The sequence below is a fragment of the Ziziphus jujuba genome, chromosome 2 (genome assembly GCF_031755915.1).
Source record: "Ziziphus jujuba cultivar Dongzao chromosome 2, ASM3175591v1".
NCBI classification, from domain to species: Eukaryota; Viridiplantae; Streptophyta; class Magnoliopsida; order Rosales; family Rhamnaceae; genus Ziziphus; species Ziziphus jujuba.
The window spans coordinates 14261574-14333662 of record NC_083380.1 but is presented as its reverse complement, the minus strand read 5'-3'; the positions used below and the strand labels follow the sequence as shown (position 1 = coordinate 14333662).

Below are 72089 nucleotides of genomic sequence, written 5' to 3'. Positions count from 1 at the left end.
AACTCTGATACCATGTGAGGGAGCAACGCGTATTGAGTGAAAAGCTTGATTATTATTACTATTATCGGCAATACATATATCTACAGTACTGAATCCAGAGAAGATAAAGATACAATAACTATCAGTTATACATACACATATAGGAGCATATAAGAGATAGATACAATATAACGACATTATCCATTTAGTTGACTCCGACAAATAACAAGGTCTACTGGCTCCAGTAGAGGTGAGGAAAGAAAGAGATTTAGAAGACAAGGAACGTAAGACATTATATGAGAGAAATGAGAGAGAACAACTTAAAGAAGAAAGAGTGGATGAGAGCGTGAGGGAGAAAGAGAGACTGAAGTGTGAGATTTTATTTTGTCTTTTCTCAAATTCATAATTTATTTATTATTATTATTATTATTATTTTGGTACTCATAGGCTTAGCAAGTAGTAAGAGCTTCTTCATTGGACATGTCCATCTAAAACAAGTTTTGCAACATCAAACCAACAAACTTGATTTAAAAGAGAAAAATAAAACAAATAGACAATTTAAAAAATAAGAAAAACTCCAACGATGTTGTGTAAAAGTATTTCCAATGTTAAATATTATAACTTATTAATGAATTACCACCTATTAGTATAAAAAGCACAAATTTACAAATAATTTAAAATTGTTTTTTAATAATAATATAGTGAAGATAATTTATGGTTATTTATTTATTATATATATTTATTAAGTTTTTTTCCTTTTTGAAATAAAAGAACAACTTTTTAAATAAAATTTTATTTTTAAGAAAACTTTACAAATTCTAAGTAGACTCTTTAAAATTAAAGGGTCACCTAGACAATATCTATGTTTATCTTACTGTATTGTTTGATAGAGTGTTAAGACAAATTCATTGTAAATTTTTTTAAGTAGTTGTTTGTTTTTCTTATGTTGCAAAAAAATTTAATAATAGATAAAGATATTGAAGATGCTCTAAGACCTTTATCAAGTTAATGTGGCATTAAAAATAAATGTATTAATAAGCCCATTATTTGTAAAAGATCTATTCGACATTGTAAGTTATAAATTCAACCTTTTCTCTCTCATCTCTCCTCATCAATTTACAATCTTTTTTCTCTCCTTTCTCCACTTATCTCATCTTCTAACATACCAACTCAAACAATTTAAAATTCTAGATGGAACTTTTGAAGAACATTATGCAAACTAAGCATCTATACCTTCCAAACTTATTATCACACAAACTTCAATTAATAAAACCGTTAAAGGTGCTCTAAAATCAGTGGGATTACACTTTCACATCTAGATTGAAACGTCCAACTAGATAAAAAAATCCCGTCTCCCCCAAACATGTAATAAAAACAAAAGTCATTATTTTTTAATTTTTTTTATTGTATATAAGTGAAAATTTATTTTTATCAAAAATATGTAATTTAACAAATGTAAGATCGAAAATACCATTTGATTGTATCAAATAAAGTTAGCTTAGTTATAAGATATTTACATCTATACTTAGAAAGCTATAAATTTAAAATTTTGAAATGAAAAAAAATTATTTTAAATGATAATATATATATATATATATATATATGTATATATATGTATGTATATACACAGTTCGTTTATGGTGCGGACGGTCCTCATGAGTACTATAGTATTGGTGACGATTTTTCATAGTATTAGTGACGATTTTCTAAAAAACCGTCGTTAATACTATAAAAAACCGTCACTAATACTGCGGTCTTCATGCGGACCGTCCTCATCATAGAATTTCCATGTATTTACATACACACCATCCGACTGTTAAATTAACTTCACATAAAACGTCATCATCCAAAACCCCTTCGCTCAAAAAAATAATAATAATAATAAAAATAATGTACATAATACTAGAAATACATTACTTTTATGTTGACAATATCAATAATATACTTCTAAGTATTACATATATTATTTTACTTTTTTAAACCAAGAATTTTGAATGATGACGTTTATGTGACATTAATTTAACAGTCAAATAGTGTGTACATATCATAAAAAGCTAAAAGTACCAATTGACTAATGTACCTAATGCTCCTAATAATACATCATTGATGACGTCAACATAAAATAATCTAATCTCTACCAAACAAATGTCAATTAACTATATAAGCTTTTACTTTTTAAAAAAATATATTACAAAAATAATGCTAGAGTACCACATGATCTTGGTCCATATCATAAACAAACAACTAAAGCTAAAGGTTATCAAAGGAAACAATTATTTTTATTCGAAAAAATGTAGTTTAATAAATGTAAATACGGAAATACTATTTGATTGTTTAAAATAATATTGACTCAATTAATAATTATTTATATTTATTTTTGAAATGTGATAACTCTAAGATACTGGGATGGAAGAAATTTATTATAAAAGATATATATATATATACACACACACCATTTGATCATTAAATTTAACATCACTCAATTAACAGATGGGTCATTTTGATAAATATTTATGTAACACCCCGTCCCGAACCATGTCGAAATTTTTGCACGTTGACCGAGGTTGACTGTTGACCGTTGACTTTGACTGTTGACCGAATGGGTCAAAAGTTGACTTTTTGTTTCAGTTGGAATCCTAGGTTGACTAAGGTATCGTTACGAAGTACACGTTGGCACGAGTTCGTAGACTAGTAGCACATTGAAAACGGAGCTACGGTTTGAAAGTTATGAGTAAAACAAGTTGAGGTCCAAATTGTCCAAGGGGTGCCGGAGTTGACTTTTTATTTATGGGGAAATGAGCTTTGACTCATGCATGCTTGTGAAGTGCTCATCGATATGAGTTCAAAGACTAGCGGCACGCTTAAAACGGACATCCGGTTAAAAAGTTATGGACGCGTGAAGTTTGCTGGATACCGTAATATTTTAATGTTTTTGAGTCAATGAACAGTGAAATGCCATGTGTCGTCACCTGATTGGTCCACGTGGATGAACAGTGTCACCACTGTGGCTTTTATTTGACAAAAATCTTGGGGAGAGAGAGTAGAGAGAGAGAGAGAAAGAAAGAAACCGACCGACCGCCGGATTTTGACCAATTTTCCGGTCGATTCTCGTTACACGCGCTGGCCAGACGGAAGCCTCTCCTCATTTCCGGCCAAACCCCAAAATTTCACGGCCGTTGGCCACCGGACGCACCCGGATCGAGGCGGCAAAGATCAGCGGCGATTTTTCCCTCCACCGCCGGCCACCGCCGTTTGACCCCTTTCAGGCCATTTTCCGGCCACACACGCCAGCCACCCCTCACGACCTCCTCAAGTTCGGCCTACCCACCAAATTTACAAAAAGTCTCAGCCAACGGCCACCGCACGCACCGCCGCCGGCGATGGTTGCCGGTGACCACGGCGGCTCGCCGAAAGTTATTGTTCCGGCGAGTACCCAGTTGCACCGCCGATCCCTCCCGACTGTTTTCGACCTCCTGAATCCAAATCTGGCATCCTTTTCCACCAATTCGCGATGGTTTGGGAGAATTGCGGAGTCAAAACTTGAAAGCTTTCCGGCGAGATTCCGACCATCTCGGGTCCGATCACCGGAAAGTAAGACCGAATCCGTGATCCACCTCACTCGAGCTTCGATTCGGTATATAACTCGTAAATTTTAGATGTCGTTTGTGTTCGCTCCCCGGGTACCCATTTGGGAGTTACCCGATTAAAATATTAATATTTGTGGTTTGGTGTATTGTGGATGTTTTGGGTGCACGTGCGAGTAGCGGAGTCGATCCTACGGAGGATCTTGATTGAGATACGTGTTTAAGGTGAGTGACCCACCTTCAAATTAATTTCGAGAATTAAATTTGTGATTATTATGTGTGATTTGAATATTTGGAATTTAAATTCTATGTGCCAAATATTTAATTGATTTATTGTGGAATTATTGGTGAATTTATTTTGATTAAAGAAAATATGCATTATATAAATTTATGCAAATGTGAAAATTATTTTATGGTATTGAGGATTGCGAAATTCTTGTGGTTTTAACACTAAATTGGGCATGATTTGATTTTCAAATATTTCAAGGAAAATATTTGTTTATGTTGGTGACTTCAATTTTTATAAAGTATGCCCATGGGATATTATGTGATTTAATTATTATATTTCAAGAATTATTTACGCTATTCGAAAAATTGGAATATTTAAATTGGTGGATTTGGGAGTTGGTGGAGTTGAATTTTCATGGAACTTATGATGTTAATTATAAAGAAATTGTGGAGAATTTCCGGGTTCAATTGGATGGAATAAACCCGTTATGTTTATGGAAAATTTGAGATTTTGATATATAAATTAAATATGTGGATTTTATGATTTTTAGATGCACCGTGCACGTACTGGTGTTGTGTTTATATGTGATATGGTTAGTGTGCACACGGATGTGATTAGCGCGCAGGTGGGTGTGAGTAGCGCGCAGGTGATATTATGAGGTTGTCCTGTGGTTGCCATCGGACGAGGGTAGGCCGCCCCTCCATGGTCGGGACACCAGTTAGCAGCGGCGCAGTGGGACGTCACGCGACCGTATGCCGGTTTCTTTCTATAACCTCCTGTCTGGCGGTACCTTGGGACGCTCGGTACTGTTGGCGCCACTGATATATAGTGGGTGCATCAAGTGATTTTCAGAACTGTGATTTTAAAATAAATATTTTGAAATTGTATTGGAATTAAAAATATAACTATTACTATTTTTGGTATTTATTTGATGTATTGGTTTTTGGGGAATACGAACAAAGGGTTTTGTGAAAAGGTTTTAAAAGGGGAACTTTTCCAACCGAGAGAATTGTAAGGGTTTTGAGAGAAATTATTATTTCTAATTAATTATTATTTATCTACTTTATTACAGTGGTATTATATTGTATAGTAGATAGGGTCACTCACTGAGATGATTAGCATCTCATATTTTCAAATTCCGTTCCTCTAGGTACCAGGTTGTCGGTGTTCATCCGGAGCGGATTTGATCTTCGTCGCTGTCTTAATTCGTGAAGTACCCTGTTCTTCCTTTATTGCAGTTGTAATATTTCTTTCACTCTTGTTGTATTCTATACTTAGTAGTACTTCATGAAGCTCTGTATACTGTATGGGACACTTATGTATTTATTATGCACTGGATTACTGTTATTTATTTTTGGAGTGCTGAAATTTGTGGAATCAACTTGTAGTATTGTGGGAGGAATAAGGGGGACGTTATAGAAGTGTGTTTTCAGTGCAGGAATTTGTGGTAAGTCCATCCTTTAGGGGAGGTTCTGCCGGATTTTCCATAGGAGGGTCCGGTAGGGTTTCCCTGGGATCAGGGCTTGTCTAGGGTTTCGGTGAGGAATTTTGGACGGGTCCTAACAGTTGGTATCAGAGCATAGGTTCTTGTAATCCTAAGGGACTGTGCATTGTTGTGCATCCCATCCGCGTCTAATCTCTCGTTTTACCCGCCTTAAAGCGATCTTTTCGTTTGTCTCAAAGCAAATTCGTTGCCCGAGTTTGAATAACTCTAATCTTCGAGGGTGTCAATTAGAATTACCTATCCTAACGGGGAATTCCTATGGCCTAGTCAATGGTCGAGGATGGTCTCTTCTTTTTGAAGGTCAAGTATTGGGGGCAGATCGAATTCTGTGAATCTTTTGGGATCTTAAGTGGTCCTAGATATGGAGTGAGTAGCTTTTTGGTTTATGGACCGCTGGCATAAAGGAGTAAAGTTAAAATGTTTCAGCTTACCTGAAGTGGTGCTTCGTGGAGGAGTTAGGAAGCCTTTACGGAGGTTAATTTCTGCCGTCATTGTAAGGAGCTATCGGAGAATGGTTGTTAAAGGTCTATGGCCCAGGTGGTTGATTGTAACACCCCGTCCCGAACCATGTCAGAATTTTTGCACGTTGACCGAGGTTGAATGTTGACTGTTGACGTTGACCGTTGACCGAAGGGGTCAAAAGTTGACTTTTTGACCCGGATGGAATTCTAGGTTGACTGAGGTACCGTTACGAAGTACACGTTGGCACGAGTTCATGGACTAGTAGCACGTTGAAAACGGAGCTACGGTTTGAAAGTTATGAGCAAAACAAGTTGAGGTCCAAACTGTCCAAGGGGTGCCGAAGTTGACTTTTTATTTATGGGGAAATGAGCTTTGACTCATGCATGCTTGTGAAGTGCTCGTCGATACGAGTTCACAGACTAGCGGCATGCTTAAAACGGACATCCGGTTAAAAAGTTATAGACGCGTGAAGTTTGCCGGATACCGTAATATTTTAATATTTTTGAGTCAATGAACAGTGAAATGCCATGTGTCGTCACCTGATTGGTCCACGTTGATGAACAGTGTCACCACTGTGGCTTTTATTTGACAAAAATCTCGGGGAAGAGAGAGAAAAAGAGAGAGGAGAGAGAGAGAGAGAGAGAGAGAGAGACCGACCGGCCGCCGGAATTTTTAAATTTTCCGGCCGATCCACCTTACACGCGCCGGCCAGACGGACGCCCCTCCCCATTTCTGGCAAAACCCCAAAATTTCACAGCCGTTGGCCTTCGGACGAGCCCGGATCGAGGCGGCGAAGATCGGCGGCGATTTTTCCCTCCACCACCAGCCACTGCTGATTGATCCCTTTCCGGCCATTTTTTGGCCACACACGCCAGCCACCCCTCACCACCTCCTCAAGTCCGGCCTACCCACCAAATTTCACGGCCACTGGACCTCCGACGCGCCGAGATCGGAGCTTTTTTCGGCGAGGGGCCGAAATTCTTCAAACCCCGATTTCTCCGCCGTCCGGCCTCCGTTTGCCTCACTGCTGGTCCCGTTGGATTCCTCTCCCCTCGATCTACAAATCTACAAAAAATCTCAGCCAACGGCCATCGCACGCGCCACCGCCGGCGATGGTTGCCGATGACCACGGCGGCTCGCCGGAAGTTACTGTTCCGGCGAGTACCCAGTTGCACCGCCGATCCCTCCCGACTGTGTTCGACCTCCTGAACCCAAATCGGGCATCCATTTCTGCCAATTCACGACGGTTCGCGAGAATTGCGGAGTCCAAACCCGAAAGCTTTCCGGCGAGATTCCGACCACCTCGGGTCCGATCACCGGAAATTAAGACTGAATCCGTGATCCTCATCACTCGAGCTTCGATTCGGTATATAACTCGTAAATTTTAGATGTCGTTTGGTGTTCGTTCCCCGGGTACCCATTTGGGAGTTACCCGATTAAAATATTAATATTTGTGGTTTGGTGTATTGTGGATATTTAGGTGCACGTGTGAGTAGCGGAGTCGATCCTACGGAGGATCTTGATTGAGATACGTGCTTAAGGTGAGTGACCCACCTTCAAATTAATTTTGGGATTTTAAATTTGTGATTATTATGTGTGGTTTGAATATTTGGAATTTAAATTCTATGTGCCAAATATTTAATTGATTTATTGTGGAATTATTGGTGAATTTATTTTGATTAAAGAAAATATGCATTATATAAATTTATGCAAATGTGAAAATTATTTTATGGTATTGAGGCTTGCGAAATTCCTGTGGTTTTAACATTAAATTGGGCATGATTTGATTTTCAAATATTTCAAGGAAAATATTTGTTTATGTTGGTGACTTCAATTTTTATAAAGTATGCCCATGGGATATTATGTGATTTAATTATTATTTCAAGAATTATTTATGCTATTGGAAAAAAAATTGGAATATTTAAATTGGTGGATTTGGGAGTTGGTGGAGTTGAATTTTCATGGAATTTATGACCTTGATTATAAAGAAATTGTGGAGAATTTCCGGGTTCAATTGCATTGAATAAACCCGTTGTGTTTATGGAAATTTGAGATTTTGATATAAATTAAATATGTGGATTTTATGATTTTTAGATGCACCGTGCACGTACTGATGTTCTGTTTATATGTGATATGGTTCGTGTGCACACGGATGTGATTAGCCCGCAGGTGGGTAAGAGTAGTGCGCAGGTGTTTTAATGAGGTTGTCCTGTGGTTGCCATCGGATGAGGGCAGGCCACCCCTCCATGGTCGGGACACCAGTTAGCAGCGGCGCGGTGGGACGCCACGCGACCGTATGTCGGTTTCTTTCTATAACCTCCTGTCTGGCGGTACCTTGGGACGCTGGGTACTGTTGGCGCCACTGGTATATAGTGGGTGCATCAAGTGGTTTTCAGAATTGGGATTCTAAAAGAAATATTTTGAAATTGTAAATTATTACTGTTCTGGTATTTATTTGATGTCTGGGGTTTCGGGAAATTCGAACAAAGGGTTTTGTGAAAAGGTTTTAAAAGGGAAACTTTTCCAATTGAGAGAATTGTAAGGGTTTTGAGAGAAATTATTATTCCAATTAATTATTATTTATCTACTGTATTACCGTGGTATTATATTGTATAGTAGATAGGGTCACTCACTGAGATGATTAGCATCTCATATTTTCAAAATTCCGTTCCTCTAGGTACCAGGTTGTCGGTGTTCATCCGGAGCGGATTTGATCTTCGTCGCTGTCTTAGTTCGTGAAGTACCCTGTTCTTCCTTTATTGCAGTTGTAATATTTCTTTCACTCTTATTGTATTCTATACTTAGTAGTACTTCATGAAGCTCTGTATACTGTATGGGACACTTATGCATTTATTATGCACTGGATTACTGTTATTTATTTTTGGAGTGCTGAAATTTGTGGAATTAACTTGTAGTATTGTGGGAGGAATAAGGGGGACGTTATAGAAGTGTGTTTTCAGTGCAGGAATTTGTGGTAAGTCCATCCCTTAGGGGAGGTTCTGCCGGATTTTCCATAGGAGGGTCCGGTAGGGTTTCCCTGGGATCAGGGCTTGTCTAGGGTTCCGGTGAGGAATTTTGAACGGGTCCTGACATTGATGCCAAAGAAGATGGTGAGCGTTGGAACCGCTATTTGTGGGAAGCAATTCGAAAGCATTTCTGAGCAAGTTATCTGGATTACGACAGTAAAAAGGATATCGAATCATTATTGATTTGGCTTTGGACATCGATCTGTTTCAGTATCGTCATGTCGTGCGACTCCAGTAAAGTTAAAGGACTTAAAGGCTTAACTGTAAGATTTGGTGAATAAAGGTTTTTCTAGGTCAAGTTTATCATCGTGAATGGCATTTGTTTCGTTCATGGAAAAGAAGGATGATTGCCTAAGGGTGTGTATCGGCTATCAATGGTTTGGCAAGGTCACCACCCATGATCGATATTTGTTGTCGAGTGTGGATGTGTGTTGATCAACCTCAAGGTGTCAAAATATTTTTCCGATCGATTATTAAAACTTAAATCCTTTTCAAAGTGATATTTGAAATTTAAGGGTATTTTATTCAAGTATTTTTCATTTATGTTCATACATGTATTTGTATGTTATATTGTTTGATATTATACTGCACCATACGGAGGCGGCGAACCAATATGGTCCATGTAGAGCTAGCCCCATAATCATGTTGCCTACGAGTCCAGGGGATCGGACGGCTAATATAGGCAACCACCCTGGGTTGTATTGGTAGCAGAGTGTCGGCGACAGTTGGAATCATGGATCACGTAGCATGTTAGAAGGTAGTGTACGTACCTCCATTACAAGCGTGCATATTTTATTTTATGCTATGGATTTTAAGATATGATTTTGTGCACTTATTCATGTTTTTATTATTGTTCCAATGTGGAGTTTTAACAATTGCCTATGCAAGTTAGGTATATTTGAAAAATATATTTTATTATTTATTTTATGTTATGGTTTTTCCAAGAGCAACTTAAGGGTTAAGTATCGCCAGTTGAGAATCCAAAGTAGGGTATCGTTGAGTTCAAAAAGGAGATCCTAAAGGAAGCACGTGATTCAATGTATGCGATACACCCCAAGAGTGCAAAGATGTATGGAGTACTCACTAGATGACATTGTGGTTGGGCACGATAAAGTAAGTTGAAGGATTCGAATAAAGGTACTTAAGTCACCGACAAGTAAAAGTGGGGAGTAGAAACATTTGAAGTAGTTTCAATCCTTACCCATTTTCGTGTTGGGTGGGGAGATGTAAACATGGATTTCGTGCTCAAACTATCGTTCACAACGAGAAGGTACGACAGCGTTTAGAGAATCAAGCAAGATCCAGATAGCGATTAAAGTTCTACTTGGTTGTTGATGAGATTAATGAGATGAGGATGATTCCTTAGGCATGGTTAGATGTTTAAGCATGGTTATTTTCATTCTAGAAGCTAAGATCTTGATATCTTATTTCCTTGGAGATTTAAGGTTCGTATTGATGGTGCTTTATCGATTCAAGGTGGTTGATATTGTTGGTGATAATTTACAATGATAAGGAGTATGATTTTTTGGGACGTAGTTAGAACTTAAGAAGTGTGGAATACTTTTATGGGTTAAGGATCTAGTGATTTGTTCATAGTATTGGTGGTGATGCTAGAATTAAGATTTAAATTCCCTATTGCTTGAGGTGTGGATTCATGGAATTTATTGAAATTGGGGAAACTTAGGGTTTTCAAGAATGGTATTTGGATGTTGAGAAATTTTATTCATGACCTTGATGAATTTAGTTAAAAGAAAGATTGATGTTTGTCGAGGTTAAGACTATTGGTTAACCAATGAGGAGCAAGTGTTTTATAATTGTAAGTACTAGGAGGATAATCGAAGACAAGTGAATTAATCTCAACCTTAACTTGGTGATACCAGTATTTGAGGAAATTAGACTTAAGTTCTAATCTTACCTTTGAATTGCTGATCGAGTTACGAGAGTTGGTTGTTAGTTTAAGGATGCATGCTTCAGAAGCACTTTATGGTTAGCGTTCGACTATGACCAAGACTTGTAGATTATGTTCTCGTGGCCCAGTTTGGATATCCTTAATTAGTGGGCATGAGGAGAAAAGTTGCACAAGAGGAAAGTTAAAGTCACTATTAGGCGTGATGGTAGTGCAGTGAGAGTGGATGAGGTCTCTACTATACTTGCTAAGTTAAGCTGCTCAGGCTCGGAAGAAGAGCTATACAGTTGTGTGTATACAGATACACTTGGAGTGGGACTTAACTACTGCATCGCCTCCCACCACCGGCCGATGGACAAGCAAAGTGTAGAGTTCACACTTGGAAGTTATGTTGGGACCGTGCATCATGCAATGTCAAGAGAAGCTGGATTGAGCAATTGGCATCGATAGGATTCGTTACGATATTAGCCACCAAGCGAGCATCGAGATGTCTTCGTAAGAGATCCTACATGGAAGGCAGCGCCGAACTCCACAGTGTTGAAGTGAAGTAGGTAAGGAGGAGCACCATATGACTACCAACCTGAATTGGATGCAAGCACCTATGAATGACTATGAATAAGGCGAAAGTCATCCGAGAGAGTTTGAAGACCGCTCAGGAATCGACACATGAGTTCAGCCAATGTGCATGGAAAAGATGTTAAGCTCAAAGTCCGAGACTAAGTTTTGAAATTATCTCCATAGAAGAGGGTCGTATGCTTTGGTTGATAGAGAAGGCCAAGTTCTTGTTACATTGGTTCTACAGGGTTATTGGAAGAATTGGTTTTGTGGTATGCAAGTTAATATTTTCGGGAAAGCAGACATCAGCATGCAGCGTAATTCACATGTTGTTACTACGAAAGGACATCGAAGACCTGTCATGTAAGGAGCGACCAGTGCAGATTTTAAGTCATGAAGAATGCGTATGGGTCACTAAGACTAATTTCTCAAGTCAGAGTCTCATGGTGAATTAATCTAGTCGAGAAAGCGACGTGGAAGCTCGAGGCACAAATCCGCGACTGATGTTCTTATGCGTTTCAGTGACGTAAGAAATTTCGAGGATGGAATTTTTAAGGGGGGAAGGTTGTAACACCCCATCCCGAACCATGTAGGAATTTTTGCACGTTGACCGAGGTTGACTGTTGACCGTTGACTTTGACCGTTGACCGAAGGGTCAAAAGCTGACTTTTTGTTTCGGTTGGAATCCTAGGTTGATTGAGGTACCGTTACGAAGTACACGTTGGCACGAGTTCGTAGACTAGTAGCACGTTGAAAACGGAACTACGGTTTGAAAGTTATGAGCAAAACAAGTTAAGGTCCAAACTGTCCAAGGGGTGCTGGAGTTGACTTTTTATTTATGGGGAAATGAGCTTTGACTCATGCATGCTTGTGAAGTGCTCATCGATACGAGTTCACAGACTAGCGGCACGCTTAAAACGGACATCCGGTTAAATAGTTATGGACGCGTGAAGTTTGCCGGATACCATAATATTTTAATGTTTTTGAGTCGATGAACAGTGAAATACCACGTGTCGTCACCTGATTGGTCCATGTGGATGAACAGTGTCACCACTATGGTTTTTATTTGACAAAAATCTCGGGGAAGAGAGAGAAAGAGAGAGAGGAGAGAGAGAGAGAGAGAGAAACCCACCGGCCGCCGGATTCCGACCAATTTTCCGGCCGATTCTCGTTACACGCACCGGCCAGACGGAAGCCTCTCCTCATTTCCGGCCAAACCCCAAAATTTCACGGCCGTTGGCCACCGGACGCACCCGGATCGAGGCGGCGAAGATCGGCGGTGATTTTTCCCTCCACCGCCGGCCACCGCCGTTTGACCCCTTTCCGACCATTTTCCGGCCACACTCGCTAGCCACCCCTCACGACCTCCTCAAGTCCGGCCTACCCACCAAATTTCACGGCCACGGGACCTCCGACGCGCCGGGATCGGAGCTTTTTCCGGCGAGGGGTCGAAATTCTTCAAACCCCGATTTCTCCGCCGTCCGGCCTCCGTTTGCCTCACTGCCGGTCCCATTGGATTCCTCTGCCCTCGATCTACAAATCTGCAAAAAATCTCAGCCAACGGCCACGGCACGCACCGCCGCCGGTGACCGCGGCGGCTTGCCGGAAGTTACTGTTCCAGCGAGTACCCAATTGCACCGCCGATCCCTCCCGACTGTTTTCGACCTCCTGAATCCAAATCTGGCATCCTTTTCCACCAATTCGTGATGGTTTGGGAGAATTACGGAGTCGAAACCCGAAAGCTTTCTGGCGAGATTCCGACCACCTCGGGTCCGATCACCGGAACGTAAGACCGAATCCGTGATCCTCCTCACTCGAGCTTCGATTCGGTATATAACTCGTAAATTTAAGATGTCGTTTGTGTTTGATTGAGATACGTGCTTAAGGTGAGTGACCCACCTTCAAATTAATTTCGGGAATTAAATTTGTGATTATTATGTGTGATTTGAATATTTGGAATTTAAATTCTATGTGCCAAATATTTAATTGATTTATTGTGGAATTATTGGTGAATTTATTTTGGTTAAAGAAAATATGCATTATATAAATTTATGCAAATGTGAAAATTATTTTATGGTATTGAGGCTTGCGAAATTCTTGTGGTTTTAACATTAAATTGGGCATGATTTGATTTTCAAATATTTCAAGGAAAATATTTGTTTATGTTGGTGACTTCAATTTTTATAAAGTATGCCCATGGGATATTATGTGATTTAATTATTATATTTCAAGAATTATTTATGCTATTCGAAAAATTGGTGGATTTGGGAGTTGGTGGAGTTGAATTTTCATGGAACTTATGATGTTAATTATAAAGAAATTGTGGAGAATTTCCGGGTTCAATTGGATGGAATAAACCCGTTATGTTTATGGAAAATTTGAGATTTTGATATATAAATTAAATATGTGGATTTTATGATTTTTAGATGCACCGTGCACGTACTGGTGTTGTGTTTATATGTGATATGGTCAATGTGCACACGGATGTGATTAGCGCGCAGGTGGGTGTGAGTAGCGCGCAGGTGATATTATGAGGTTGTCCTGTGGTTGCCATCGGATGAGGGTAGGCCGCCCCTCCATGACCGGGACACCAGTTAGCAGCGGCGCAGTGGGACGCCACGCGACCGTATGCCGGTTTCTTTCTATAACCTCCTGTCTGGCAGTACCTTGGGACGCTGGGTGCTGTTAGCGCCACTGGTATATAGTGAGTGCATCAAGTGATTTTCAGAACTGTGATTTTAAAATAAATATTTTGAAATTGTATTGGAATTAAAAATATAATTATTACTGTTTCTGGTATTTATTTGATGTCTTGGTTTTCGGGAAATACGAACAAAGGGTTTTGTGAAAAGGTTTTAAAAGGGGAACTTTTCCAACCGAGAGAATTTTAAGGGTTTTGAGAGAAATTATTATTTCCAATTAATTATTATTTATCTACTTCATTACTGTGGTATTATATTGTATAGTAGATAGGGTCACTCACTGAGATGATTAGCATCTCATATTTTCAAATTCTGTTCCTCTAGGTACCAGGTTGTCGGTGTTCATACGGAGCGGATTTGATCTTCATCGCTGTCTTAGTTTGTGAAGTACCCTGTTCTTCCTTTATTGCAGTTGTAATATTTCTTTCACTCTTGTTGTATTCTATACTTAGTAGTACTTCATGAAGCTCTGTATACTGTATGGGACACTTATGCATTTATTATGCACTGGATTACTGTTATTTATTTTTGGAGTGCTGAAATTTGTGGAATCAACTTGTAGTATTGTGGGAGGAATAAGGGGGGTGTTATAAAAATGTGTTTTCAGTGCAGGAATTTGTGGTAAGTCCATCCCTTAGGGGAGGTTCTGCCGGATTTTCCATAGGAGGGTCCGATAGGGTTTCCCTGGGATCAGGGCTTGTCTAGGGTTCCGGTGAGAAATTTTTGACGGGTCCTGGCAATTTAAAATTAAAAAGAAGTTATTGATGAATTTTTCAAAATATAAGATATGAATTAAAATAGAAATGAAGATGTTTGAAGGAAATTTGTCCTTAGATTTTTATTTATTTATTTATATTTTTTGGTAAATCTTTAACGACTTTAGTCACAATAGAATGTGATAACCCAAACCCTTGCTAAAGAAGTAAAATAATATATGTGATGCTAAAAGTACATCATTGATGATGTCAACATAAAGTAATCTAATCTAATGCATGCCGATTAACTACTAAGTTAACTTTTTTTAAATATATGTATATAAATATAATTAGTTTCAAATCTGAACGATTTAATTTTTATAAAATTTGAATTTAAATTTTAAATTTTGATCTATCATTTGAATTGAAAAAAATTATGAAGCATGTCCCAAAAATAAAAAATTAAAGAAAGAATTGATTTTAAAAAAGTCATTCTAATCTAAATATTATTTTATATATATATATATATATATATATAATGCTAAAGATACTTACATTATGTTGGCATTATATCATGAACAAAAAATAGTTTTTCTAAACAAAAAGTAAATTTTATTTCACATATCCTCTTCAAGAGTAGGATTCAACTGATTATCTGTTCCATCTTCCATCCAAGATTCAAAATAAGATAGAGATAAAGAATGGCGAGCTACAAATGAGTAGCTTTGTTTGCCTCTGTTGGAGCAAAAGAACAAAGAAGTCGATTATGAGAAGCTAATAGCATTTTAATGTCCTCCGGTAAATAGTAGCCCTTCCCCATGAAAGTTTCAGAACCCATAAATAAGACAACTCCCCTAAAAATAGCCAGCTTGTAAATAGTAGCTTCTTTAGAATCACTTACCAACTCCCCTAAAAATAGCCAGCTTGTAAATGATATCTTTCACTGAATTTACCTCTGCCTTTGCTTCTTTTCTCCATATTTTAAATCATGGTACTTTTTTGTGTTCCTTTAATCAAACTATAGTTGCACTAACACAAATAATAGAAGGATAAAGCAGCAAGAAGGCAATTTATCGCTAGCCGGTTACCTAGTTTGCTGCTTTGCGTTTAAGAAGGAAAAAGAATTGTCCTGACTTTAAAATGGAAAAATTCTCATCACTTTTTTTCCTGTAGCAGTCAAAGAGAACTCATTCAAAGATCTTTTCACCAAAATGCAGCTTGATCATCCCTTCTACTGCAGTTCGTAAATGGGATGCAAGAGTGGTGGCAATTCCCTGCAAATTTATTTTGCAAATTAATTCAAAATAATCCAAACTTTACTCTTTAAGCAAAGATTCAATATCAGATATATCCAGTTGCAGTAGCATACGCAAAGGTAATTAGAAATTTCTCTTATCATTACTGAGTCTTTCATATATACTTGAAGTTACAGGGGTGGCAATTTTTCCTTGTTTTGTCCTGTTTCCACAGTTAAGGCTGAAGATTTCTCATTAAATGGGTATGGCAATCAATGTCTCTCACCTTCCTTGCCAAGTCCACGTGGCAAGATTCAAGAAGCTCCAAAATCATATTTGGCAGCCTTTGAGAATGATGATTTCCATTAGGGACACCAGGAAAATTGAGAAGGGGGAGTTGAGTTCCGCGGCGTACAATCAATCTTTTCCACTTAAACAAAGGTATATAGCCAATAGATGCTAGTTTTATTAGCAAAAAGAGGGAAAAAAAAAAAAAATGTTAGGTATGCCACGGGATTTTAAAATTTTCTCCATCATCATCATCACATCAAATTATGAGTAAGAGCCAAGAGGGAGTAAAAAATCAACTTATAAATCAAAGAAAAACACAGTTCATGGTATGATCTGGCTACTGCGAACACAAAAACCAGTTAAATTTGAAAAAAACAAAAACATTTCAGCATGTAACAGATACGTACAACAGAACCGGCCTCTGCATCAACTGGTCCAACATAACTGGCCTTTTTTTCTCTTTTTTCAAAATAAATTACAAAATATATGTTTTTTGGATAAATTCTGGAAAACCAAAAAAAATTGAAAATACTTTTAAATTGATTGTACAATGGTAAATTACATAATTTATTGACACGTTAGCAGTCAAAAATGGTTTCGTGTGAGGAATTACTGTTCAGCCAAAAGAAACATACGTGTGTCAGTGGGTTTTTCAAAGGTATCCGGTGAAAGTATATTCCAATTCTATATTTAAAGAAATAGACGAATTCATTCAGATGATGAACGAGAAAGGATATGAGAAGTAAGCCGGACCCTCCTCGATCCGGATACAAGGTTTTGTTACAGCCTAAGCAACCTAAAGCAAAATTAGCTAAGGCATGTGCTATTTTATTATTAAATATAAATATATATTTAACCTTCTCATAATGATATATTTTATTTTATATTATATTTTTTATTCAATACGTCTAGTATTATTCACAAATATATATAACTCATCTAATTACTTTTCTAAAAAAAAAAAAAAAACCTTACACAATTATTTGTCAAATTAATTAGCAAACAATAATGCTTTAGTCATAAAATATTCATCATATTTATTTACCAAATAATATCAAAATAATATTATAATATTTAATTAATTTTTTATTTAAATTTAAATATCTATATCTAAATTATATGAATATTTTAATTGATAATATATTTTCACATCAAAACAGAATATATAACTTAGATAACTATTTGTAAACACAAATCATACTTAAAACTTTATTGTGCAAAGATCCCTTGTTTTTCTTTTAAAAGATATCAAATGAAGTGGAAGTGCTACATATGTATATATATATATATGTTGCCACTTTAGCACAAATTTTATTTTACAGTAATGTTATAAATATCAAAATATTTATTAAATTTATTTATAAAATAATATTTGTTAAATTATTATTGGTTAACATATTTATATAACTGAAATATAAATAAATATTTTTTAAAAAAATAGATTAAAAAATAATTAAATATTATTATAGCATCTATCATATTAATTAATAAATAAATTTGATTAATATTTTAATAATTTAACGTGGCAACATATTGACTTTTTTTTTTTTCTTCCAAGAATAAATTACATAACATAAGTTATTTCGAAAAATTCTCGAAAATCAAAATATTTGAATTTACATTTAAATTGACTATACAATGGTAGATTACATAATTTATTGACACGTCAGGTAGTAAAAAATGAGTGCGTGTGAGATACTTTCAACCAAAAGAAACTTACATATATAAGTGGGTTTTACAAAGGTATGCGGTGAAGTATATATTCTAATTCTTTAACATACATTATTAAAATTAAAAATTAAAAAATAAAAAATAAAAAAATTGAGAATCCATTCAGATGAAGAATGAGAAAGGACGTGAGAAGTGAGCCGGACCCCCTTCAATCCAGATACAAGGTTTCTTTAGAGCCTAAGCAACCTAAACCAAATTAGCTAAGCCATGTGCTATTTTATTATTAAATTATATTTAAACTTCTCATATTTTTTTATAACGAAAAAATGAGATTGAAACTTGTAATTATTATCCAACAAAAATTTAACATTTGGCTGTCTCTGCGACTATCTTTTGAAAAGCAAAATAATAATAATAATAATTTAGTGGATCCTATCCTAATAGCTCCGGCCGTCTCACAGAAACGTGTGGAGTTCACATGGATCACATGAACATATTAGAAGATCGCTTTTTGAGTACAATAGACCTTCATGACCAAGTTTTATTATAAAAGAAGGGAAACTTAATTTATTTTGGGCTACATATGCAAACAAAATGATCAATGAGATGCTCCTCATTTGTCCCCACCTCTTTGCTTCTTTCTTCCAGCTAGCTAAGCTGGTTTTCTGCCATGCGTTTAAGAATGATAAAGAAGTGGACTGCCTTCCCAAAATTAAAAATGGAAGAGTTCTCTTCAATCTTCTTCCTGTAAGAGTCAAAGATCACATCCAAGATCTCTTCACCAAAATGCTGCTTGATTATCCCTTCCATGGCAGCTCTCAAATGGGATGCAAGAACTTGGCCATTAATTTTAAACTCACTAGAAACATTTGGTATCACAAGAGGTAGGTATTCCACTCCCTCTATGCTAAAACATCCATTTCTTTCAACAGCTGCTTCTAGTTCTTGGGGAGACATGTTATTTATTGGTAAATTAAAAGAGTCCACCTTCTCCTCACTAATCATTCCCTGCAAATATATAGGAAAAAGAGTGGCATCCTTAAGTTAATATTTATTTTAAAATTCATTCAAAGCAACCTAAACTTATTTAGAACAATAGCAAGATCAAATATCAAATTGCACAACGCTAGAAAAAATACTTTCATTATTACTAAGTTTTGCACATATATTTTATTGTCCATTTGAAATAAGAGGTTGATATCCATTGAACTAGATTATTTTAGTTTGGTCCAATCAATTTGGACTATTTTAGATTTAATCAACATTAGTCTCGATGAAACTTAAAATAGTATAGCCAAAATTCAGTTGAGTTTATTTTCATAATTGGCCTAATCAATATTTCTTACCTTCCGTGCCAAGTCCATGAGGCAAGATCCAAGAATCTCCAAAGTCAAACTTGGCAGACTTTGAGAGTGATGAGTTCCATTGGGAATTCCAGGAACGATGAGTACCATTAACCCTCCATATACAATCTCTTGTGCCCTGGCTTGTAGAAATTGCTGCATATCCTTATCGTATTGAGCTTTATAAGCCAAAACTACTTCATCTCCCGAGTTCGAGTAATGAATCCGGCCCTTATTCCAAGCAGGAGAGTTCTTGTTCACCACCTCTTTTGGTGCTCTAGAAAGCCAGTGAATGGCAAAAGAAGAATGAACAAAGTGAAGAGAATTCTTGGGAAACAAGCGACCATGGAAAGATCCAGGAGCACCTGCTGCATGGTATCGCCGGTCTTGAGGAAGGGATGTGAAAAGTAGGTTGAAATCATTTGAGGTATGATCGCTAAAGAAAACTTGAAAGTCCGGGATTTGTGAATTCAATCCTTCGCTCTTGTATTTGGACTCAACTGCTTCGAGTATATTCTGTGCTGTAAAGAATGTATTGGGTCCAACAGAGCAACCCAAATCTGCAATTTGGAAAGTTTTGGAAGAAAGTAGGATTTCTTTATCAAGCTTTTCTGCAATTGCTTTCTTTATCAGTTCTTTGGCAGAATCGGTAGCTTTTCTCTGCAAAATGTACCAAGTTTGCAAATTCATTTCACAATTGATAATAGCCGATCCAAACAAGATTTACTTGTATTTCTACTACAATAATTGCTAGAATACCCATAACCATCAATAGTCCATAACTTTAAAAGTATAATTTAATGAGATAATTAAGCTTCTAAAACAAATTACACACATTTCAAAAGTATCAGGAGAAGTTTTTCTAGCTATCTCTGTAATTATATAATAATAATATATATATGTATATGTATATATGGAAATTTTCTTATCCACCATCGGGGACTAAAATAAATTCCAACAACAGTTTACAAATTCATGTAAATGCCTTGATTAGCGCTCCTATTCACTAATTATGATCGCTGTCTTTGGACTTTAACTTTAGTCCACGATCTAGATAAAAGCATCTTTATATATATATATATATATATTATATAAAATAATTACGTAGACCTGCTGTGTAGAGTTCTTGGCATAACTGTAGAGACCATCTCCACCCATCATTGGATATGCTTCTTGCACAGTCCCTGTTTCCTCTGTTGCCATCTCTCTTCTTTCTTCTCTCTTTAGTGGTTTGCAGGTATATGTTTTCAGGTTTAATTGTTCACGAAGTTGCTATTTATAGTGAACAAATTTGGTAAGCTGGTCAACAAAATGATATAGCAAATTAAATATTTTAAGTAATTTGGTCATTGTTATTTATGATATATCAAGAGGGGAAAAGAATAAATTTTTTTTTTCTTTAAAATGGACAAGGGCATTTATTGAAGTCAGCCTTTGTACATATTTTTATTAATTAATTAGTACCTTGGACTATGACTCTATAATTAACAACTTTATATTTCAAAAATATAAATACAAAGAATTTTCTTTATTTTTTATTATATTACAATGTCCTAGTTTGAGTGCATGTATAATCTTTCAAAGTTTTCATGTATAAATTATTCTATGGTCCACGCTAATACCCCATAGTCCACAATAAATGATGGAAAAGACACATTTTTGCTTGCTTGGAGTTCGATCGTGGAGCCGAAAAGGTTGAAAACAGGCTTTTTTGTTTCGCTTTTAGTTTTTTTATTTTTTATTTTTTATTATTATTATCTTTTTTGTTTTAGATGTTTTGATGGATGGATGCTTTATACATGGAATAAAATAGTACCATATAATATTGTCCTGTATGAGTTTTTGGCACTGAGCTTTTGGCAAATAAAAAGCGAGAATAATTAATTTCTTAATTCTGGTATGTACGTAATACCCTATGTCACATAATCCTTTGTGGCGAAACAAAAAAAATAAATAAATAAATAAATCAGTTTTAGGAGAATCCAAACTCATGACCATTGCATTCAGAACATATGTTAAAATTATAGCCTTCCAACAGTTTGAGAAGAAATCAACCAAACAAGAATAACCAAGTTCTGAGTGATGCTTTAAATATATATATATATATATATTGTGTCACTCTCCGTTTCGTTTATTATTATTACTATTATTATTATTATTATTATTTGAAGTTGGAGGGCATTTTTAGAGCAACTTGATAAAGACTAATTATACCCATAAGTTAGTGGTTTAATTTAAGAGGATTAATCAATACCCATAAGCATGGCCATCAATACCCATAAGAGGACTAATCTTTTTCAAAACAATAATCAAGCTAGTAATTTATAATTTATATAAATGTTCCTGACATTATTTATTAATTTATGATTACAAAAAGAGAATGCAATACCATATATATAACAACACACAAACACCGACACATTATATAAAAAGGTGAAGAAAGCAAGTTGTGGCTAGCTAAAGCTAATTAGTTAATTTGCTGCCTTGCGTTTAAGGAGGGCAAAGAAGTTTACTTTTTTCACTGACTTGAAAATGGAGGGATTTTCTTCAATTTTCTTCCCGTAAGAGTCAAATAGCACATCTAAAATGTCCTCACCAAAATGCTTCTTGATAATCCTCTCTAAGGAAGCTCTTACGTGAGATGCAAATACTTTGGCATTCATTACAGACTGAGAATGATCATCTAATCTCTCATGATGTATGTATTCAATTGTCTCTATACTAAAACATCCATTTCTTTCAACACCTGCTTCCAATTCTTGGGGAGAAATTTCATATATCGGTACATTAAAGCTATCCACTTTCTCCTCACTAACTATTCCCTGCACATAGTAAAAGGGGATGGCATACTGTGGTCAAAATAGTTCAAAACTAGTTCTCATCTCAAAGATGCAATACCATTTTTTTAATTATATGTAATCAGTGAGTTAGTGGATAATCAGTTTCTACCATATATTAGAAACCTACTAATTTTTCAACCATAGCACATGCCACATAATAACGGTTCCTACTTTATGTTAAATATAATTTAAAGTCGGTACCCAACATAAGGTGGGAACATGCGGCGCCTATAGGTTCTAAACATAAACTAGAAACTATGTTCTAGATGGGTCAAAATTTCATGGTGTATGATATTAAAATTTCTTACCTTTCTTACCAAGTCCATGAGGCAAGAGCCTAGAAGGTCTAAAATCATACATTGCAGACCTTGAAAATGATGAGTTCTATTGGGGATACCAGAAATAATGAGTACCATCAATCCTCCATACACAATCTCTTGTGCCCTGACTTGCAGAAACTGCTCGATATCCTTCACAAATTGAGCTTTATTAGGCCCGAACTACTTCGTCTCCCGAATTCAAGTAATGAATCCGGCCCTTATTCCAAGCAGGAGAGTTTTTGTTCATCACCTCTTTTGGTGCTCCAGAAAGCCAAAGCATGGCAGCAATAGAAGAATGAACAAAATGAAGAGATGCCTTGGGAAACAAGCGATCATAGAAAGATCCCGGCACACCTGCTGCATAATATGGCCTGTTCTGTGGAAGCGAAGTGAAGACCAGGTTGAAATCATTTGTAATATGAACATTAAAGAGAACAGAGCAACAGAACATTGAAACTCGAAGATTTGAGAATTCAGTTCTTGGCACTGCTGGTACTTGGACTCCAATGCTTCAACTACATTTTGTACCGCAAAGAATGTATTAGGACCAACAGAGCAACCCAAATCCGCAATGCGGAATGTTTTGGAGTTGAGTAAGATTTCTTTATCGAGCTTTTCTGGAATTGCCATGTTTATCAATTGTTTGGTGGCATCAGAAGCTGCTCTCTACGTAAACAAAATTCCAACCCAAAGGCATTATTACACAATTAGAAGCTCCTTTTATTATTGTTTCATAATATTGAATAGTTAATTGTTAGTATGCGGATAAATACTTATGTATGCTTATTACTTTTTTGATATATGGTGATGCTTTAATGTAGAGAATGCAATTTTGTCTATATTAAGTCTCTTTAATTTGATATATATGATATATTTTTTCTTCATGATATTAATATGCATTCCTTGTGGAAATTTCTTACAAATAATAGTTTGGAATAAGCAATTGACGAAATTTATACATAAACACACCTGGATTTCGAAGTTCTTGGCATAGCTGTAAGGGCCATCTCCACCTTTCATTGGATATTCTTCATTGAGTTCATTCCTGGTTCCCTCTGCTTCCATATCTATTCAATTTTTTTTAAAAAAATTTTAGTCTTTTATTTGTAAATCTGTATGTAAGATGGTTAACGAAAATATATGGCAAATTATATATAAATTCAAGCCTGTAGAGACAAGATATGCCAATTTATATATAAATTCAAGCATGATGATGTACATCCAAGGGCTAGCAAAGGATAGACAAGATTTATTCAAATCAAAGAAGACTACAAGCACACGTTAGAGCGAAGTTATTTTAAAACCAGATTTCTATCTTAATGACTAAAAAAATAGTTTGACTCCCTGTAGATGTGCTTTCACATGCTTGTCTGCTGAGAAAATCTTGCATGAATCGGTGTTACCACATCAGATTATACCAATTTATTGCCATCTGTTCAAACATATGCCACCTGTTAAACATTTGTCTGGTAGAATTTAACATTTTCCAGCTCACCTCTTTTTTTTAAAATTTATTTAAAAAAATGCACCCAAAGGAAATCCTAGCTGGTGGTGATGGCTGCCGGACCTTTCTTTTTCTGAGGGCAATTTCATATTTATCACTAATAATGCAGTGACTCCGGCAACTGCCACCATTTTTCTATTAAAATTTTATTTTTTTTCAATAGAAAAATGGTGAGCTGGATAGTGTATTTAATAACACAAATGTCTTAACCAGGTGGTAAGTAATTGAACAGATGGCAATAAATTAGTGGGAGTGGTACGATCTGACGTGGTAACACCGACTCATACAAGATTTTCTACTCACCTAAACGTTTACTCAACCAACTGCCCAATATTAAAAATTTAATATGAAAATATAAATATTTTTGGAGTAATCATTTAAATTTTCAAATGATGTAAAGATCTAGATAATACTCTAACATCAATAATGACATGTAATGTGTGTATATATATATATATATATTTTAAGTATGGAAAACGAGTAGCATTTTTTTATTCACATAAAATATTCATAGAAAAGAAAGGGCCACTTTCATTTACAAGTCAGATCGCCATAATTAAACAACTGTGGAATTTCTGCGTATCCCTATAAATAAGGAGATAATTTTATTTATTTATTTTTCCATTGCAAACATCAACTTGTACCAACTGCCATTTGACTGGGTAGACACCGCCAATCAAACCATATGTAAATTGATAATGCGTACATTCTCTTTGAGAATCTACAGCACAATGGCGAGGCCAGTATTTATCATACGGTTTGACTTTTAAAGAGAGAATGCTGTGAAAGAGGCGAGAGATGGTAAGAGAGAGGAGGGATGAAGTGAAATTTTTTCAAGAAAAGAATATTAAATTTCAATAACCAAGGCTTTTTTGTCAACCAAAGCAAAAGGTGACTATTTGTGTAAAAAAATTATTAATTATTAGTATTATTATTTTTTTGGTTTCATCAAGAATCACCTCTAAAGCAAAAGAAACGAATATGAGTTCCACGCGAAGAAGAAAATAATAATAATAATAACCGAAGGGTTTTCCAAAGATACTTGTGAAGTATGTTTCGATTATATATATATATATAGTCTAATATCACTTATGATAATAACTTTTGAAAAAACAGGCATAGCACTTTAAATAATGATTTCGTCAAAAATTATCATTTAAAATAATATCCACATCTTAATAAAATATAGATGTCTACAATAAAAAATTCTCATAAATATATATATTTAAGCAAGATTTTCATTGGAAATCTATAAATTATATGATTTATGACAGTTTATTCCCAAAATTATTTTTAAGACAATTTCATTCTTAAACTCATTTTGAAGTGTTTACTGTTAGTCTAAATGCTTGATTCCATCCAAATCTTTAATGGAACATGCATGTGCCTGTCACATGCCCATTTTATAGGGCTTTGAAAGTTATTTCCACTTCCAAGATGGTCAAGCTTCGACGTCCAATCAAAGTCGGCATTCTCAGCATGACCTTTTAGCCCCTTTTTTTAATCTATAAATGAATTCTTTTGAAAGAATGGTAGGAAAAGTGAAACTTATTCTTCTCTAATAGATGAGTCATATTAAGTTTTGAAAATATAAATCTTATCCAAGAAAAATATTGGATTGCTAAAGCTGAAATGGGATTTCATGAACCAAAATCCTTTTTGCCAAAACCAAATATTTCAACTTTACGACTCACCATCTCTGTTGACAAGACCATCCCACAAGCTCCAATGGAAGGTTATCCAAACTTTGGTAGAGAGAAAGATGTTAGGAGTGCAACAATGAACATGGTAAAAGGAACAAAGAGAGGCATACTAAAAATGTTTTTGAATGCCTTTATAAAATGGCATATGACGGCCTGTGCATGTTTAGTCAAATATTTGGATGGAACTAGCAATTTTGACTAGTGGTGCACACTTCCAATTAGTTTAGGAATGAAATTGTCTAAATTAAAAATAGTTTTGGGACTAAACTGTCATACAGCATATAGTTTAAGCATATAGTTTAAGGACTTCCAATGAAAATATCCCTATATTTAAACAACCAAACTCAATCCCAACGGTATTTATATATTTTTTTTATATAAGATTTTATTATATTAATAAATCTATATTTATTATTTTTAAGTTTTAAATTTTAGCTTTTAAAGTAATCAAATAGTTAATTAAGAAAAATATAATATTAAAACTATCAAGTAGTTCTGATTTAAATTTGACTGTATATTTAAACATTTTAATAACTATTTCCAAAAAGATTATTTAAAAAGGAAATCCTATTAGGTTTTGGCGCTCTCAAAAACACATGTGGAGTTTATTTATGTATTACTATTAATGAAGCTTGATATACGTAATAAACTTACATCCTAACAGTTTAAGTTTTTAGGATTAATAATAATTTAACATTGTATGCCTACAAATGAAGGGGAACGTGATATTTAATAAACCAGAATCCTAACAAAATGTTGACAAAGCTTACATATAATAAACGCGCATCCTAACAATTTAAGCTTTTGAATTTGAGATCAATGGTATTACATGAACATACTTGAAGATAGTTTTGGGAGTTAAATAAACCTTCAAGAAAAAGTTTTATCATAAGTGAAAGACACCTTAGTTTATTTGTGTCACAGACCAAACAATATGAAATGAGATGCTTTTAATAAGAATATGAGATGCACTTAATTTCATATCTTTCACCGAATTTATCTCCAACTTTGCCTCTCTTTTTCCATATAAAATCATAGTAATTTTGTGTGTCCCTCTAATATAACTAGCCGGTTGCCTGGTTCGTTGCTTTGCGTTTAAGAAGGAAAAAGAAGTTGTTTACTTTTCCTGACTTAAAAATGGAAAAATCGATCTCATCAAATTTCTTCCTGTAGCAGTCAAAGAGCACATCCAAGATCTTTTCATCAAAATGCTGCTTGATTATCCCTTCCATGACAGCTCTCAAATGAGATGCAGCAACTTGGCCATTAATTTTGTACTCACCAGAGTGACTTGGTACAGGAACATGCAGGTCTTCCATTTCCTCTATACTGAAACAACCATTCCTTTCAACAGCACCTTCTAGTTCTTGGGGAGACAACTGATAAGTTGGTATATTAAAAGAGTCTACTTTCTCCTCACTAACCATTCCCTGGTAACGTATAGAAAAAATGGTAGCAGTGAAGGTTTGTTTAGCAATTAAAACAAAATAACCCTAAATTTAAATTATTCTTGAAACTAAGTTGCAATATCAAATATCCAATGACTTTGTCTGTGTGGCATGAATAGGTTAGCGACAAAGCTACTATTTTTTCAAATGATAATGATTCTAAGTTCAAATCCTTATACAGCCCCAATATCCAAAAAATATCCAATTTCATATACACAAGCTCAGAAATCCTATATTATTAGTGAGTTTTTGCATATATACTAATCAATATTTTCTTACCTTCCTTGCCAAGTCCATGAGGCAAGATCCAAGAAGCTCGAAATTCATACTCGATCCATTTTGAGAGTGATGAGTTCCATTGGGAATTCCAGGAACAATGAGTGCCATCAATCCTCCATAAACAATCTCTTGTGCCCTGGCTTGTAGAAATTGCTCTATATCCTTATCAAACTGAGCTTTATAAGCCAAAAATACTTCATCTCCGGAACTCGAGTAGTGAATCCGGCCTTTATTCCATGCGCGAGATTTCTTGTTCACTACCTCCATTGGCACTCCGGAAAGCCAGTGGACGGCATAAGAAGAATGAACAAAGTGAAGAGAATCCTTGGGAAACAAGCGACCGTGGAAAGATCCGGGAACTCCTGCTGCATAATATCGCCTGTCGTTAGGGAGGGATGTGAAAAGCAGGTTGAAATCATTTGCGGTATGATCGCTAAAGAAAACTTGAAAATCTGGGATTTGGGAATTCAATCCTTGGCAGTGCTGGTATTTGGACTCCACTGCTTCAACTATATTTTGTACAGCAAAAAAACTATTGGGTCCAACAGAGCAACCCAAATCCGCAATGCGGAAAGTTTTGGAACAAAGTAAGATTTCTTTATCAAGCTTTTCTGCAATTGCTGCCTTTATCAATTCTTTGGCAAAATCGGTAGCTTTTCTCTGCAGAAATATATCAAGTTTTGTAAATTCATTACATAATTAATAGTTTACCCAAACAACAAGCTTTTCTACCAGTATTTCTATCACAATTAATTCTTCGTATAATATGTAGATAAAGCATACTCATATTTATAATCGTATCAGAAATTTGAGAGTATGATTTTCGTGGGATAATTAAGCCTAGACACCAAATTTGACACAACATATATGCAAACCATCATCTGAATCTCCATCTTAGTTGTTAAAGCAATTCAAAAACTGATAAATAATGTCAAAGTAGTTTAATGCCAGGAGGGTAATCACTTGAGAATTTGTATAATATATATTTACATTATACATATAAGAGGTAAAATATAGACCTGATGTGTAGAGTTCTTGGCATAACTGTAGTGGCCATCTCCTCCTTTCATTGGATAAGCTTCTTGTAGAATCCCTGTTTCCTCTGTTGCCATTTCTCTGTCTTCTCCTTCTTTCATCGGATAAGCTTCTTGTAGGATCCCTGTTTCCTCTGCTGCCATCTCTCTGTCTTCTATTTCTCTCTAAGTGGTGTGTAAATATATTTCTACGCGATGGTTCAGTAAATCGCCGGTTATAGCTAGTCTCCAAATTCGACAAGCGAGACATTTATTACTTCACACATACTTTAAGGTCAACTATTATTAATTAATTGAGTACCTTGTACTAAGACTCTCTCTGCGCTTCTTTATATATTCACCTACAAATAATTAAGTACCAAATAAATATAGTTTAATATACACACACACATATGTGTATATATACATGTATGTATGCATATGTCTATATATTTATTTTCGATCAAGTGTCAACAATTTCTCTAATCTAAAAAGGGGAACATGTTTCGAAGACAAAACCTCATGGTGTGGATTAAGGGGCGATACCAAATATATGTAGTTGAAGGTCAAGCCGGCCACAAACGTTAACACTTAAACCACTTAATATTTTAAATTATAATTGTAAAATAAGTCACTTGATATTTTATTTTTATTATATTAACTATATTATAGTTTCGCTGCAGGTATAATCTGTCAAAATTTTCATATATAAATTATTCTATGGTCAATGATATTGCCTGTACAAGCCAGGATAGATGAAGAAAGGGACACATTTTTGGTAGCTTGAAGATAAGATTGTGGAGCCAAAAAGGTTGAAAACAAGCATTTCGTTGTTTGGTTTTGTTTCTATTTTTTCCTAGTTGATTTGATTGATGGTTGTTTTGTGGATTAAAATAGTTGGTTTGATTGAGAGAGAGAGAGAGAGAGAGAGAGATAAAGAAAGTTGACTCCGGCAAATAACAAGTTCCGCTGGCTCCGGCAGAGGTGAGGAAAGAAAGAGATTTAGAAGAGAGGGAACTCGGGATCTGGTATGAGAGAAATGAGAGAGAAGAACTTGAGGGAGAGAGAGAGGATGAGAGCGTGAGGGAGAAAGAAAGGATGAGAGGGTGAGAATTTTTTTTAACAAAACCATTGGAAATGTTCTAAAACCACTGGGATCACACTTTCATATACAGGTTGAAACCTCCAACTGGATAAAAAATTTCCTCTCCCCTGAACTTGTAATAAAAAAATCATTATATATAAATGAAATTTATTTTTATTCACAAATATATAATTTAACAAATGTAAGTTCCAAAATACCATTTGATTGTGTCAGGTAAAGTTAACTGAGTTTTGGTAATTTTATCTCAGCTGATAAACCACTTATATCCATAGGATTCAAAATTTTAAAATTAAAGAAAATTATTGTAAATAATAAAATATAAGAAATATTCTTATTCAAATTTCTGAAGTTTGCATTAATTTCAATATGAACTTTTAAATTTTGAAAATTACAACTAATATCTTTATAAGAAGTGTAAATAAAACTTTTTAAATGGATGTGAATGAAATAACAGATGAAAAAAATAAAAACTGTTTAAAACCTGAAAAAAAAAATTTGAAACCATAAAAATTAAATTGTATTTAAATCAAATCTAAAAATAGATAAATAAAATTAACATTAAAAAATATACATATATATATATATATATATACACACCATTTCATTGATAAATTAACATCTGTGAATTAACATATAGGTCATTATAATAAACATCTAAAGTTGAAAAAATAGATATTAAAGAATTTTTGAATGTATAAAGTGTAAATATAAATAAAACAAAACTAAGGATGTCCAAATAAAATTTGCACTTAATTTTTTTGTTGGTAAATCTTGGAGGACTTTAGTCACATAAAAAGTCATCATCCAAACCCCCTTGGCTAAAAATGTAAAATAATGTATGTAATGCTAGCAATGCATTATTGATGACGAAACATAGAGTAATCTAATCTCTACCAGACGTATATACCAATTAAATATATAAGTTCACTTTTTAAAATATTATATATGTATATATGAATAATGCTAAATGTATGATGTCATCTTGGTATCATATCATAAACAAGCTAAAAGTACCAACTTACTATTTTATGTAATGCTCGAAATTAATACATCATTGATGACGTCAACATAAAATAATCTAATCTCTACCAAACACATGCCAATTAGTAAGCTTTTACTTTTTCCAAACAAAAAAAAAAAATTATATATAACATTAATAATGCCGCTTTTACTTTTTCCCCAAAAAAAAAAAAAATTATAGATAACATTAATAAAACAGGAAGTACCATGTGATCTTGGTACCGTATCATAAACAAACAAAGTAAAGTAAAGGTTACCAAAGTAAACAATTATTTTTATTCAAAAATATGTAATTTAATGTATGTAAGTACTAAAATACCATTTGTCTGCATAAAATAAAATTAATTCGGTTGATAAAGTATTTATATTCATTATTTTTAGCAACAAAAAAAAAAGTATTTATATTCATTATTAAGAGATGGTAATTTTATAACATTGGGATGGAGAAAATTTGTTATAAAGATAAATATGTATATATATATATATATATACACACACACACACACCCCACTTAATTGTCAAATCTAACGTCAACCAATTATAGGTCATTTATATACACACACACACACACCACTTAATTGTTAAATCTAACGTCAACTAATTAACAGATAGGTCATTTTGATGCATATCTAAAATTGAAAAGAGGTTATTGATGAATTTTTCAAAAAAATAAGATATGAATAAAAACAAAACTGAAGATGTCCATATAAAATTTGCCATTAAATTTTTTTTTTTTTTTTGGGTAAATCTTTGAGGACTTTAATCAGAATACAACGTCATCCCCCAAACTCCTTGGCTAAAGAAGTAAAATAATGTATGTGGTGCTATAAAATACAACATTGATGACGTTGACATAAAGTAATCTAATCTATATACATGCCAATTAACCACCAAGTTAACTTTTTAAATATATATATATATATATATATATACGCATAGTTAGTTTCAAGTCAGGACAATCTGAATTTTGTAAAATCTGTTCTTAATTTTTTAAACTTTTGATTTATCATTTGGATTAAAAAAAATAATAAAATACTACTTAAAAATAACAAATCAAAGATTATAATTTAAGATCTGATTTTTAAAAAAATCAAATTATCCTGACGTGAATTTTATTTTATTTATATACATATATATATATATATATAAATGGTAAAGATACCACATGATCTTGTACCATATCAAAAACAAAAAATAAAGTTTTTTTTTTTTCTTTTGAAAAATAAACTCCATACCTTATTAAGAAATAGAAACATTACACATGTCCTTCATACCAGATGATCTTCTGCCATATGATAAACAAAAAGTAAAGTTTTTTTTTTTTCTTTTGAAAAATAAACTCAATACCTAGTAAGAAATAGAAACAGTATACATTTCGTCTTCAAGAGTAGGATTCAACCAATCTGGTCCATCCTCCATCCAAGATTCTAAATAAGATAGAGATAAAGAATGGCGAGCTAAAAATGAGTAGCTTTGTTTGCTTCTCTTGGAGCAAAAGAAAAAGAAAATGATATGAGAAGCTAACAGCATTTAAATGTCCTCCACTAAATGGCAGTCCTTCCCCAAGAAAGTTTCAGAACCATGAATAAGACAAATAGCTTCTTTAGATTCTTTAGAATTACTTACCAACTCCCCTAAAAGAAACCAACTTGTAAATAGTATCATTCGCCGACTTTACCTCCACTTTTGCTTCTTTTTCCCATATTACAAATCATGGTACTTTTTTGTATTCCTCTAATCAAACCATAGTTGCATTAACACAAATAATAGAAGGACAAAGCAGCAAGAAGGCAATTTATAGCTAGTACCTAGTTTGCTGCTCTGCGTTTAAGAAGGAAAAAGAAGTTGACTAGATTTCCTGACTTTAAAATGGAAAAATTCTCATCAATTTTTTTCCTGTAGCAGTCAAAGAGCTCATCCAAAATCTTTTCACCAAAATGCAGCTTGATCATCCCTTCCACGGCAGCTCTCAGATGAGATGCAACAGCGGAAGAGTCACTTGGTAGAGGAAGAGGCAGACCTTCCATTCCCTCTATGGTAAAACAACCATTTCTTTCAACAGCAGCTTCTAGTTCTTTGGGAGACATCAGATATGTTGGCATATTAAAGTAGTCTACTTTCTCCTCACTAATTATTCCCTGCAAATTTATTTTGCAAATTAATTCAAAATAAACCAAAACCAATTCTCTAAAAAAAGATTCAATATCGAATATATCCAATTGCGTACACAAAGGTAATTAGAAATTCTCTTATTATTGCTGAGTCTTGCATATATACTTGAAATTATAGGGATGGAAATTTTGTCCTGTTTCTGCTGTTAAGGTTAAAGATTTCTCATTAAAATGGGGATGGCAATCAATATCTCTTACCTTCCTTGCCAAGTCCATGAGGCAAGATCCAAGAAGCTCCAAAATCATATTTGGCAGGCTTTGAGAATGATGAGTTCCATTGGGGACTCCAGGAAAAATTAGTACCATCAATCCTCCACACACAATCTCTTTTGCCCTGGCTTGCAGAAATTGCTCCATGTCCTTATCACACTGAGCTTTATAAGCCAAAACTACTTCGTCACCCGATTTCGAGTAGTGAATCTTGCCTTTATTCCAAGCAGGGGAGTTCTTGTTCATCACCTCTTTTGGTACTCCAGATAGCCACTGGATGGCATAAGAAGAATGAACAAAGTGAAGAGAATTCTCAGGAAACAAGGGACCGTAGAAAGATCCTGGAACACCTGCTGCATAATATCGCCGGTCATTAGGGAGGGATGTAAAAAGTAGGTTGAAATCATTTGAGGTATAATCGTTAAAGAAAACTTGAAAGTCTGGGATTTGGGAATTCAATTCGTGGAGATAGTACTGGCACTTGGACTCGACTGCTTCGAATATATTTTGTACTGCCAAAACTGTATTGGGTCCGACAGAGCAACCCAAATCTGCAATGCAGAAAGTTTTGGAAGAAAGTAAGATTTCTTTGTCAAGCTTTTCTGCAATTGCTGTCTTTATCAATTCTTTGGCAAAAACGGTAGCTTTTCTCTGCAAGTTTTCAATTTCATTGTACAATTAATAGTTATTCCAAACAACAAGCTTCTTTACCAGTATTCCTATTACAATTATTTCTTAGTATAGTATGCAGATAAAATATACTTATCATTATAATCGTAATTCAGAAAATTGAAAATACGATTTTTATGGATAATTAAGCCTATTTTATGTGATAATTAAGCCAAGACACCAAATTTGACACAACATATATATAAACCATCATTAGGACAGCCACATCATATATATATATATATATATATTTATATAAACCATCATCTGGATCTCAATGTAAGTTCTTAAAGCAATTTTAAAACTGACAAAAGGATGTCAAAGAAATTTTCTACCATGAGGTTCATCACTTGAAAATCATATAATGTATATGTACATTATAGATATGCAGAAATGATATGGTAACTTATTTATGAAAGAACTATAAAGGATAATATTTACAATTATTGAATCTGAATTATTTTCATAATTTGATGGTTATGAATCCTTCTCTATAAGTTTCTTGTAATATCATTCTTGTATATATGAGTGTAAAATATAGACCTCATGTGTGGAGCTGTTGGCATAATTGGAGAGACCATCCCTAGCTTTCGTTGGATAAGCTTCTTGCAGAATCCCTGTTTCCTCTGCTGCCAATGCCATCTCTCTGTCTTCTATTTCTCTCTAAGTGGTGTGTAGGTATATTTCTAAACGATGGTTCAGTAAATCGATACTTATAGCTAGTCTCCAAATTCGATAAGCTAGACATTTATTAATTCATATAAACTTTAAAGTCAAACATTATTAATTAATTGAGTACCTTGTAGAGTCAGTCACTCACTCTGTACTTCTTTGATCTACATCAACCAATAATTAAGTACCATATATATATATATATATATAGATTATTTTATATACTGTTTTATTATAGAGAGGATCAGGTTCTCTCTTATAAGACGAAAATCTAACTTTACACTTCATTTTGAAAGAGTCAGTTTTGCTCCGATATGGACAAATCCGCTTTATAAGCATGTTTTATGAAAAAATATCTGCACCGATGCAAAACTGATTCTTCTAAAATGATGTTAAACCTTAGTTTCTCACCTTATAGAGAGAATCTGATCTTTTCTGTAGCAAAACAGATTATATATATATATAGATATGAGATCAGGTTGTAACAATTTTAAATCTAAAGGAAACGATATGTTTCTAAGCGAAAGCCTCGTGATGTGGATTAAAGGGCAATACCAAATATATATAGTTGAAGTTCAAGCTGGCCACAAACGTTAACACTTTAACCATTTAATATTTTAAATCGTAATTGTAAAATAAGTCTCTTGGTATTTTTTTTTATTATATTAACTATATTATAGTTTCGGTGCAGGTATAATCTGTCAAAATTTTCATATATAAATTATTCTATGGTCAATGATATTGCCTGTACAAGCCACGATAAATGAAGAAAGCGATACATTTTTTGGTAGCTTGAAGATGAAGATTGTGGAGACGGAAAGGTTGAAAAACCAAGCATTTCGTTGTTTGGTTTTGTTTTTATTTTTTCCTTGTTAACTTGATTGGTGGTTGTTTTATGGATTGAAATAGTTTTGATTGAGTTTGAGAAGAAGAGAAAGAGAGAGAGAGAGAGAGAGAGAGAGAGAGAGAGAAAGAGAGAGAAACAAACAGGAAGTTGACTCCGGCAAATAGCAAGGTCCGCTGGCTCCGGTCGAGGTGAGGAAAGAAAGAGATTTAGAAGAGAGGAAACTTGAGATCCGGTATGAGAGAAATGAGAGAGAAGAACTTACGGGAGAAAGAGAGATTGAAGGCTGAGATCTTTTTTTTTTTTTTTTTTTTCCCCTTTTTCTGAAATTTTTTTATTTAGTTATTTGAAAATATATAATTTAACAAATGTAAGTTTTAAAATACCATTTGATTGTGTCCATTGACTCAATTAATAGGTCATTAATACTCATATTAATTTAAAAATATCAGAGTAGGGAAAAATTATTTCAAATAATAAAAAAAATTATTGATCTTGGAACACCTGTTGCATAATATCGCCTGTCCTTAGGGAGGGACGTAAAAAGAAAGGTTGAAATCATTTGAGGTATGATTGCTAAAGAAAGCTTGAAACTTGGGATTTTGGAATACAGTTATTTGGCAATAGCATTAATATTTGGACTAGAATGCTTAGAGTATATTTTGTTCCGCCAAAAATGTATTTGGACCAACTGAGCAAGCAAAATCTGCGCTGTGGAAAGTTTTGACAGAAAATAGGATTTCTTTGTTGAACTTTTCTTCAATTGCTGTCTTTATGAGTTCTTTGGCAGAATCGATAACTTTTCTTTGCATAAATGCACCAAGTTTGCAAATTCATTGCACAATTAAAAGTTTAGCCAAACAACCAGCTTTTGACAAGTATTCCCATTACAATTGTTAGTATAAACATATTTACTGTGCAAGAGTATAGCGTACTAATTTTTGTCTTTTTTAGGGTTTTTTGCGGCATTTGCAGCATTGCCACTCGAACTGGGGCAGGAGGGGGCAGAAGCATGGACTTGGCCAAACCGTCTACAAGTGGACGCAGTGTACTAATTTTGTTATATTCAGTTAAATCGTATTGTAACACATCGTGCTGTATTAATATTATACAATCTTTGGTATAGAAATGTGCTAATTTTTTTTTTCCAAAATAATAATTTTAACTAAAAGTTAAATTTTATCTGCATATGATTTTTTAAAATAATTAAATTACTCCAAATATATAAAATAGATTTTTTATTTTTTATTCATTTAATGTTTTTTAAATAATTATATCATTCATAATATATTGAAGCGAGTTGATTATTATTCATCATAGTAATCACGTTAAAAATAAGTAAAAAGTTTCATCACTAAAAAATTAATAATTTTTTAACTTTAAAGAAATCATATTTTTGAGATTGTTATGTGCCACAGTAGATAATATAAAATAAAATTATTTTTTTCCCCTTTTTAGAGATGAGTTCAGTTAGGAAATAAAAAATAAAAAATAAAAGAAGACAAGACCCTGTAGCTTCCAAAATCAAATAAACGGTGTATACTCCCCAAGTTTATACTCCGAAATCCATGTATATATTAAAAAAAGGAGTATAAACTCCGTTTATATTGAAAATTTTTCTGTGGATATACCCTTACAGGTGACCCAGCACAATTGTTACTTATTTCGATTACCGTGTTTTTAAAACCTAAGTGGGACAGTCATCTTTTAATACAATCCAACCCTTTTGTGCGTGGTACCAAATGGACCGTATGTAGACAATATATTCTCAAAATCATCGATAGCCCATAACTCTGGAAGTATGAAGTTTTATTGGATAAGTAAGCCTAGACATCGAATTGGACACAATCCAAAATACAGATGAAGTTATAATTTTTGTAACTACAAATTTGAAAGTATATATTATATTAGATATAATTCGGTTTCGGTGAGAATATTAATTTAAAGATATTGTAAAAATATACATTTTATAACATATTATATGATAAATTTATTTTCACATGTTGTCTGATGTTGTAGAATTTATATCTTTATAATGTCTTCAATTTAGTACTCTCACTAAAACTAGCTAATATCATATATATATATATATATATATATGAACCATTATGTTGACCCCTGTATCATTATTTTAAAGCAATAAAAAAGGTGATGAAAAGATGTCATGCTACTTTTCTGCAGGGACTGTTCTACTTCAAAGTACTTTTTTTTTTTTTTTTTGCTATGTCCCAGGCATTTCTGTGCTTTTGATAGATTTGAATTTAGCGTAGTAAACGTAAGTGATCGTACTCAAAGTACATATACATATATATATATATATGAATGTTGAATTTATTAAATTAAATATGTGAGTATTTATAGTTGTTATATGATAAGTTTTTAGATTTAATTTTAAATATTAATTATTATATTATCTAATGATTAAACTTTTACCACGTAAATATTTTAATTTAATTAAATTAAAAATTTTCTGATAGAAAACTCACTATACATATATATATATATATATATTGTCTAGCATAGGTGATACGTATAATTTAATAGCTTAAAATGCTTAAATTTATTTATCTTATTTCCATTTAAATCTAATTATATATACATTTAATATAATAAAGAGTTTACGAAGAAAAACCGTAGATGGATGTATTCACAACCTTCAGATCTACATAATTTGTATATTTATCAATTATAAATAGTTATCCTTCGTAATCTCTATCAATTGTCACTACATCATACCTATATCATTCCTCTGTGTGTGTGGGATAGGCATAACTGTAGATGCCATCTTCACCTTTCATCGGATATGCGTGTGCGTGCGCCCGCGCGCGTGTGTATTCTTCGCATAGGCATCTTTTTTTTTTTTTTTTTTTTTTTTTTTTGGGTAAATATGGGATAGGCATCTTCACCTTTCATCGGATATGCATCCTGCATGATCCTAGTTTCCTCTGCTGCCATCTATTTCTTCTATCCCTGCCAGTGGTGTGTCACACAGATGGGTCAGTAAATAACTACTTATAGTCAACAAATTCTATAAGCTGTTAAAAAATGATAAAGCAATCTAAATTTCAAGTAATTTGGACAATGTGATTTTAATAATTTTATAAAAATATTAACTACATTTACATATTAACATAATAGATAATCTGATAATATTTAATTAGTTTATTTTTTAATTAATTTATTTATTTAAAATTTTATTATTTTATATTTAAATTAGATAAATATATCAACAAATAATATTTTAATATATATTATTAGATAAATAAGTTTAATACATATTTCAATACATATAATATAGTATTAATGATGTAACTTATGATATATCAAGAGGTAGATAGACTCGCATGAGAGCTCAGTGGTTAGTCCGGCTAGTAGAAGCTGGATTTGAGTCTTGGGGGATGGGGATGCCAGGGGCATAGCAAAAAAATAAATAAATAAATAAATAAAAGAGATAATAAAGATAATTTATTTATTTTTGTTCTAAGAAATTGGAAGGGATACTTATTAATTCACACATGACTTCATGTTAGCCTGTTTGCATAGCACCTTAACTAAGATTCTAGCTACAGATGCTTCTTTAATCTTCATCTATAGATAATTAAGTACCAGATAAGTACAAGCCGGAAACATTACTGTTTAACCAACTTAATAATTGGAAATATAATTACAAAAAAGCTTCTTTATTTATTATACGGTTTTTTTTGTTATTGGTTCCTAAATTATCGGGAAATTCTGCCTTTAGTCCGTAATATTTTTTTTCGCCCCCTCACTTCGGAGAAATTATTGGGTACATATTGTGTACCATGGTGGCTTTTGATACAGTAAACATTTCCCAACGATATTATGATATTTAAATAATAGCACACCTTATTTAAAAACTCCACATGTATAGTTAGAGTTTAAACGTCGCCATCTTTTTTTCTTTTTTTCTTTTTCTTGTCTCTCCTAAACCTCTTCTTCCAATGGTAGAAAACAATATAAGAGGTGACCTGGTATTGAAGGAAAAAAATATAAGAAAAAGTTTGAAGACTGAAGGCTCTTAGAAAGAAAATAAATTGCAAAAATTTAAGTTTTTTGATGCAGTTCTTGGTGTTTATGCATACCCTTGTGATATGAGGGCTCTAATCCATTGTGAAATTTTCATTTTATTTTATTTTTTTCAAATATTGAATTTTGCTTGGTTACTAAGAAACTATATGAAAGGTAAAAGAGAAAAAAGTTTCAAGTTTTCTTTAGAATTATAAATTCAAAACTAATTTGATTCATCAAAAGCAAATATATATATATATATATATATATATATCTTTTATGGAAAAGCAAAATTAAGTCTATAATCCTATCTGCATATCTCTATCGGTCTATATAAACTATCCATATAAATGACAATTCTGATAATAAAATTTTTTATGTACGATTCAAATAGAAAGTGGAGAATAAAAGCTTACATCCATGGAGATTTCTTATTTATGGCAAAGAAAAGAACCGTGTAGTCTAGCTATCAGTGAAAATAATAATAATAAAATATATATAACAAGAAAAAAGAGATTACAAACTACATTAGTATTAGGCTAATAACCTAAGATTTTATTTAAGGTATATTATTATACACATAGTTAATAACTTAAGATTTTACTTAAGGTATATTAGTATAATATCATTGACAAATATGTACCAAATCAATGGCCATGTTGATACAAATTGTGTACCCAAGAATTTCTCCTCACTTTGATACTCTTTTTTTTTATACTTAATTTTCAGTGAATGCATCTCAGTTAGTCCTTTTTATGCATCTTCTGTTAAAAACGTAACACAAAGTGGCAGGTTCCGTCAAATGTCAACCTGTAATTCAGTAAAGGAATTAATTACCTAACTTCAGATGTTATGGTTTCCATCCACTCTTCATCAAGTGAAACCAAGTACTGAATGACTTGTAAAGGTATGAACGAGACCTGAAATGAAATAATTTATACTAATACGTGAGCCAGCCTAAGACCTCGCGCAACCCCCCCCCCCCCCCCCCCCCCCCCCCAAAAAAAAAAAAAAATGAATAAAAAATGCTAACTAACTTTTTAACCCAAAAAAAGAGAAAGGAAAAAAAAAAAAAAAACCGAAAAAAAGAAAAGAAAAGGCCAACTAACTTATGAACCCAACAAAATGGACAAATTTCTTGTGTCTGGGAGTACAACTTCCCTCTCTCACAGAAGGATTGATCTTACACATGTGGGTTCCATCGCTTTGTGAGTGTTCCCTACGAGCACAATCCATTTTTTTCCACTAAAACATTGATATTACCAAAATGAAAGGAAAAAAAGAAAAATTAAAAAAAAAAAAGAAAAAAGAAGGAATGTTAGATTTGCTACGGGATTTTAAAATTTTCCCCATCATCATCCTTTACATCAAATTAACAGAAAAGCCAAGAGGAAGTAAAAAATCAACTTATAAATCAAAGGAAAACATAGTTCATAGCAGTTAAATTTGAAAAAAAACAAAACAATTCAGCATGTAACAGATCCGTACTACAAAACCTTATGCATCAACTGGTCAAAACGGAGTCAAACCAAAGTCAAGTTTAAAACACACCTAAAAAAAAAAAAAAAAAAAAAAATTCGAAAACTCAATATCCCAAAACCCGAATCCACAACAAACCCACAGTATAAAATCCAAAATACACAACAAAAACGCATTAAAGATTCAAGCATTTTCCTACCGCAGAAAAAAAAAAAAATCCAAAATCAAGCAGCAAAATGGGATCAAAACAAAAAATAAAAAATAAAAAACAGGAGATTAAATTTTGACATTACTTACATGCAAAAAATTCCATGAATATAGAAATGCCAAGTTCTAGCCACAATCTTATATGGCATCCCTCCATAGAATAAGTTCTAGACATAACCTTATATTACATCTATATATAAGATCCATATGATATGATAAATATATATATATATATATATAATATTGTGTCTAGGGAATTAATAGACTCAGGACCATGCAATTTTTACTTTTCCTTGGAAAGCAATAATCATCAGTGGATTGTGCAGATGTACTCCTTCTTGGAGACCATGTAGCTAAAATGAAGGCAAGCTGAGTAACACCCACGTGAGAAGACCAAATAAATCAAAATAACCCGTGAGAAAGAAGACACCCACGTGTACAACAATACCCTTCAAGAGATAAAAAGACACTCAATGCCCCTCCAACTCTGTAACCGCTCACGTGCATAGCACATGTTACTTGTTTCGAAGAGGCATTTGCAGAAAATAGAAAATTGACCATACCGAGGGAAAATCAGAAAAAAAATAATTCAGGAATCAAAGTCTGATTAACCATATAATTTAGAGACCAACCTTTTATTATATTACAATATTCTAGTTTCAAAGATTGTATAATCTTTCAAAAGTTTTATGTATAAATTATTCTATGGTCAATTCTAATACCATACAGTATTGTCGTATACGAGATATTAGTTTTAAATTTCGATTATTGTCAGGAAAAAGAAATAACTTTTAGACTAAGTTGTCTCCACAAATTAACAATTAAACAAGAATAATTAATATGTTCATCCTCTTGGCGGTACAGTTAAATTATAGTACAATTTGATTAAGACATGGCACAGACATACTACCAATCCGCGTCCACACACAATCCAATTTATGGCCAAACATAAAATTAAAAAAAAAAAATAATAACAACAGTTTATGAATTTGTCTTAATTTTCTTTACATTGTTTTTTAAATTAATAAATAATAACAACAATGCGGGCCTAGCATATATATATATATATATATACACAATAATTATGCTTTTTTTTTTTTTTTTGAGTACGAACGGAAAACTTTTATTAATTAATTAAACCTATTACAAATATCAGCTTGGAGGACATGATTTAGCCACGTAGGGCCAACCTCAAGCCAAGATTCATAAACTGATAAACTGTTTGCATATTTTGCAAAACAATGTGCAGCCATGTTAGTTTCTCTATGATTAAAAGAGGACGTCAACGTTGCATAAGCAGAAAGCAGTCGTTTTATTTCTTCTATCAGAAAACAGGATGGATCTAAGCCATCACCATCTGCAGCAGAAGTCACCAGAATAACCGCATTGAGGCAGTCACCAGCAATTTCACAGCCATCAAAGCCAGCCTCCCTGCAAACAACAACAGCTTCTCGAATTCCAACAAGCTATGCATGTATGATGTAGCACAGAATGAACTGCTTCTAGAGGTTTAGCTAGAGCCCCCATAAGCTCTCCAACTGTATTCCTTACAATAATTCCCACCCCTATCTTAGAATTGCCTGGACTGAGCGAAGCATCAACATTGACTTTAAAATTATCTCCTTGTGGTAGTACCCAGTACTGTTTATCACGTGAAAGACTACTTTGCACCGAAATCACCAAAGCCTCTTTGTATTCAATATGAAGACGAGTGATAGAGTCCAAAAAAATAATATCTGGGTTGACTAATTTTCCATGAAAAAAAGCATTTCTCCTGTTCCACAGAGACCAAGTCGTCCAAGCAAACCTCTCACGTTCAAAGATATTAATGATTATGCTAATAAAGTGTTCAGATATGATGCAAATAAGTTGGAATAAAATTTAATTTATATTTTATTTTTTAACTTTATAAAATTTATATACAAACACATATACACCAAGACGATGCCGAGTAGCTTATCAAAAGCGTCCTAACTTGTTTTGTTTATTTTTATTTTTTTAAAAAAACATTTTGACGTAAATTAAATTTGTTTGTCTAAAACTAACCGTTCAGACTAAAAACCCCGTTTTTTTCTCAACCAAAGCTTAATCAGGCATCTTATCCCTTAAATCCAATGCGAACCGAAAGGCATCGGCTGTCTCCATCTCCACCAAGACGAACGAAAAGCCACTGCAGGTCTCGAATTACATCTCTTTCAAGTAATTTTCTTTTTGGAATTTTCTAGTCGCTTATTCCTCAGTGTTATGCGTTTGTTTTGCTTAAATTTGTTTGAGATATGTTTGGCTGACGAGAAAAATCGATGGAAGATGAAAAAGATAGCTACTGAAATTTTTAGCTTTTCTAGTCGCAATTTGGTACTAACTGATAGATAGCAAATATATCTTTTGGCTCTAATGCCAGTAGATTAAATCAATATCTCTCTCTTTTTTCCTTTTCAATTTTTTTTATTTGTATCTTTGTTAGTGGAAATCCGATTATTTCTTTTCTTTTCGTAATCAAATTGTGCAATCACATTTGTAGAAATTTTGAAGATTTATTTATTTGGTCTAAAGGATCTAGCTAAAAATGATCATGTATGGCCATTTTGAGGACACTTGAGCATTATTAATATAGAGTGAAGCTAGCATAAGCAATATTATAATATTAAATCACATCAATATTTAAAATTTAAAATTTAAAAAATTTTTAAATAATAATTTAGTAATATATTAAATTTTTATTTTGAAAAAATATTATCGTTGATTAATAAATATAATTTCAAATTTTAGCTTTTAATACAATTTAAAAATTTAAAATTTTGAACATGATTTAAGTTTGATAGTGTATAATATATATATGGCCTGACCATACGTGTGTATATATGTATAGCCTCTAAAAGTGACCAAATAAATTTTCAAAACAAGTGACCTGGTTTTGTCTTCATCATTATCAGCTAAAGGTCTTTGTTTGTTTTATGAAAATGCCCGTGATTTTGATGGACCTAAACAGACTCAAACAAGGTTGGATTCAATTAACCCAGAATTCAGATAAGGCCTTTAGCCTAGGACTTTTCATTTTTCTTTGTAGCTGACGATATATTATATTCTCCTTTTTAGGTGGCTTGGCTGGTAAATGTTTTATCCCCTTGCTCTTTTAGGATTTTTCTTGGCCTCGTTGGATTGTCTATGGACTATATATATCGTTCTGATTGTTGAACTTGAATCAGAGAAACAAAACGAACTAAGCAACTAAGATTTAGAGAGAGATAGAGAGAGAGAGATGGCAGAACATGAAGCATTTCCAATGAATGGTGGATCTGGCTTGTATAGCTACACCAGAAACTCCACCTTTCAGGTGAAATCTCTCTTCATATACATATAATTCACTCTTTAATATATTTCATAGCTAACTTCAAACCCCAATTACTCATCTTTTTATTATTATTATTTTTTTTTTTTAATGTGTTTACACGTTAAAATCAAAATTGGTCTTTTCTTTCATTTTGCTTTGGCAATAATTTACAGTAGCAATATGTTGTATTATGTAGAGAAAAGATACAGAGGCTGCTAGAGAACTGATAAACAAGGGAATTGCTGAGAAACTTTATCTCAACAACATTTCATCCTCATCAAACACCTTTAGATTGGCGGATTTGGGGTGCTCAGTTGGACCCAATACATTCTTAGCAGTGGAAAACATAGTTGATTCTGTGGAGGACAAGTACAAAAGCCAAGGACTTAATCATCATCTTCCTGAGTTCCAAGTCTTCTTTAATGATCATATCTCCAATGATTTCAACCAGCTTTTCTCATCCCTTCCTCCTGAGAGAAGATACTATGCAACCGGTGTACCTGGTTCTTTCCATGGTCGCTTGTTTCCAAGTTCCTCTCTACACTTTGTCTATTCTTCCCATGCTGTCCATTGGCTTTCTAGAGTGCCTAAAGAGGTATTGGACAAAAACTCCCCTGCTTGGAACAAAGGGAGGATCCACTACTCAAATTCTCCAATTGAAGTTGTAAAATCTTACGAAGCTCAATATGTCAAGGATATGGAGAGGTTTCTAAATGCAAGAGCTCAAGAGATTGTCCATGGAGGATTAATGGCCCTTCTAGTGCCAGCTTGCCCCAATGAAACTCCCCATTCTGAACTATTTTTCAACAAGATTACAGAACTGCTTGGGTCTTGCTTCATGGAATTGGCCAAAAAGGTAAACAAATTAACTCCTTCCCACAAGCCAAAACAAATCTAAGTTTGATCTAAGATCTAGCATAATTGATAAACTGAAATTATATGACAAAAAGAGGCTAGGATAAGTCTAATTAGCTACTATATATCCATTATAGTATGGAGACCTTCTATTCTTATTTTTCTATTTACATATTGTCTGATTAATGATAGAATCCCAACTTATTATAAAATCCAATTATTATTTTTGTCAATTTATGTTACTTCCTTGTAGATATTTTTTTAAATGAGGTAACAATAGTAGATATGGATGGGGACAGGAAAGAAGCGATAAAAGATCCGGATCTCAAGATTTCATGAGTACAAATTGCCAGCTAATTAAACTATGTTTACATATTAGGTGCTTTTATTAAAACATATATTACTAAGTATAAATTGAGATAAATAGTAGAGGCAACTTTTTTTTCTTTTTTTTGGTTTTTGGTTTTGGGTTTGGGGAGGGTGGGGGAAGGGAAGAAAGTAATTTCATGCAATTGGATGGTTCTAACTTTTTCTGTATCCCTTTTTTTTTGCGTTGCTAATTTCTTGAAACAGGGTATGATAAGTGAAGAGAAAGTTGATTCCTTCAACGTACCATTGTACAATGCAACTTTCCAGCAAGCAGAAGCAATTGTGGACCAAAATGGATATTTCAGCATAGAAATAATGGAGAGCCTAACCAAGGAAAACCCACCATCTAGACTCCACTCCTCTGGACTTAGAGCTGGTCTTGAGGATTTGATAAAGCAACATTTTGGAGATGAGATTGACTTTGACAAGCTTTTTGATTTGTATTGCAAGAAATTTGAAGAAATTTTTTCTACCAATCAACCAAATAAACCAGTTGTTCTATTTCTTTTACTCAAACGTAAATGAAAAAGCTGTTTTTTAGGTTTGGTTTGCTCACTAGGAACAGCTTGTACCTAATTCCTTCTTCTCTCCAAATTGAGATGCAGGGCTTATTTGAATTATTTGGATTTTCATAATATGGATGCTGTGACAAATGCTTCTGCTTAATTACGCTAGTATGCTTTCCTTGAGTTGACATCCATCATGATCATGTCCTTTTTTTTTTTTTTTGGGGAACTATTTAATGGAGATGATATGGAATGTATCATTGGAAGCTTCATAAGATTAAAATTCTTTGTCTTTCATTATTTATTTATTTGTTTTCTCTTCAAATGCTCAATTTACTTGCTAACCCTTTTTCTTATTTATATTAAAGGTGTGGGGATAGCAAAAAACAGTTTGGCCATTAGGCTGTTTCGGAAAACTCGGCAAATTGTAAGAATTTCTTTTGTTTTATAATACCTCTTCTGTCTTCACTAGCGGGGCTAATTATAAAAGGACAGAGTTTACCAGATCTCTTTTATATACATATATATATATATATATATTGAAAGTATCATATTGGCTCTTGAATAGGTGCGTCTTATAATTTGTTTCAGCATGATATTACCTAGCTTTCCTTTTTTTTTTTTTTTTTTTTTTTTATAATAATTATCTAGTTTTCCGTCGCTTATTCATGAGGTGTATTTTATTTAAGGGTCAGGATAATTTTTCAAAATAAATTTATTAAATATATTGGTTTATAATACGCTCTTATATAATTGTTTTTATAATTATCTTCCAATTTATAATAGTAGGAGGATATAATAACATGATAAATCTTAAGAATAATATATACTTTTTATATATTAAAAATGAGTGGATTCCCACTTGGATCGTTATTTGAAAAATTTATAAATAATATTTTAAGTAATGATTTAAAAATAAAAACCTACTTGTGAATGTGACCATCTATAATACTTCTATGTCAATATATCTCTCATTAAAAACGGTGACATTTATGAGATTATCATATCTGAGATGAAAATAACGTTGTTCTGTTAAGAAGTTTATTTGAGGGCTGAGATGGATTTATCAACCCAAGGCGTTTCCAATTGGGGAGGCCCATATTGGCCTGTAACAGGGCTAAGGTGGGGATCCAACTTGGGCCAAAGACAAATTGGTCTTTAGATTTCAGACTAGGATTGGTCGGGCCGATTGGCCATACGGAATGGACAAGGTAACGATACAGTGACTTGACAAATCATATAAATAATTTTATATATATATATATATGTCTGTATCTATATATTCAAAAATAATGAGGTTTCGAATTTGGATGGTTATTTAAAAAATATATATATTAATGACATCCTAAATAATGATTTAAAAATCAAAATTTAATTGAAAATGTGACAATCTTCAATATATCTCATAAGAAAGGGTGAGATTTATGAGTGGATCAAATCTAAGATGAAAATAACATTGTTCCATGGGAAATTTGGTTCATTGCGCCTGTTGGAAAGGCCTTGAAGATATATACCCACCAATTCGTGAAACTTTTTATTTTGCCCTCTTTGTTTTCAATGTTCCTAAAGTATCATTGTTATCAAAAACAAGGGTTTACTTTTTCGTGAAACTTTTATTTCGCCCTTACAAGGGAAAGTGAAAGGAAGCTTTGCGGTGGTGAAGAAATCCAATGATCCCCACAGCGATTTTAGGACATCAATGGTGGAAATGATAGTGGAAAAACAGATCTTCTCGGCTAAAGATCTTGAGCAGCTTTTGCCATGTTTTCTGTCACTGAATTCACACCATCATCATAAGGTCAGCGTTTTAGTTTTTACAAAGATATGGGAAGCACTGTTCTCTAACTGGGGATCTTGAAAAAAAAAAAAAGAAAAGAAAACTTTTCTCTGTGACTTTGCCACTTGTGCTTTTTTACTAGTGGTTAAAATTCTGACTTTGATAGACTCATTAGTGTATTATTCTCCATTTTCCTACCATCCAATAGCTACCTTTCTGGGTTTATTATGGTGGTGAATCAGATTCTTGTTTTAATATGGAGAGGACTATGAAATGGACTTTAAATTTTCTTGTAATTTTCTTCTTCGTTGATATAAAAAACAATCATGCTGCTCATGTTGTTTCACGAGCAAATTGCATGGCCTTTTGTTGATCATGACCAGTGTTGGATGGTTAAAGTAAGTCTTACAATTCCTTATTATTTTTATTTTTCCATTAATTTTTTGAGAGAATATGTATGGATTTGGTAGGTTGTAGTGAATTGTTTTAGTTTGGTTCTATAAATTTTGCAGGAAGAAGTTCAGTTTTTAATGAATCCTACAGTGAATAGGCATCCAAACTTGGTGAAACTGATTGGTTAGTGCTGTGAAAAAGAAGTGAGAGATGTGGTTTATGACCTTAACCCAAAGGACACTTTGCATAATTTGACCCTAGCAGGTACATATTTCAATTTTTTGATATTTTCAATTTCATATTATTGAAATCTTTATAATTTCGAACCTTTAATTTTTTTCTTCTCCTACTGCTTGTTATGCTTTCGATGCGCCACATTGTGCAATGGATTTATATTGTTTTTATTATTGTGTTGTTTTATCTTTTGACTGGTTGCTTCAAAAAGTTTGCATTCTTGGAATGTATACCGAGTTGTGAGTTTTGAAATGGAAGTTCAGCCAACATAAATAGTATTTAGTAGAAATTCAATCTGTATTTGGGGATTGAGCTTTCAATTCTTCTTTCTCCTATTTGTTATCCAATTTAGTAAAACTACATTTTTGAAATTTTTGTTCTTGTTTTCAAATTACTATTAGGATCGTGATTTGTTATGCTAGTAAGAAGGAAAAAAATACTTTGATCAAATTGAGCCAATTCTACACAATTAAATTGAAAGATTTTTAGGGAAAACTTAAAACCAAAAAAGATTTAGTGTTTGCGTGGATTGACATTATTACATTGCTTACAATAATATTCTTTATCTATTTGGCAAGTCAACATTGTCCTTCGGCCTCATTTGAAGATTGTACTTGACATGCATTAAAAAAATGGATGACCCAGGAGACGGTTGGGCCATAGGCTTTGGCGGACAAGAAGAAGAATAAGTATTCAAAATATTGTCGTACAAGGCCAAAACAATGTCGTTTGCAGTTGGTCTGACTTGTTGTGTTATTCGGTTCATGGAGGATTCTCAGGAGGTTGAGTACTTAGGAATTTTCGCCATCATGTTCAAGAATATTAACAATAGGGTGATAGAAGTCTATAACCCTATTGTTAATATTCCTGATCATGACGGTGGTAATACCAAAGCGCTTGACCTTCTGCGAATCCTCGAAGAACAGAATAACATTACAACTATGATAGTCTTAAACGACATCGTTCCAGCCTTCGAAGTCAAAGAAAAACAACAATTATTGTGTATTCCCATTCAATTTGTACTTCTTTGTCTCTCGTCTGCTATGACAATCTACAACTCCCTTCATAAAGGATAAGAATTATGCAACAGAAAGAACAGTTTAACAATAATTCTATTTGCATACTACATAGATCGAGTATGATACAAAATTGTATTCGAATTTTGTTAATGTTTCCAATGTCTTTTTATCATGCATCTCTTAATATGGAATCAATGATATGTCACCATTATATATTTTTTTGGTTACTGTGTTTTTGGTAATATTTATATTTATACCCTATATACATACGTTTGTCTAAATATTTATATTCGCACACTTGTTGTGATATCTAATCTTAATAATTATATTAAACTAAACATAAAGTTGCATTAAGCTTCTTTTTTTTTTTTTTTTTTGTCCACATTCACATTATCATTGTATTTGTATTGGAGTATGGTGATTTGAATTGTAAAATTTGAGAATCGACAATTATCGATGGGTCATCGATATTACCGATAAAAACTGTTGGTAACCTAATACAGGTTTCCACGTAGTTGTTGGCAAAATTACATATTGAAACCATTGGTAATACCGATGATCCGTCGGTAATTTCCATTTGTCCTACTCTTTCAAAGCAAATCACCACAATTTAATGCGCCAAGGAACAAGCTAAATATAATTTTATTAATGATAGTGAATAAAAGAATCTATAAAAGGTTTAGAAAAAGTGAGAAAATTACAAACAAAATTGATTACCAACGGCCTATCAGTAATTATCGATGAAAACCATCGGTAATTTAATATAGGTCTCCATGTAATTGCTGAAAAAATTACCAACAGTTTTCATTGGTAATTACCGATGGGCCATCGTTAATTTACATTTGTCCAATTTTTTCAAAGCAAATCACTACAATTCAATCCGACAACTTCGATAATATATGTTTCTACCAAGAACATGCTAAATATAACTTTATTAATAATCTTGAACAAAAACAATCCATAAAAGGTTTGAAAAAAGTGAGAAAATTATAAATCAAGTTGATTACTAATGGTCCCGTGCTAATCAGCAATGAAAATCATCGGTAATCAAATGTAGGTCTCTATGTACTTGCTAGAAAAATTACGATGATTTTCATCGCTAATTACTTGGGAGCTATCAATAATTTACATTTGTCCAATTTTTTCAAAGCAAATCACTACTATTCAATTCAAAAACTTCAATAATATATGTTTCCACCAAGAACATATTAAATATAACTTTATTAAAGATCCTAAACAAAAGAATCCACAAAAGGTTTGGAAAAAATGAGAAAATTACAAACAAAATCGATTACCGACTGCCTATCGGTAATTATTGATGAAAATTGTCAATAATCCAACATAGATCTCCATGTATTTGCTGGAAACATTATCGATGGTTTTTATCGGTATTTATTGATGGGCTATCAGTAATTTACATGTGTTCAATTTTTTCAAAATAAATTACCACAATTCAATCCCACAACTTCGATAATGTGCATTTTCACCAAAAGCATGCTAAATATAACTTTATTAATGATTCTTAACAAAAAAAATCCACAAAAGGTTTGGAAAAAGTGAGAATATTACAAACAAAGTTGATTACCGACGGCCCCTCAATAATTAGCGATGAAAACCGTCGATAATCCAAATAGGTCTCCATGTACTTGCTAGAAAAATTACAGATGGGTTTCATCGGTAATTATCGATGAGCCATCAATAATTTATATTTGTCCAGTTTTTTCAAAGCAAATCATCACAATTTAGTCCGAAAACTTCAATAATGTGTGTTTCTACCAAAAACATGCTAAATATAACTTTATTAATGATCCTGAACAAAAGAATCCACAAAAGTTTTGGAAAAAGTGAGAAAATTACAAACAAAGTCGATTACCGACAAACCATTAGTAATTATCGATGAAAACCATTGGTAATCCAATATATATCTCCATGCACTTACTGAAAAAACTATCAATGGTTTTCATCAGTAATTACCGATAGGTCTCTGTAATTTACTTGTGTCCAACTTTTTCAAAGCAAATCACCATAATTCAATTCGACAACTTCGATAATGTGTGTTTCCATAAAGAACATGTTAAATATAACTTTATCAATGATCCTGAACAAAAGAATTCACAAAAGGTTTGGAAAAAGTGACAAAATTACAAACAAAGTCAATTATCGATGGCACATCGATAATTACCGATGAATACGGTTTGTAATTTTTCCAGGAACTACATGGAGATCTATATTGGATTACCAACGGTTTTCATCAGTAATACAGATGGACCATCCGTAATCAACTTTGTTTGTAATTTTTTTACTTTTTCCAAACCTTTTATGGATTATTTTGCTCAGGATCATTAATAAAGTTATATTTAGCATGTTCTTGATGGAAACACACATTATCGAAGTTGTTAGATTGAATTGTGATTATTTGAATTGAAAAAATTGGACAAATGGAAATTACCGATACCCCATCAGTATTATCGATGGTTTCCATTGTTTCAGTGATGAGGTCACAACTTTTTTGGAATATCGTAAAGCTATTGTGTCATACCACCATCTGTATTACTAATGGGCCGTTGGTAATTTTGAAAAGACAAATATTCTTTTTCATTTGTTAATGGATTAATTTATTTTCCTTTTGTCTTATGTTTTTTTATAATTACCTAAGTCGCACTTAATAAAGTATTAGCACAATTTCTTCGGTATCATACAGAATATAAAAATAATTGTAATAAAATATGAAGTGTTATGCAAAAAAAAATTGACATTAAAATTATCTAAGGGCTATCAATAATATCAATAGGTGCCGTTGGTAATTTTTTTTGGCAAACATGTTAATCTTTGAAAATTTTACTGATAGATACCATCGTTATTACCAATTGACCGTTAGTAATTTTGAAAATACAAATATTTTTTTTTTGTTTGTTAACTAATTAATTTGTTTTTTTTTTTAATCATTACTTAAGTTGCTTTCAATAATGTATTAGCATAATTTCTATGGTACTATACATAACATAAAAATAATTGTAATAACATATGCAAATCTATCTTCTTCTTTTTTCTCTTTTTTTTTTTCCTCTTTTCTTCTACCCGTCACTGCTTTCAATCCCTCTATTTCGCTCTGTTTTTTACTACTTAAAACAGGGGCATACATCAAAATAATAAAGAGAATAAATTTCACAAAAGTAGTTTCTAACATGATGTGAATGTATTTTATATAACAAGTAGATCATTAACTTTGAAAAACAAGGGCGTGACTAAAAAAATAAACAAAGCTCAAGTTATTAGAAATGAGTTTTACTCATACAAGTAATTATTCCATCCAAATAAAGAATAAATGGGACTCCACAGACCAGTCCGTCTATGGTGCGGACGGTCCTCATGCGGACTACAGTATTGGTGACAGTTTTTCATAGTATTGGTGACGATTTTCTAAAAACCTGTCGTTAATATTATGAAAAACCATCACTAATACTGCGGTCCTCATGCGAACCGTCCTAACCATAGAATTTCCACTCCACAGACACTGAAAATTATTTATTAGGGAAACTCTTTTGGATTTTACTTTCCCTGTTTAAAATTAAAAAAAAAAAAAAAACGGCCTATACCTTTCCAGAGTGAAATACAAAAACATTCATTATTATTTAGTTACCAAAAAACTAACAATGATTCATATGTCTAGGAACACCAAATGGAATAGATTGAGATCTTTGCTAGTGATATATATACTGGTTTCCTCGAAGAAGAGTATAATTAACGATAAAATGAAAAGAAAGCTGAAAATAGAAGTAGATCTGATAAGAGATCTACAACAAGGAAATAGTGGTTGAGAATTGTAGTACCAAAAAGAAAAAAAAAAAAAAAACAAAAAGAGAAAGAAAGACATATAAGGGCGTGGCGAAGTAGTAGACAACGCAAGATCTGAAGGTAAGGATATCACAATTGAAGAAGTGAAACACCGTGATCTTTGGGTAACCAATTTAGAACATTAAAATGGCTAGTGTATTGAAGCATTTTGGATCAAGATGGGCTTCCATAAGTTGATATAAGAGAGGAGGGGGAAAGGATGACGATGTTTGAATTATTTTTATTATTTGAATTATTATTTTGCAGAAACATCTTTCATATGTTTGCAAGGAGAGACAAGGAATACTTTTTCATGGAGGAAAATAGAGCAGAGGTGGAGCAAAAGGTTTTTTTTTTTTTTTTTTTAAAGGAGATTATGGTTTTTTTAAGAGAAAAAGGAACAAAGAAAATAAAGGTGTGTGAAGGTTTTTTTACAATGGAATTGTGAGATTTCTCGGAAGAATAGGAGAAGAAAAACAAAGTAATTTTTTTATTTTTTTGAGGGAAAAATTGGAACTAGAGTGTAAATTAGAAAAACCTGGGAAGGAGTGGATTGATATTCTCACCCACTTATTTTGGTGGGTATGGGGCACAATTCCCCTTGCTCCATTAAGAAATTCATTTGAAGACTGGGGTGGATTTATCAACTCAAGGTGTTGTTATGGAGGCCCAAATGTGGCCTATGACAATTTAAACATGTCAAAGATGGGAATCCGAATTAGGCCAATGACAAGTTGGTGTTTAGATTTCAGGCTTGGACTAGTAAGGCCCAATGGCAATAGTGAATAGAACAAAAACTAAAATGATGATTTTTCTTCATCAAATTAGTCTGGTGGTAGATAAATGAGGCAGGTTCAATAGTATATTCCTCACATATATAATTTTACGGTTGCGGATTTGAGTCATCCCTTTTTTCCTTTAAAGTAGAAGTTATTGTAATACCCAAAAAAAAAAAAAAAAAAAAAAGTCTAGTAGTAAGCTTTTGACACCCACATTCTTTATGTCGGAAGTTCAAATCATGCCTTCTCTTCAGATCATATTGTAATTGTGATTATAAAATTAAATGGTTGAATCAAATTATCAAATAACCAAAACACATCAAAAAGATAAGCTTTCCATGTAAAGAAATGGCAAATCTGGAAGCATTCCTTAGGACTGATGGATCTGGCCCTTATAGCTACACTAGAAACTCTACCCTTAAGGCATAAAAATTGATTTTCTTCGTTAAATTATTTTAACTTTTTCATAAAATTATAGTAACTTTAGGAAATAATAAGGATATCAAGCTAAGAATATGTTAAAGCCAAATAATTTACATTTCCATTTCTAGTAGCTCAAATTTTTTATTTAGGATGAAAAAATCTAAAGCAAACCACAATTTTGTTTTTACAGAGAAAAACTATAGAGTCTATTAAAGAACTAATCAACAAGTCAATTTCTGAGTAGTAGCTTGAAATGAGTAACTTTTCTTCTTCAAACACCTTCCGAGTTGCTGATTTGGATTGTTCAGTTGGACAAACACATTTCTGGCACTGCAAAACATGGTTGATGCCATGGAGCTCAAAGTATCGAAACTAATGACTCGGTTCTCAACATCTTGAGTTCCAAGTCTTGTTTAACCATCATATCTCAATGGTTTCAACCAGTTTTTCACATCTCTTTCTCCAGAAAGAACATACTTTGCATTGGGATTTCCAGGTTCTTTCGATGGTTGCTTGTTTCTCAGTTCCTCTCTACACTTTGTCCACTTTTCATATACTAATTTGCAATGGCTATCTAAAGTACAAAAAGAAGTGGAGGACAAGAAATCTCCTGCTTGGAACAAAGGGAGGATTTTCTACTTAAATTCTTCCCACAAAGTTGTGAAATCTTATGAAGCTCAATATTTCAAGGACATGGAGAAGTTTCTAAATGCTAGAGCACAAGAGATTGTCCATGGAGGGTTAATGGCCATTATTGTTCCAGCTTGCCCCAATGGAACTCCACATTTTGAAGTTTTCATTAACAAGGCTATAGAACTTCTCGGATGTTGCCTCATGGGCATGGCCAAAAAGGTAAAGAATGAATACAGGAAAAATACCCAAAAAAAAAAAAAAAGAAAGTTACTAAAATGAAGTGAAAGATGACACTTTTTGTGTTTGTTAATATGCTGAGATAGGGTAAGACAAGTGAATAGAAAATTGAGTACTCTTTTAACTTATCAATATACACAATATCTCCCCAACAAGTTGAAGCATACTTGTAAAACGAAATGGATTTTCAGCATAAAAATAATGGAGAGCTTGTGAAATATAAAGCCACAACTAGAAGTCTCTACATTTAGAACTATCATAGAGTGAATGATAAAGCAACATTTTGGAGATCAAATTGGTTTAGACAAGCTGTTTGATTAGATAAGCTGTTATAAAAGGGCAAAGCTCCAGTAAGCAAAGACTAAAGGAAGCAGCAAGGTAGAGGAAGTAATAACAAAGGAAGATATGGTATTGGTACAAATAGAGATGGTGAAAGAAAGAAGTTTGTAAAGTGTTCTCATTGCAAAAAGGACAACCATTCTGAGAAATATAGTTGGTTTAGGCCTAATGTTCAATGTAAGGCTTGCAAACAACTTGGACATGTTAAAAAAGTTTGAAAAAACAAAGGAGGATCAGTACAACAAGCGCACCAGATACAAGTTGCTGATGAAGCACACCAAATGAGGAAAGGCTATTTGTTGCCACATGTTATGCAAAAAAGGGCAATAAAAAAGCTTGGTTGGTGGATAGTGGCTGCACTCAACATAAAACCCATGATACTGATCTCTTCAAGAGCTTGGACAAAAGTTTTGTTTCCAAAGTCCAAATAGGAAATGGAGATTTTATTCAAGTTCAAGGCAAAAAAGATGTGGCTGTGGAAACTTCAACAAGTACTAAACTCATTTCAAATGTGCTATATGTACCTAAAATTAATCAAAACTTATTGAGTGTGGGACAAATGCTTGAAAATGGATATTTTTTGAATTTTCAAGATAAGTCTTGCACAATATATGATTAATATGAAAGTGAAATTCTAAATGTTGCAATGAAAGATAAAAGATTTGTAGTAGAATAGAACAAGAAGGGAAACAATGTTTTTATGCCAAATCTAATGATGAATCTAAGTTGTGGCATAAAAGGCTTGGTCATTTTAATTATGATTCTTTAAATCTAAAGTGTGTCACACAAATGGGTTAGTAAATCACTATTTAGAGTCAACAAATTCAAGAAGCTATTAAAAAAATGATAAAGCAAAATAATTTTCCAAATAATTTGGACAATGTAATATTAATAATTTTATAAAAATATTTATTAAATTTATTTACGAACATGATAGGTAACATGGTAATATTTAATTGATTTATTTTTTTTATTCATTTATTTTTTAATTAATTAATTTATTTAAAAATTTACTATTCTATATTTAAATTAAATAAATATATCATATTTAATATTGTAACACGTATTATTAGATAAATAAGTTTGACAAATATTTTGATGTATATAATATATAGTATTAATGGTGACTTATGATAGAGGTAATAAAGGCAATTTATTTATTTTTGTTCTAAGAAATGGGAAGAGATATTTAAATTGTTAATTCACACGACTTCATGGTAGCCTTGCATATATTAATTAATTGAGTACCTAACTATGATTCTCTCTACAGATGCTTCTTTTAATCTTCATAGTGCCAAATAAGTTCAAGCCGGAAACAATACTGTTTAACTAACTTAATAATTAGAAATATAACTACAAAAAAGCTTCTTTATTTATTATACGGTTTTTCTTCTTATTGGTTCCTAAATTATAGAAAAATTCTTCCCTTAATCCCTAAATTTTTTTTGGCCCCTCTCACTTTGATACTCAATTTTCAGTGAATGCATCTCAGTTAGTCCTTTTGATGCATCTTTTTTCATCAGAAAGGAAAGAGCTTAAAAAGCTACAACAGAGAACTAAACAAGAACATCTCGAAACAAAACATTCCCTCTACAATCTAATGATAGCAAGGTAGAAATATCTTTAGGAATAGTTTCCAATATGTGAAAGCCAAGATTGAAATTGAAACTCAGATTGGCAAGAGCATCTACCACGGAGTTGCACTCACGAAAGACATGGGAGATTGAAATCAACTTCCTGCTTGAAGATATTTTGACAATTCTGCACAATGCTAAAATAAGGATGCTTATCAGCCACACCTTTAGTGATCCATGAAACCACGATAGCAGAGTCCAATTCAAATCCACTTTTTGGAAATTCATAGATTGAGCAAGTTTAAGACCATAGAAGAGGCCCCAAATTTCAGTAAGAGTACAATTAGTATATCCCAAGTTAACTGTAAATCTAGCAATCCACTTTCCATGGCTGTGACGAAGAACACCACCAGCTCCTGCTTGCTGCATACTGGCCGTGTAACTTCCATCAGTGTTAAGTTTAACACGCCTTTCAATAGGGAATGTCCATCTCAGCCAAACAGTTTTGTAAGAACTACTAATCATGCTCCGACCAGCAGTAGAATTCATGTCCGCAGTATAGTTCATAATCACAGCACGAGAATCTGCAGGCCACTTAAAATGGTTGTCAAAGGTGAACTTATACCTCCACTTCCATATTTGCCAACAAGCCACAGCAAAAATATCACTCCAACAAATTTTTTGAGTTCCAACTATTACTTTGTCTTTGCCTTTTAAATCCACTTCAAGCCAATCCCACCAGTCATAACAGAAAAAATTAGGAACTAGATCCAAAACACCAAAAGTGAGCCAAACACCTCTTGCCTTACGGCACTTGCATAAGGCATGGTCCAAATTTTCAACTGATTCATGGCATAAAGGACAGGCAGCAGAAGAACATAAACCCTTAGTTAACTTGCTCTCATTAGTGAGCAATTTGCCATGAACCAGAAACCAGCAAAAGAATTGAACCCGAGGAATGACCTGAAGCTTCCAAATGCAATTCCAATTCCAACTTTGATTAGGATCTTTGATGTCTTCCATGAAATAGTAGGCAGACTTGATACTAAAACCACCATTAGGAGAGGGGTGCCAGGTTAGAGTATCTTGAGAGTTAGGACTAGCAAAACCAGGTATGCTGAAAATGGCCTTCTTTAATTCATGAGGAACAAGAGTTTCTAACTTGTCAATTTGCCAGAGACCTCCATGATTGACATCAGAAACTTTCAAGTTCCAGTCGACATTGAAATTTTCAAAATCTTGGTCTTTAAGACAACAACAATTAAACCATTTATCTGACCAAAAATGGAGCGTCTCTCCATTTCTGATTCTCTAAGAAAGGCCTTTATGAAGCAGCTTAAAGCCCTTAAGAAACCCTTTCCACTGAAAAGAGCACATATTGTTGTTAGCATCAAAGTTGATGTTCTCAAGATTGAATTTATATTTATGTTTGAGCACAGTAGCCCAAAGACTGCTATTATCATTCAATAATCTCCAAGCAATCTTCATCATAAAAGCTTGATTTAGGCTATGAGCTTTCCTGATGCCTAGCCCACCATGGCACCGGTGTTTGTAGATGGTATTCCAATTGATCAAATGTATCTTTCTGGCAGCAACATCTCCTTGCCAAATAAAGTTTCGACTAGTTTTATCAATTTCTTCATAGATATATTTAGGGAAATTCAGCAACTGCATGTGATACAAAGGGATAGAGCTTAAAACTGACTTGGCAAGAGTTACTCGACCAGCAAAAGAGAGAACTTTTGCTTTCCAAGCACTTAATTTAGAGTTCATCTTATCCAAAACAGCTTTATAATTGCCAGTACCTATACCATCAGTGGAGATCTAAAAGCCAAGATACTTTCCAATATTATCAGCCACCGGAATGTTTGTCAAATTGCAGGCCTTTCCTTTTATTTCACTAGAAGTATTCTTAGAAAAAAAAATTCTAGATTTCTAAGCATTTACTTTTTGGCCAAATATCTTAGAAAAGTCCTCAAAGCATCGAAGAACCACACTGACTTGATTAGTAGAAGCTTCTGAAAATATAATAAGATCATCAGCAAACATCAAATGAGAAATGTTAGGTCCATTCCGAGAAACCTTCAAGCTTTTCCATTTACCAATGAAAATTTGCTGAAGAATGGCATGAGATAACTTTTCCATATAGAGGGTAAAAAGAAAAGGGGATAAAGGATCCCCTTGTCTAATCCCTCTACTAGGTGTGAATCTCTTTGTAAACTCTCCATTCCAAATAAGTTGCATGCTGTCCACTTTAATACATTGAAGAATAAGCTGAATCCAGTGAACAGGAAGGCCAGTTTCTCTTAACGTTGCTTCAATGAACTCCCAATTAACTCTATCAAAAGGTTTTTCCAGATCAGTTTTCCAAACAATCATACCTTTCTTTTTCTTGGACTTGTTAAAAATATGAATCATTTCCTGAGTGATGACAATATTATCAATTATATGCCTCCCAAGAATGAAGCTAGTTTGACTAGGATGAATTATTTTACTCATGATAGGCCTAAGTCTTGAGACAATAACTTTGCTGATCACTTTATATAAGGTATTGCACAAGCTTATGGGCCTGAAATGCATCATGGTTTGAAGGCAATCACTTTTGGGGATAATAGAAATCAAAGTATTATTAATACCTTGAGGAAGAGTGCCAGAGGAGAAGATGTATTTGACAAAGTTGCAAATATAGTTGCCAATGAGGTTCCAATATTTCTGAAAAAACGCAGTAGGAAAGCCATCGATGCCTGGAGCCTTCCAAGAACCAATATTAAAGAGAGCACTTTTGATTTCCTAGTCTTCAATATTATGATTGAGAGCTCTTAAATCAGCTTCATTTAGAGTAGGAAAGAGATTCGGTATACTAGACCTGGCATCAACAGGTTCTTGAGAGTAAAGACTTTGAAAAAATTAAACAGCCATGTCCTTTAGAGTTTGTTTATCAGAAATCCAATTACTAGCTTCATCCTTCAAGAGTTCCACTCTATTTTTTCTTCTACGGATCAAAGTGGAAAGGTGAAAGCAATTAGTGTTTTTATCTCCATGTTGAAGCCAATCACACCTTGATTTTTGTTTCCAAAGACATTCTTCTTGCACCAAAACAGAGTTTAATTCATAAATGAGTTGTTGTTCCAGAGAAGAAAGATAAGGACTGTTTTTATAGCAAAGTTGCTGTTGGATGCCATTGAGTCTTGCTAATAACTTTTATTTCTTGAAAAAAATGTTACCGAAGACCTCTTTATTCCAATCTTTCAACTTATACTTGAAACTTTCAATTTTCTGCAGAATATTTCCAGAAAGAGTAGGAACAATAGAATTAACAAAATTATTAAAGTGGGCATGCTGCATCTAGGCCATTTCAAATCTAAAGGGCTTCAATGAGGGGTCAACCATATGATGTTGATCCACAGCAACTAAGATAGGATGGTGATAAGATCTCAAACGAGGGAGGTTTCGGACAACAGCATCAGGAAACATTTTCCTCCAATCAGCACTACAAAAAGCTTTATCAAGTCGTTCTCTGATTAATTGATTTCCATTACTCCAAGTAAACTTGGGACCTATTGCACCAAGATCAATTAAACTACATTCTGCAATAAGACTATTAATTCCTGAGTGCATAGGAAGTAGCTCCTCCTTTCTTTTCCTGGTGGTTAGAAAGTTCATTGAAGTCACCAGCAATAAGCCAAGAGAGTTTATTTATCTGGTGAATTTCCTTGAGAGGAGTCCAAAACTTGTGCCTAATAATAGCAATGGGGCTAGCATAAGGAGCAGTGAACAACCATTGACCTTTCCATCTATGACTGACAGCTATATTAATCATCTGATTAGAGAGAGATATTAGTTCAATAGAAACATCCTCCTCTTTCCAAAGAATCCAAATGCCTCTAGAGGAGCCAATAGGGTCAACTTTAATAGCTTTACTCCATCCAATTTTAGTAAGATACTTATCAGCTTGAATACCACCAATTTTAGTTTCCATCAAAACTAGGACATTTGCATTATACTGTCTGATATAAGTTTTGGCAGATCTAATAAAGTGCTGATTGCCAGCACCTTTAACATTCCAAATAAAGATATTCATGTATATGGAGAAAATGGAAAGAAGAAAATACCTAAAAGGAAGACTCCTTCGAATTGGTAGGACTAATAAGCCCTTCCTGAGGCACATCACTAGCCAGCTCATCCATATGATTAACATCTTTATGATTATCTGCCAATATGTCATCTGGAGGTTCAGGAACAATATATTTTCCTGAACTTGGAATACCAGCTTTTCTTTTACATCCAAGATCTTTTTCAGCGAGGTTCTTCAAATCTGAAGCAATTCTGACCATGTTGTCTTTGAAAGCAACAAGCTGACTACCATCAAGATACCCCTGAAAGATTTGAGCAGTGGATTTACCAAAATCAAAATGCTTCCTATCCCTCTTTCTTTTAAAGTTTAAAGTTACCTTATTGGCACTTGATCCTTGATTAAGCTTTAGGCCAACTAATCTTCCTTTTTCCCAGAGGAACTTACGTCAGAATGTAAGTTTTTAATAATAGGAAGATTGGTGACATCATGCAAAGCCGCAGCAGAATGGGATGAACCATTTAAGACAATCGTGGCCTCAACTAGAGGTCTTTGTGGTTTTTTCCCTTGACCTTCATTTGCCAAAATCAACCTATCACCTTCATTTTCCAAAATTGGCTCATCAGGATCAATCCTTTGCTCCTTCATTAAGTCTACAGAGTGTTCTAAAGCTTGAAAGGTATTACTCTTAATGATTTGCTTATTCTGTGATTTAGCATGACTCCTATCAAAGCCTTTAGAAGCAGTTTTTCTATTAGAAACTAGGAGTCATGGACCATATTGATTTTAAGTCTCATTAAACAAATTTGGGTTATCAGAGACCTTTGTTTTATCATTTGGAACAGGGTTAACCAAATGATCAGGGCTATTTTCCTTAGTGTCACAATCAGGCTCACGATGGCCAATAAGACCACAGTGAAAGCAAATCATCCCTAGACCTTCATATTCCACATTTTGAATACGACTTCCAATTACCAATTTCGGAACTAATGGCTTAGAGATATCCATTTCAACACACAATCTTGCAAATTTACCTGTATTAGCCATTTCAGTGGTATTATTTATCTTCAGAGTTCTACCAAACAGATTCCCAATTTGAGTAAGGATAGAACGATTGTAATACTCAAAGGAAAGGTAAGGTAATCTCACCCAGATAACCATTCGACGAATTCGATTAGTTAGAGGGTCAAATTCAGGTCTCCAAGCTTGAACAGAAAGGTAATGCCCAGCAATTATCCAAGGACCTTCAGAGAGCACCCTCGAGCGACCTTCCTAAGTAGGTAGTTTAGCTAAGTAGTACCCATTGCCAATAGCAATGAGCTTCAACTCTCCCTGGATTCTCCATCGGGTCTGCAACCTTTGAATCAGAAAGTTATAGGAGAGAAACTTTCCAATTACCGTAACAATTAGAGCATGGGCCCATGGTCTCCATAGTTGTTTACGTTCTTGTTTAGAGAGGCGCAGATTGGGAATTCCAGGTGGGACTTCAATCTCTTCAACTTCAAAACCATCAAGATCGGCATCGTCGTCACTCTAGTCGTTGGCAGATTGGTCATTGCAATCAGTTGGTTTCTTCAACAAAGTAGCCTTAAAATCAACAGATCCTCCATTCCTGCTAGATTGAAGCCTAGATCTTTTGTCCACCATCAATCCATGTTGAGTTGAAGCAGACCCACCAGTGTCTTCCTCCATGAATTTAGATTCCATACAGAATTGCACAGAGAAAGCAGAAAAAAGATGAAAATCTCAAACACTTTTTTTTTCCCGTCCTTTTTGATGCATCTTTAATTTGTTAAAAACATAACACAAGTGGCAGGTTCCGTCAAATGTTAACCTGTAATTCAGTAAAGGAATTAAATCAATTAATTACATGTTATGGTTTCCATCCACTCCTCATCAAGTGAAACCAAGTACTGAATGACTTGTAAAGGTATGAACGAGACCTGAAGTGAAATAATTCATACTAATACTAATACGTGAGCCAGCCTAAGACCTCACACAGAAAAAAAAAAAAGGCTAATTTTACAGTCCAAAAAAAAAAAAAGAATAAAGGAATAAAAAAAAGCTAACTAACTTTATAACCAAAAAATAAAAAAAAAGGGAAATATAAAAAATAAAAAAAGCTAACTAGCTTTATAAACCCACCAAAATGGACAAATTTCTAGTGTCTGGGAGTACATCTTCCCTCTCTCATAAAAGGATTGAACTTACACATGTGGGTTCCATCGCTTTGTGAGAGGGGAGAGTTGTGTTCCTAAAAGCATAATCCATTTTTTACACTGAAACATTGATAGTACCAAAATGAAAAAAAAAAAAAAAAAAAGGAGGAATGTTAGATTTGCTACGGGATTTTAAAATTTTCTCCATCACCATCATTTACATCAAATTAACAGAAAAGCCAACAGGGAGCAAAAAATCAACTTATAGATCAAAGGAAAACATAGTTCATAGCAGTTAAATTTGAAAAAACAAAAAAATTCAGCATGTAATAGATCCGTAGAACAAATCCTTATGCATCAACAGGTCAAAACGGAGTCAACCGAAGTCAAGTTTAAAACACACTTAAAAAAAAAAAAAAAATCGAAAACCCAATATCCCAAAACCCGAATCCACAACAAACCCACAGTATCAATTCCAAAATACACAACAAAAATGCATTAAAGATTCAAACATTTTCCAACCGCAAAAAAAAAAAAAAAAAAAAAATCCAAAATCAAGCACCAAAATGGGATGTAAAGAAGAAAAAAAAGAAAAAAAGAAATAGGAGATTAAATTTTGACATTACTTACATGCAAAAAATCCCATGAATATAGAACTACCAAGTTCTAGCCACAATCTTATATGGGATCCCTACATAGAATAAGTTCTAGACACAATCTTATATGAGATCTATATATAAGACCCATATGATATGATATATATATATATATATATATTGTGTCTAGGGAATTAGTAAACTCAGGACCATGCAATTTTTACTCTTCCTTGCAAAGCAATAATTATCTGTGGATTGTGCAGATATACTTCTTCTTGGAGACCATGTAGCCAAAACGACGGCAAGCTGAGTAACACCCACGTGCGAAGACCAAATAAACCAAAATAACCCTTGAGAAAGAAGACACCCAAGTTTACAACAATACCCTTCAAGGGATAAAAAGACACTTAGTGCCCCTTTACCTCTGTAACCACTCACGTGCATAGCATATGTTAATTGTTTCGAAGAGGCATTTGCAGAAAATAGAAAATTGACCAAACCGAGGGAAAATGAGAAAAAAAAATTAATTCACGAATCAACGTCTAATTTGTTAGGTAACTAGTTTTGTTATACACGATATGTATGGTTCTATGAGATATATATTATTATTGTTAATATTTATCTTAGTTGTTGTAATGTAATAGGATTTTTTGTTAGAAATTTTATGGATCTAAATATACATAATAAATTCCATAAATCATAAATTACTAACTTTTAAACGCAGCCATTAATAAATTAGATATTTAATCCTTCAAAATAGAAACAACGTAAAGTAGTGCCTATGGACACACTACTCTCAAACCACTCTCAGATTTCTGAAAACCCTAATCTCCAAATACTGTATGGTATATTAATATCTGCTTGCCCTAGACCCTTTAAATAGTCTCTGCAAGTCAGACTTATCCATTAATTTTGACACACATAAAATAATAATAATTTGATAATATAATTATACTAGGAAAAATATGGATAAGTCAATGGGCTTATAAAGAGAGTTGGTCCTCCAGTCCAATGGGCCAACTGGAGTCTTATAGAGAATGTGTGACCAAGGGCCCTACTACAAAATAATAAAATAAGCCAGTCCCATTAATGGCATAAATAGGCCCTGTAAGTGAGTAATTGATTATGCAAAGTCCACAAATATTAATTTAATTCAACATTCTCCCACTTGGACTGCATAATCATCATCATATAAAATCCAAACTCACTTACTATAGAATCTCCCGAACCATAATGCCATTTCATCCAAATATATAGTATACAGACAGGGCACAACAATATACTAGACTAGGCAGTAGAGATTCTCTCAGTAAATCTCCCAAAACATTATACCATTTCAACCGAGTACTTTGCATGCCATAAACTCAGTCTAGGTAGTAGAGATTTACCTAACCATGTGCAATCCCCCAACACACAAAACCATTTCATTCAAGCACATTGCGTATCGACAGGATACAACAATATACCCAAACTAGTTAGTAGGGATTCACCATGGCACCTGTGGATCAACATACACATATACATAGACTAATAGTCTCAACAGGCCTGTAAATACAAGGAGCAATAATATGTGTAATAAATCATCTCATAAATAAATAATGATCCACATACATCAATGTATTAAAATATTCAAAGAAATAAATAATACTCAACATGGATATTACTACAGAAAACATAACAAACTCCCACTGACCCACAGCAGTCTCAACTGCCTAACAATCCCATACGGGACACATGCTCCTTAAATATGCCTACAGGTAAGGCCTTGGTCAGTGGATCTGCCACCATGCTATAAGTCGGCGTGTAAACAACAGTAATGAGGCCCTCTTCAACTTTCTCCTTTACCACAAAATATTTCACATCAATGTACTTCGCACCAGGAGTACCTTTTAAATTATTGGAGAAAGACACCGCTGCAGTATTATCACAATACATCATAATAGGCCTCTCAATGGAGTCAACTACTCCTAAATCATGGATAAAATTCCGTAGCCAAACTGCATGAGGGGTAGCCTCATAACATGCCACATATTCTGCCTCCATAGTCGAGGATACTGTCACTGACTGCTTGGCACTCCGCCAAGACACAGCACCTCCTGCCATGATAAATATATAACCAGTGGTAGATTTCTTATCATCCACACAACCTTTATAGTCTGCATCACTATAACCCACTACTTCAAGAGAGTTGGTGCGACGAAATGTCAACATATGATCTTTAGTACCCTGAAGATACCTAAAGACCTTCTTAACTGCTTGGTAATGAATAGGACCAGGATTGCTCATAAATCTACCAAGCACACCCACAACAAAAGCTATATCAGGCCGTGTACATACTTGAGCATACATCAAACTACCTACTGCTGAAGAATAGCGAACATTCTTCATTGCCATCCTTTCTCTATCATTCTTGGGACACTGATCTTTAGAAAACTTTTCACCTTTCGTAACCGGTACACTTCCAGGAGAACAATTATGCATATCAAATCTCTTAAGAATTCTATCAATATAAGCTCTCTGAGACAATTGCAATACATAATTAGTCCTATCTCGAACAATCTTGATGCCCAAAACAAAATAAGCCTCACCAAGATCTTTCATATCAAAATGGTTGCACAACATCTGCTTTGTCTCAGCTAATAGGTAAATGTCATTAGTAGCCAAAAGTATGTCATCTACATACAACACTAGAAATATAACACTGCTCCCACTGACCTTCATATATATGGATCTATCAACAACATTCTCCTTAAAGCCATTTTTGGTGACAACTTCATCAAACTTAAGATACCATTGTTTTGAAGCTTGCTTAAGACCATAAATAGATTTCTTAAGCTTACAAACCAAATTACCATTCCTTGTTTGTTGGAAACCAACTGGTTGAACCATATATACATCCTCATATAAATCACCATTCAGAAAAGCAGTCTTGACATCCATCTAATGCAACTCCAGGTCATAATGCGCCACAATCGCCATAATGATTCTAAAAGAATCCTTTGTGGATACAGGAGAGAAAGTCTCTGCATAATCAATTCCTTCCTTCTGGCTAAACCCTTTAGCTACAAGTCTAGCCTTATACCTCTCCACTTAACCATTGGAGTCCTTTTTAGTCTTAAAGACCCATTTGCACCCAATAGGCTTGCTACCCTCTAGTAACTCAACCAAATCCCAAACTCCATTTGATGCCATGGATTTCATTTCATCTTCCATTGCATCCAACCAAAAAATTGAATTTGAACTGCTTATGGCCTCCTCATAAGTGACTGGATCTAAATCATCACTTATATCAAACTCATGCTCTTGCAAGTAAACCTCATAGTCATCAGGAATAGATGATCTCCTAATGCTTTGTGACCTCCTCAAAGGTACATCAGCATCTGCAATAGCTGGAATATCCTGCTCTTTAACAATGAGTTCATTCTGACCAACTACTGGTTCATCAACTACTGGATCAACAATATCTCTATCAGGAACAATTATACTGGGAATGAAAACACTTTCTTCTCTAAATTGAGGCACCCTTGTTCCATTATTATCATCAAATCCAAAATCATCTTCAAAATAAATGGCCCTGTCTGATTCCACGATCCTGGTGGTGTGAGAAGGACAAAAGAATCTTGAACCCTTAGATCCTATACAATAGCCAACAAAATATCCACTAATGGTTTTAGGATCCAACTTCTTAATTTGGGAATCATAAATCCTTACTTCAGCTTTGCAACCCTATATTTGAAAATGGTGCAAATTAGGCTTTCTTCCTGACCACAATTCAAAAGGTGTCTTAGGAACGGACTTACTTAGAACTTGATTCAAAATATAAGCCGCCGTCCTTAAAGCTTCTCCCCATAAATAATCTGGCAACCTAGAATTTGCCAACATAGACCGCACCATATCCAACAAAGTTCTATTCCTTCTCTCAGCTATGGCATTTTGCTGGGGTGTACCAGGCATCGTATATTGCGCATCAATGCCACACTCACGCAAATAAATAGCAAAAGGCCCTGGATTCCTTCCAGTCTCATCATATCTACCATAAAACTCACCACCTCTATCAGACCTTACAGCTTTTATTTTCTTATTCTTTTGAAGCTCTATCTTTACCTTAAACTCTTTAAAGGCAACTAAAGAATCTGACTTCTCACGAATAAGCTCAACATGTCCATAACGAGAGTAATCGTCAATGAAGGTAATAAAATATCTATAACCACCCAAAGCAATTGGTGTAAAAGGTCCACATATGTCAGTGTGGATTAACTCCAAAACATCTCCACACCTAGCTAACTTATCCTTTCTTACCTTGGCAGTTAACTTTCCTTTCACACATTCAACACAAGTCAACAGATCAGAGAAATCAAGATTAGGAAGTATCCCATCCTTCACTAACCTTTCCATTCTATGCCTAGAAATATGTCCCAAACGTTTATGCCATAACATTGAGGAATTGTCATTAACTCTTGGGCGTTTGAAAGCAACAATAGGAGCAACAACAGAATTAACAGAGAAATTGAAACCATTATTAAATAAATCAAGCTTATATAAATTGCCACATAAAGTTCCAAAACCAACAACTTTACCATCCTTAAATAATTCAACTTTGTTATTTCCAAACAAAAAACTATAACCTTGACTATCCAAAACAGAAATAGATAACAAGTTTCTTCTTATTGAAGGTACATAAGAAACTTCTTGCAACTCCAAAGCATATCCAGTGGCAAGCTTCAACTTGATTGTTCCCAAAATGTCCACCTTCACTCTTGAGCTATCTCCCATATAAACATGCTGCTCAAGATTGGTTAGGCCCCTTCGGCTTATCATCCCCTGTAATGAATTAGTAACATGAATTGTTGCTCCAGTATCTAACCACCAAGAATTCATAGGCACATCGATAATATTGGTCTCAATCATTAGAATATTACCTTTCTTCTCTTGCTTTCCCTTTAAGGTCCAACCGTCTATCTTCTTGTGCCCAACTTTATTGCAGTATCCACACCTTCCATTGAAGTACTCTTTCCTTTCTCTAATCTGAAAACCACCATCCCTCGGCCCTTTAGGCTTCATACCAGAAAACTTCTTCCTATTGGGGTTAAAACCCTGCCCAGGCTTGAAACCTTGTCCTGGCTTGAATCCTTGTCCCTTCTTTTGGAAAAACTTCTTGAACTTATCTACCTGATGTGAAACCATAGCAGCAGACCTAGACTTACTTAATTTAATATCATCCTCTTCCTTGACAAGGATAGTAGTCAATTCCTCCAAGCTACAACCTTCTTTCTTAGTATTCAAACTCGACCTTATATTATCAAACTGTGATGAAAGACTCCTCATTATAGAATAGGTCAAGAACTCCTCTTCAATGTCCATCTTAAGATCCTTCAGCTTATTATAATAGGAGGAAAGTAGCATAATATGGTCCCTTACTCCTTTAATACCATCATACTTGGTATTGTTCAATAGGTCCAAATAATGATGCTTCTCATTCATATCAAACTTGATAAACTTCTTTCCTATCTCCTCAAGAAATCCCTTTGCAGTATTCACTTTAGGAATACTAGCATATATGGCCTCATCCATGTAATTCTCCATTATCATCATACAACACTTATTAGAGTGCTTCCAATCCTCACAAAGTTTCTTAGCTGCCGCAGTACTCTCATCAGTCGGTATCTCTGGTGGATCTATCTCCAAAGCCAAATCCAATTTCATGAAGGTCAAATTCATAACTAAGGTTTTCTTCCATTTCTGATAATTTATCCCATCCAATTTCATCATGGCAGTCATGGGCAGAAGGTTTGGGGTGCTACTAGCTGTAAAAATAGTAAACAACAAGACATTCAAAAAAATTAAGACAATTCAATTACTATTTTCCAGCCCCTCAACACAAAAACACAAACATAAATATCGCTTAGGGTCTTTGTAGCACTAAAGATACCCTTACACAGGCCAGGGACAGTCAACCAAATAACCACAATCAAATGCATTGAACTGAATCACCGACAGGGTAACTCAGAACCTGTAATACATGGCATTTAATTAACTTCCACTGCCATTCCAGGCGTCATACAAAGCAACTAGAACTACCGACATGGTAGCTTAATTACCCGTATAGACCCTGGTTAATAAGTGGGAGAAAAATAACATATTGGCAATTTCATGAAATAGGCAAATATAAAACATCCCATCCACTATGCCAATATACATTACATTTGATACGAACCTAGGACGACCTGCTCCTAAACCCGTATTATATTAGCCCGGATCTTTAATTAAGTTCAAGTTCTAATGGAATGGACCTCAACCCCTAACCAACCTGTGGTTAGAAACCTTGGTATAATGAAGACGCCACAATAGGGGATGGAAAACCTATTGATAAGTCAAGCTAAAACAACCAATTCTCTAATGGTGTTTTAGGTGTTCTCAAAGAACAAAGAGATAATTAATCTCACAGGTATTTTCTCAATCAAATCAAAGTTCAAAGTTTTTTTATTATTGAAAAATAAGCCTTTAAATAGGCTTGAAAGAAACAAAACAAACCCTAAAAAATTAATTCAAAACCGGACTCCTATAGGAATTAGGAAACTTGACCGAATTCTAATATGTCCTAAACTAAGTTTCCTAAACTAAAATTGATTAATTAATTCCTTTATTTTGAATTAGGAATTAATTAATTTACAATGAAAATAATAAAATAATAACTTTCCTAAACTTATTTGTCCAGAAAATAAATAAATAAAAACTAAAAAGTAATGGTAGTTTCCTAAAACAAAAAGTAGAATAAAATTAGAAAACTATAATACTAACTTTTTGACTAATTTGACTTTGACCAATCTTTGACCTCTTTTAGCTTTAAATCAGCTTCTAGATGCTTTTTAGGATGCCAAATAAGCTGAATATGAAGTCCCACACGTTGCCCATGCTTGGAAAAATAAGAAAAGGCTAATACAGTAAAATACAGTAAAGCCAGCAAGCAATACAGCAAATTCGGCCAAATTCTTGATGCTGTCCGTACAAGCCCTTTTTGATTGCATTTGAGGCTGCTTTAACTTGATTCCATGACCTCTTAGGCATATGTATTGAACCCATAAAGCATTGGAACCATTTCATACTTCCCGGACTCCAAAAATGTACCAAAACCGTCACCCGGGTCCGTATCGGCTTCCACCACTTGGATGCTTAGAATAGGCTTTGTATCTTCAAGTATGGACAAGCTCTATTGAGATTGATTACCCTCTGTATAAATACTCTCAGGTTGCCCTTAAATCTCTTAATTTGAACTCTTGTGATTGGCCTAGTCTTCATCCGTGTCGAGTCAGCACCCCAGCGGGTTATCAGTGGAGCGGGCTCGGGCGGAATCACATCAACATTGGTACACATAATGCAGATAAAATAAGTCTCACGACAGGTGAGTACCTAAAATCCCACACTACTATACCAACTAGGCACAAAGCCTCTTTGGGTAAGCTCACACAATCCAATTTTCCAATCACAAATATTTAATTTAATTTAATAAAATTGGAATGTGATAATTAAACAAATAAACAAACAATAAATAAATAAATTGAACAATTGAATCACTAAATTAATTAATAAATAAACAACAAATAAATCAATAAAAAATAAGTTTTTTTTTTTGGGCCTGCTGACGTCATCTGCTGACGTCAGCAAACGACGTGTCGTGCTGATGTCAGCAGATGACGTCAGCAGTCAGCCCAAACGGCACGTCATTCGCGCCTTCTTCTTCACCCAACCGAGTCACTTGTTAACATTTTTCAGCTTATCCTCTTATTGTAAACCTGTATTTAACAATGGTTTCACATCAATAATTGACATAACTTTCCAATCATCTGTTATCTCTTCTATGGTATTAGAGCACCAAAAAACAATTTTTTTTTCTCGATCCCTCTTAATCCTTCTAATGGCTTCCTCATTACTTTCCATGCCGATTTCTACAAACACAACATCCACAGTTGCTCCTTCTACTGTGTCTAATGAGCCATCTCTCTCAAGCCTTGTTTGTGGTAACACAGGTCCATCTCAAACTCACTGAGAACACCTACTTTCCATGGCGTAAGCAGTTTGATGTGCTTTTCACAGGCTATGATCTCTATGGTTTCGTCAATGGTAATCTTCCATGCTCGTTGCAGACTCTTTTTGATCAGTCTCCAAATCCTGACTATTCATTTTGGATCCGCCAGGACTCTCTTCTACTTGGTATGCTACTGGCTTCTCTCTCCTAAAGTTCATTAGATTGTCACCACCTTTGAAAC

At 33.8% G+C, this 72089-nt stretch overlaps 5 protein-coding genes, 1 long non-coding RNA gene and 1 pseudogene across 7 annotated transcripts; 3 read left to right on the top strand and 4 right to left on the bottom strand.

Moving 5' to 3' along the window:
* Nucleotides 1-18194: 18194 nt before the first annotated feature.
* Nucleotides 18195-20414, bottom strand: LOC107418616 (loganic acid O-methyltransferase-like). The gene is made up of 3 exons (XM_016027321.4): nt 20293-20414; nt 19186-19842; nt 18195-18847 (listed from the first exon to the last, which is right to left on the bottom strand). Exons 1-3 carry the CDS (start codon nt 20383-20385, stop codon nt 18488-18490), a joined length of 1110 nt encoding a protein of 369 aa, XP_015882807.3. The 5' UTR covers nt 20386-20414; the 3' UTR covers nt 18195-18487.
* Nucleotides 20415-21481: 1067 nt separating this feature from the next.
* Nucleotides 21482-23659, bottom strand: LOC107418624 (loganic acid O-methyltransferase-like; annotated as a pseudogene).
* Nucleotides 23660-26322: 2663 nt separating this feature from the next.
* LOC107418615 (loganic acid O-methyltransferase-like) lies at nt 26323-28791 on the bottom strand. The gene is made up of 3 exons (XM_016027320.4): nt 28296-28791; nt 27277-27936; nt 26323-26979 (listed from the first exon to the last, which is right to left on the bottom strand). The coding sequence occupies exons 1-3, from the start codon at nt 28452-28454 to the stop codon at nt 26614-26616; spliced, it is 1185 nt and encodes a 394-aa protein (XP_015882806.2). The 5' UTR covers nt 28455-28791; the 3' UTR covers nt 26323-26613.
* Nucleotides 28792-31770: 2979 nt separating this feature from the next.
* On the bottom strand, nt 31771-34175 carry LOC125422619 (loganic acid O-methyltransferase-like). The gene is made up of 3 exons (XM_048474699.2): nt 34008-34175; nt 32784-33446; nt 31771-32552 (listed from the first exon to the last, which is right to left on the bottom strand). Exons 1-3 carry the CDS (start codon nt 34104-34106, stop codon nt 32223-32225), a joined length of 1092 nt encoding a protein of 363 aa, XP_048330656.2. The 5' UTR covers nt 34107-34175; the 3' UTR covers nt 31771-32222.
* A 9636-nt stretch (nt 34176-43811) lies between these two features.
* LOC107418649 (loganic acid O-methyltransferase-like) lies at nt 43812-45916 on the top strand. Its single transcript, XM_025073431.3, has 3 exons — nt 43812-44029; nt 44223-44882; nt 45455-45916. The coding sequence occupies exons 1-3, from the start codon at nt 43955-43957 to the stop codon at nt 45773-45775; spliced, it is 1056 nt and encodes a 351-aa protein (XP_024929199.3). The 5' UTR covers nt 43812-43954; the 3' UTR covers nt 45776-45916.
* A 1709-nt stretch (nt 45917-47625) lies between these two features.
* Nucleotides 47626-49404, top strand: LOC132800436 (uncharacterized). Of its 2 annotated transcripts, none has more exons than XR_009635546.1 (2): nt 47626-47931; nt 48046-49404. It is a non-coding gene; the product is annotated as an uncharacterized LOC132800436 (long non-coding RNA). The 2 variants fall into 2 exon arrangements; XR_009635547.1 differs by having other exon boundaries at nt 48024-49404.
* A 4736-nt stretch (nt 49405-54140) lies between these two features.
* On the top strand, nt 54141-55189 carry LOC125422618 (probable S-adenosylmethionine-dependent methyltransferase At5g38100). Its single transcript, XM_048474698.2, has 3 exons — nt 54141-54215; nt 54660-55067; nt 55172-55189. Exons 1-3 carry the CDS (start codon nt 54141-54143, stop codon nt 55187-55189), a joined length of 501 nt encoding a protein of 166 aa, XP_048330655.2.
* The last annotated feature ends 16900 nt before the right edge of the window (nt 55190-72089 follow it).

Excerpts from the sequence above, each read along its gene's own strand:
- LOC125422618 (XM_048474698.2), top strand. The coding sequence starts at position 54,141 with ATGGCAAATCTGGAAGCATTCCTTAGGACTGATGGATCTGGCCCTTAT. Across the intron at positions 54,216-54,659 it reads CTAGAAACTCTACCCTTAAG|TTTTTCACATCTCTTTCTCC; the intron begins GCATAAAAATTG and ends GGTTTCAACCAG.
- LOC107418615 (XM_016027320.4), bottom strand. The coding sequence starts at position 28,454 with ATGGCAGCAGAGGAAACAGGGATCCTACAAGAAGCTTATCCGATGAAA. Across the intron at positions 27,937-28,295 it reads CCAAGAACTCTACACATCAG|AGAAAAGCTACCGATTTTGC; the intron begins GTCTATATTTTA and ends ATATTTCTGCAG. Across the intron at positions 26,980-27,276 it reads TCATGGACTTGGCAAGGAAG|GGAATGGTTAGTGAGGAGAA; the intron begins GTAAGAAAATAT and ends ATACGTTACCAG.
- LOC125422619 (XM_048474699.2), bottom strand. The coding sequence starts at position 34,106 with ATGGCATTGGCAGCAGAGGAAACAGGGATTCTGCAAGAAGCTTATCCA. Across the intron at positions 33,447-34,007 it reads CCAACAGCTCCACACATGAG|AGAAAAGCTACCGTTTTTGC; the intron begins GTCTATATTTTA and ends GAAAACTTGCAG. Across the intron at positions 32,553-32,783 it reads TCATGGACTTGGCAAGGAAG|GGAATAATTAGTGAGGAGAA; the intron begins GTAAGAGATATT and ends ATAAATTTGCAG.
- LOC107418616 (XM_016027321.4), bottom strand. The coding sequence starts at position 20,385 with ATGGCAACAGAGGAAACAGGGACTGTGCAAGAAGCATATCCAATGATG. Across the intron at positions 19,843-20,292 it reads CCAAGAACTCTACACAGCAG|AGAAAAGCTACCGATTCTGC; the intron begins GTCTACGTAATT and ends TACATTTTGCAG. Across the intron at positions 18,848-19,185 it reads TCATGGACTTGGCACGGAAG|GGAATGATTAGTGAGGAGAA; the intron begins GTAAGAAATATT and ends ATATATTTGCAG.
- LOC107418649 (XM_025073431.3), top strand. The coding sequence starts at position 43,955 with ATGGCAGAACATGAAGCATTTCCAATGAATGGTGGATCTGGCTTGTAT. Across the intron at positions 44,030-44,222 it reads CCAGAAACTCCACCTTTCAG|AGAAAAGATACAGAGGCTGC; the intron begins GTGAAATCTCTC and ends TGTATTATGTAG. Across the intron at positions 44,883-45,454 it reads TCATGGAATTGGCCAAAAAG|GGTATGATAAGTGAAGAGAA; the intron begins GTAAACAAATTA and ends TTCTTGAAACAG.